At 27.6% G+C, this 60,948-nt stretch overlaps 1 protein-coding gene and 2 long non-coding RNA genes across 10 annotated transcripts; 2 read left to right on the top strand and 1 right to left on the bottom strand.

Moving 5' to 3' along the window:
- Positions 1-546: 546 nt before the first annotated feature.
- LOC105844728 (putative histone-lysine N-methyltransferase 1) lies at positions 547-18,807 on the top strand. 6 transcript variants are annotated; one of them, XM_065788207.1, is made up of 2 exons: positions 547-779; positions 16,470-18,807. In XM_065788207.1, the coding sequence occupies exon 2, from the start codon at positions 16,471-16,473 to the stop codon at positions 18,523-18,525; it is 2,055 nt and encodes a 684-aa protein (XP_065644279.1). In that variant the 5' UTR covers positions 547-779; position 16,470; the 3' UTR covers positions 18,526-18,807. The 6 variants fall into 6 exon arrangements, with proteins under 6 accessions (XP_065644279.1, XP_065644280.1, XP_065644282.1 ...); XM_065788208.1 differs by having other exon boundaries at positions 555-642; XM_065788210.1 differs by lacking the exon at positions 547-779 and adding an exon at positions 1,037-1,181.
- LOC136075347 (uncharacterized) lies at positions 5,736-7,487 on the bottom strand. Of its 2 annotated transcripts, XR_010635855.1 has the most exons (4): positions 7,233-7,486; positions 6,434-6,578; positions 6,141-6,230; positions 5,736-6,055 (listed from the first exon to the last, which is right to left on the bottom strand). It is a non-coding gene; the product is annotated as an uncharacterized LOC136075347 (long non-coding RNA). The 2 variants fall into 2 exon arrangements; XR_010635854.1 differs by having other exon boundaries at positions 6,434-7,487.
- A 17,929-nt stretch (positions 18,808-36,736) lies between the features above and the next one.
- LOC136075346 (uncharacterized) lies at positions 36,737-40,364 on the top strand. 2 transcript variants are annotated; one of them, XR_010635852.1, is made up of 7 exons: positions 36,740-37,133; positions 37,861-37,918; positions 38,004-38,133; positions 38,721-38,815; positions 39,464-39,604; positions 39,896-39,949; positions 40,035-40,364. It is a non-coding gene; the product is annotated as an uncharacterized LOC136075346 (long non-coding RNA). The 2 variants fall into 2 exon arrangements; XR_010635853.1 differs by lacking the exon at positions 38,004-38,133 and having other exon boundaries at positions 36,737-37,133; positions 37,861-37,936.
- Positions 40,365-60,948: the final 20,584 nt, after the last annotated feature.

The following is a 60,948-nucleotide window of genomic DNA, read 5'->3' as shown; positions in this document are numbered from 1 at the left end:
AAACATTATAGATCAAATAAAAGCAAAGAATGTATTTGCTTTAGTTACTTTTAAATATAAACAAAATTATTTTCATTGCCTGATCATTAAGTACATCTTTGAACGTTAAATATTTCTATAAAGAAAATTTATAAAATATAATTTCTAAACAAAAAGTTTTTATAGTTTCAAAAATATCTGAATGTTTTATTTCACATTATAAAACAAACTTGCAAATTAGTGCTAATGAAGAAGTACTACAAATAACAACTAAATTAAATAACTGCATAAATAATAAAGTGTTTATGACAAGGAAATAAGTTCATTTGAGTCATAGGTACACTTAATAGTTTAGGAAAGCCCTTTTTATTAGGTAATAAGTAAAAAGTCGCCCACAAGTAAAAGCCTTCTATCAATACTAATATGCTACGGTTATGTTTATAAGCGTTTGATGAAAATTAATTTGTTTATTAGTAAAAAGGTTATAATAAAAAAATCACACTATTCTCTTGAGATCAATTATTTCATTTGTGGAATTGTTTCTTGAGATCTTTTGTTGTTTTTTTTAAGGATAAAAATTAAAAAATTAAAAATTATTAGAATCACGTATATTAACGAAAAGCTGTTATATCGTTTAAAAAACATAAATCTCCTGATTTAAAAGTATATTTTTTATTTAATACACTCTTTTTTGAATCTTTTTTAATCAAATGTATTCACAACTATGTTTGATATCGTTTAAAAACTTGATAAAAAATAGTTTTGCAAGTTTGATACCTAAAACTACTTAAAGATGAAAGGTACTACTGTTTTATAGCTTTTAAACATTCAAATAGACGTCTAAATTTTTTTACATCTTAATTTTTTTAAAAAGACTAAAAAATTTTTCTTTAATCTTAGTCTTCATGAATGCTTCATTTTCGCATATTTTTTATATTTGAAATTTTTTTTTTACTAAACCGAAAAAAATTTTGTTTTTATTTAAAATTTTCGTTTCAGTTGGCTATAGCCTCCTACGTTTATTTAAATTTACTAGTTTAAACACGTTAAAGTTGTTATTAGACGTTTTTATTAAGTTACGACTGTGTCATTGAATGCGTTTAACGACATATTCAATAAGATAATCTTTAGTTGATATTAAAAGTATATAATATTTGTATTTGGAAGACAACAGAAACTACAACGTCTAAACTAAAACATGAGTATGTTGTTTTGTAAAACGAATAAGTAATACTAAACATTAATAACTGTGAGCTTATAATTCATTTTTAATGAGATTTGTTTTACTTGCAGTTTTTGTTGACTCAAAGTAAATAATAAAGTTTTAATGCACTGTATAGATGTTTTCTGTTTTTTTTTTTAAAAAAAAAGTCAATTTTTATTGATTAGCATTAAATTTGATTAGCATTCTATTGGATAGCATTTATTGATTAGAATTTATTTGGCATTGTCTGTTCCATCTGCATTTTTTTTTTCAATGTTCTTTTCAAAGAAAATAGGTAATCTTACTGTTATTTTCTGTGCATTTGTTTTTTGACTAAAATGTGTGAAAAAAAAATGCCGATTGCTTTTATTATATTTATGTTTGGAAAACCTCAAAACCTCAAAATAACTTGAAAAGAATCACAATTAGTCAGATTTATGTTTGGATCCAAAACCTTAAAAGAATCACAATTATACAGATTTTTGCAATTAATTTAAAAGTTTACATATATTGGATTGTTAATCAGTTTCAAGGTGTTAATTTATCGTTTGTCAAATGTCTGGAGGTTTCTCCAGTATAACAGAAATTACAGCCAGAAAAATAAAAATTGCAGACAGCATGAGATTTACATAGCTTAGGAGCTTAGCTCTGTAAAAAAAAATATATATATATTTTTGTACTTTTTTAATAGCAAACATTAATTTTATTAGAACATCTTTAATTCAAAAAAATTGTTTGCATTATTTGCGAACAATTTTTTAAACTTACATTTTAAAGAGTCGGAAAATCAAATTTAAACGGTTTTTGAAGTTTTTAAAATTTAGGGCTTTTTTTGAAAACTTTTTTATTGGGAAGGGAACAGACATATTTGATCATAATAAATTTAGATCTTGTTTAACATAGTACAGATAAAATTTCTTTAGAACTTCTTTTCCTCTAGATAAACCATTCTAAATGTCAAATATTTAACAAAAACAAACAAGATTCTGTAGATAAAACTTCAAGCAATAATCAAAAATTAATGTTAGGTTTTATAAGGTATTACAGCCCATTTATTTATTTATTTATTTATACAAAACCGAAATGAAAATGTAATTCTCACGAAGTTTAAATTTTTTTTTTGTTTCTTTTTTTGTTTTTTTGTTTTGTTTTTGCGGTTATTAAGGTGCTTTCAGAAATCCTTACGGTCTCATCAGAGAGCACCGTGGAAGAACATTTCACTAGGAAGTTCATACCTCCTTCCATACTAACGTTGCTTATTGGGCAAGAGCCGGCGTTGAACCTCGTGCATCTTGGTTCCAAGCCAGAACTCTTACTACTGCGCCACAACTACACAATAAAACTGCACTTTAGGAGTCGGACAGTTGCTGATGATAAATTTTTCTGATAAAATATTTGTTTAAACTACTTTTTTAATTTATTCAAATTCTTAGACTTGGTAGACGTGAAATTTGTAGGCTTGGAATGATCTTTTTCATTTTGAGGAAGATTTTTTTATATAGAATGTAAATTCTATATGAAAAAATCATATAGAAAACCAATTGATATTTTGAACGTGTTGTATTTTCAGATACTTCTCTAACTATTCGCAACTTTGATCATCTAGTGTGCTCTTTCGTACCCTGTATTGAATAAGCAAGTTAATAAAAACAAATTTATTTTGTCTTGATAATTTTAGTCACGAGTTTAAAATATTGGATCAGATTATATACTAACCTTTTATGCTATAATGTTTCTGTTTCAGAATGCCAATCAAGTTTCATGATTCAAATCCAAGAACTAGTTTTGTTGCATTTTTGTGAACTATTTCAAGTTCTTTTGTGTTCTTTTTGGATTGCAGATTCCATATAGACTCACAGTAGATTTGCAGATTCCATATAGACTCACAGTAGATTGCAGATTCCATATAGACTCACAGTAGGCACACTGTAATTAAATTATCAACAGTATGAACAGTATTCATTTCAGTAAAATGAATCTGATATAATTAATATTTTTGGCATATTTGGATGGAAGAATTATTTTGTTAATAATAACAATAAAGATAAATACGTGCTGCAGTATATAGTAAATAGAATAAATATTGTTTTAATAAAATTCGAAACTTGCTGGTAAAGACTGTTTCAGCGTTTGAAAGCGTCATACTTTTTTCTCTCTTTGCAAGCCTCTAAACACTTCTAAAGGAGGACCTCTAAACACCTCTAAAGGAGGACCTCTAAACACCACGAATTAAATAAAACATTAGTTGAGAAATACTTTAACTTATTGAATAATTTATTAAAATTAGTCGAGTATTTTGTGTGTTTATAAATCTAAAAAATTAATGCACAAATAGATAGCAATTTTGTGCCGTTCATTACAAACAAAGAACGAGGCATCACAACTACAGTTGCAATAGCAATGAGTAAAACTGGTTTATATGTACCCCACGTATTCATTTTTAGGTGCAAACATGTGAAAAAAACCTTGGCAATACACCACCTGGAACCACCATACACCACCATTGGCGAATGCAAATGGTTGAATCGCAATAAAAATGTTTTATTTATTTGTTTAAAGTTTGTTTGTTTGATACTTGGATAAAGTCGAATGCAATAAGTCTATAGAGGGTTTAGTTATATTAGATGGACATAATAAAAATTTACGATAACTAACTTTGTATACGATAATTGTTTGGTTATTTTAACAATCTCTCTTCATACTATATTAGAGGATAATAGATAACTTAAGGGAATAATTTTTTGATGCTAGTATGAAAAGTGTAACAACTTTGATTTTTTGTTAATCCTTACCGTCTTGTCACAGTGCACCCCGGAAAAGCATGCAACGAACAAGTTTACACCATTTTCCTTACCGATGTTAAAATATGGTCAGGGTTGGCAGCTTCCAAATATGGCCAGAGCTGGCAAACTTTGGGAATTCATAATTGTGTTGCTTATGATAATAATTGTGTTTCTGGATGCGATCATATACTATAGGTCCTTGTATTTGATTAAGTTGAAAACCACAAAAAAAAAAAAAAAAAAAAAAAACACCACCACTATAGAGGCCTTCTCAGCCTTGGGGTGGTGAATAACTTAAAAAAAAAATGATATTGTTTTTATAGCGAAGATAAAATTAAGAAAAAGAAGCAGTAAAGAATTTGAAAATATCGTAAGTTGTCAAAGATAAGTATCAATAAATCAATGAGTTGTTCAAAAATGTTATATAAAACTAAATATAAAAAAGTAGTCTCTAGTCTCATCAAAAAAAGGAATTGTTAAAAGTTTTATTTATAATATAATTATTTTACCAAAAACCAGTGAATGCTTTACCGGTGGAGTGCAATTAATGCAGTTTGGAATGACGCGAGAAACAAAAATAATTGGTTTAGATGTAATATCTGTAGATTTTGGCCTCGTCAATATTTTTGCCAATAAGTTTCAGGATATTTTTTGTTCGATTTATGTGATCTAAAATATATCTTGTTTGTTCAGAAAAAAAATGATTTTACTTAATTTTGAGAACATTTTCTTTAGTTGGTTTGTTTAGGAGTATTTTTGTAACCCCCTTAAATTGCCCCCTCAAAACGCTGAGAGATAATACTATGAAACTTAAAATTTATTGGTGAATAGGAAAAACAGTAAAACAGAAAACTGCTGACAAACTTCTTCACTGCTTGTAATTTTTTTTAAAACGCACTGCTGGAAAATTTTATTTTTTCTTCTTCTAAAAGAAAATCTTTATAAACTTGTTTTGGACCATTTTTAACCAAAAGTATTTTTCACTATTTATTGGTAGATTTTCCCGAGAAGCAGGATATGAAAAATTTATTGCTATGCTTTCTACAGTTATTTCAAATAATTTACAAACTCCATCTTTGATTTCAAGGATATCTTTTGCCCTTGGTTATTAAAAACTTCATTACCTGGCTGATCATCTTGTCATTTTTTTTTTTGTTGTTGATGTTTTCGAAGCTTTACAATAATTCTCTTGAGGACGTAAAAAGTGCAAAACTCATTTTGATTAGTTCTATTTCATTGGTTAGTTTTATTTATTTTTCTAATTTTCTTTTTCTAAATTGCGTACCTGAGAGCTTTGTCCCGTGTGCCATTTCTAACCCTTTAAACCTTAAAATATATATTGTGAATTAAGATTGTACAATAGCTGTTTATGACTGAGATAATAATCAAAAATTGTCATAAGCATTAATAGTACAAATATTATTTAATTACGTAAAGTTATGCAATGTACTCTGGGCGACATAATAATAAGACACCCTAAAATACTATACCCAGTAGGCACAGCGACGTGACAAAAACGTGAATTACACGTTATTTTGACATTAGGGGACTTTTTGGTCCCCATGAAATGACCAATTCACGTGATTTATGGACGTGTTTTTCACGTTAATTTTGGCACATGATATTTAGGTGACTTTTTGGTCCCAATGAACTGTCTAAAAGACGTGCTTTTTACGTTAATTTTGGAACGTAATATTTAAGCAATAATTATGCTTTATAAAAACAAAGTGTTTGGATTCGTGTAGAGAAAAAAAACTCATCTTCGAGGAAATATTTAATACGTATTAAATTATATTGTTTTATTAGTCAGTATATTAGTTCTTGACATAAACATTTTGAATTTGTAATAAAAGCTGCACTTTTGTTAAAATATCCTCCTTATATCCAATAAGTAATAAGTAAAAAGTCATAGATCTGCATCTTACGAAGAGCACGCTTCAATCCACAAAAAAAACACTTCAAACTTAATCTAACGAATCAGTCGATACATTCTCCCATAAAAGCACGCTTCAAACATAATCTAACGAATCAGTCGATATTTTCTTCTATAAGAGCACCCATCAAACTTTATCTAATGAATCAGATTTAGCTGAAAAGAAACGAATAAAATCTAAAATAATAATATGATTATTTAATAATTATCATAAATCACAAACTTTTAAAACAAATCTTACTTGGTGAGTTGTTAACTATTTTGGCAACAAAATTTTCTAGTGTTACTTGTTGTTAAGTGTCATTTGCCTTCTAATTTTATACTCTAATTGCTAAAAAATAAATAAGGATTTAATAAAAAAAGATATAACAAAAAGTCGACAGATAATTAAAAAAAAGAAGTACAAAATAAAATTACAAGTTTAAAAAAATATTGTTTATCTATATATATCTAATATCTATCTATAGATATATCTATATCTATATATAAAGTTAATAACTGATGCGCGTTATTAGAAAAAGACCTGTACAAGACCTTATGTGATAACATCTGATTAAATAATTTGATTTCTTTGTTTTTCATCTTCTTATATTTGCATCTGTTTCTGTATTAACTTGTTCATACATTAACTCACTAGATGCAAAGGTGAAAGCCCACGAAGTTGCTTTAAATGAGTAATCTACAAAGTTTTGAACAACATATAATGTCATTTTAGAATGCACACAGAAAAATTAAAACAATTTTTAAAAATGTAATAGTTACCACATAACCACACAATGTTATAGTGGGGATTTTATATCATGATTTTCCTTACCCATGATGAGATTTTCACCTAGAGGTTCCTTTTGCTGTGGAAACATTCACCACGGCTAAGAAGCCTCATCTACCCCTAATTATATATAATATATTAAGTATAAAACTAAAAGTTTGTATAATAAAGTATTGCCAAATTAGGTCACCATTAAATACCGAGTGCTGAAAATTCAACTCAGAATCAAGTTGCATTCTCCAACAAGATATGAACTAAATTAAATTCTTGCTACACAGTGCGATCACAAAAGAAGACAAAGAGAGGGAAAAGTGAATATTCTCAAACTTTAAAAGTTAAAAGATTGTTGGGTATTACTACAGAATGATATTCCTAGGCAATAACATAACAATACCATTTGGTCTTCCTAGTTAATAATATTTTATGCAGAACTTATGATTTGTCATGTAGCTTAATAAATTTAATATTAAATAAGTTATAATAACTTATTTATTATTAAATTAATTACATTGACAAATTTGACAGTCTAAAATAATATATAATAGGGTAGAAAAAAAAGTATACCTTGTACTAGGGTTTGATCTTTTGTGTGTTGCAATATGAGAATTATCTGCCATAACGTTACACAATTTTGAACTAAGCTTAGTAATATATCTATTAAACCTAAATTGATAAAACTTGGATATACGATAATATAATGTTTAGATTATATATGTGACATTTTATTTTTGTCAAAAATGCATTGTGACGCTATAAGATATCTTATACCCTGATTTTATAAGATATCTTATACCCTGACCTTTTTTATTTATTATTATGAAACTACAATGTAAAGTAATTATATTATTATAAAAGTAAAATAAAAAGTAATTACAATAATGAATATATAAACTGCATATTTCATATAATCATTATATTTAAATCTGGAAAATTTTTCCCTTAATTTTGCATTCAGCCAAGTTGTTTCTCAATTTTTTAAAAACTTTTATTAATTTTTGTATAAATGATGACTAAAACAACATAAAAACAAATAGATGACAATAATATATACTTTAACTTGCATGTATGGAAAACTTTTCGGATATTTGGAAAAAGATAAATTTCAAAAAAAAAAATCTGGTATTCCGGGAATATCCAGAGTAAGATAATCTCTGAAAATAAATTATAAAAAAATAGTAAATAAAATAAAGAATATCTTTCCAAGTTTCTAATCATAGGTTTTTATTGTGAATAAAAAAAGTTCCAAAACACACGATATTTTGGCAACGTAACTTTCACGTTTCAATCAAGTAAAATTGTCACCTGGATGAGGTCACCTAAAATATACATGATTGAAACGTAATAGAGGAAACTGGGTAAGAGCACGCATCAAACTTTATCTAATGAATAAGTCAATATTTTCTCCAATAATAGCTAGCGACACCAATTTTAGCTAAAAAGAAACAAATAAAACTTAAATAATAATATGATTCTTAAATAATTATCTTAAATCACAAATTTTTAACACAAATCTTACATGGTGAGTCGCCAACTGTTTTGGCAACAAGATTTTCTGGTGTTGCTATTTCTTTGATCTAAATCATGAAACAATTTTAAAAAAAGTAATGCTATACTTGAGAGAAACTTGCTTTACATATTGGAAGGTCATCAACATTGAAAGATAAGTATAATGCAGTTTCAAATACCATAGCATCATAATCATCTTTTTGTGGGGAAAACATCGAACGAATCCGCGTCAATAACCTGTTTTATATTGTACATTATAACAATAGTAATAAAAGTCATATAATATATATAATAATAATTTAATAAATATAATTCAAATATATATATGTTAATCATATAATATTTAAATAATATAAAAAAATGAAATAAATAAGTATTGACCTTTTTTAACAAGTAAAGCACATGATCAAGATGTCATATATTGCAAAAAGATAAAGTGTTTAATAATAATATATACATATATCAATAATAACATAACACATTTATTTATTGATATTATCTTGGATAAATTCTTTAACCTTGTTGATAAAGACCAAATAATAGAAGAAAATCAATCGTTGGTTTTCATCAAATCGACTCGAGTAACTATGTATGCAGAAGTCCTACATATATTATTATTGCTCAAGAATCAAGAATAAGTTCTGCTAGAACTTATAATTTGTCCACTTAGTTTGATATTAAATTTGTTATAACATAACTTATTTTGTACTAAATTAAGTAAGCAAAATGGACAAATTTGCCAGTCTAAAGTATTATATCATAAAGTAGAAAAAAAGTATACCTTGTATTTGAGTTTAATCTTATTTGTGTGGCAAATAGGGACGCTCGGTACTAATTTATTTAACTTAATTTCATATAATTTGGATATTAGATATTACAACTTATAATATTTTGGATTATTTAGTTCTGTTTTAAATGTATTGCGTTATAAGATATTATATAGACCAGTTTTTTTTTTTTAATTATGATAAAACTACAATAAAAATTAATTATATTATCATAACAGTAAAATAATTATAACTAATATAATGAATACAAAAGCTATATAAAAATATTATTTCACATTTCAAATCACAGGTTTTTAGTAAGAATAAAAAAGTTCCGAAAGACGCGATATTTTGGTACCTAACTTTCACGTAACTTTCACGTAAAGTTTTAACTTGGACGAAGTCACCTAAAATACGCGTGATTGAAACGTGAATAAAACGTTGCGTGCCTACTGGGTACATTAATATTTAAAAACTAATTTTTATAGTAAGTGAGAGCAAAGAGTTTACAAGACTAAACAACATATACAAAAATTTATTTTAAACGTAACTCGCATTTTATTAAAAACAAAATTGCTTTTTTAATGCGACAAAATTATAAGACACTTTAAAAAAAAATTGTCTTTTATAAAAAAAGACGTCTCAGTTTTATAAAAATCAATAATGGGTACTTTTACCATTTTTTTTGAATCACTTCAATCATACTAGAAGATAAAGAATTATACAACTTTTTTATGTACGAAATGTCATTGCATTGCATGCAGATGCGATGGATGATTTCAAATCAACTAGTGAACTATATTGTTTACTACCTTCAAACACTATATGTGACAGCTGTGCCCAAGAATTCTCAATAATGTTCAGGTCTGGAGATCTATCTGACCACTTCAATGTTTCAATTTTACTGCTGTTGAAACAATCCTTTACTATTTTAGCTGTATAAACGCTAGCATTATCTTGCTGAAAAACAAAATTTTCACCACCAATGACCAATGCTTCACGTCGTGAAAGTTCTTCAACAATTAAAAGATAATCCTTAGCCTTCATTTTTCCGTCAATAAAATGAATTTTTGATTTATCATGATACCCAATCGCACACCAAATCATTACACCACTGCCACCAATTTGACAAGGTTGCTGTGTTACAGGCTGCGGATTCACAACTTTTGCGTAACTCTTGCGTAGCTGAGCAAAAGTTACGAAAAACTTACGCAAAATATTTTTTGCGTAACTATTTGGTATTCACAACTTTTTCGCAGCATTTGCGTAAAGTTAAGGTTGCGCATGAGTTACGCAAAACTTACGCAAAAACTTACGCAAAATTTAAGGCAAACATTTTATAACTATTTGTATAAAGGAAGTAGTTAGTATTACTAATTCTTTTTTTATTAAGACACACAGGGCAATGTGACCAAACAGTGAATGTTTCTTTTTTAGAGTCAGAGCATAAATTTACTACTATTATTTTGTTGTTGTTGTTGCTATATTTAAAAATGTAGCAAAACCATATAGGGGCTATTCAAATAATACTTGACATTCTTATATAGGGTGGAGGTGTTTGAAAGTGTCACCAAATATCACATGGAAGAGGGGGTGGTTAGTCACAGTGTGACATGACAAAATTTTTAAAATATAAATTCTAATCACAGCGGAATAGTAAACCTTTAGCATAAAAGAGCAAACTCAAAGAAATATTTGTTTAAAAATAATGTCACGTCACAAATTAGGCGGGGAGATATTGTTTAAAATGTTTCATATACAAAGAAGAGAGTCTAGCAAAAAAGTGTTTCGTATTATTTGAATAGCCCCATAGAGCATATACGTGCAATTACTTTTAAAAGTAATAGCATAAACAATCTTTCAATCTATTTTGTATATCTATTAGCAAAATAATCAAAATAATTAATAATTGGATTAAAAATGAAACAAATAAGAGTCGATTGGTTTTTTAAATGAGATATCGATTATTAACAAAATGCTACACATCTATTATTTTAAATATAAACATTACAAGCACTCATTAAGAAGTAATTCGGGCATATTTATTCAAATCCAAATGGGTAATATAAACTGTATTATCCTGGGCTTATATAAGATAATAATTCGGCTTCCTGAATGAGGCCATCAGTGAATGCCCATTGGTTTTATTTAACACTAACTCTAAACCTGCCGCGAACCTTATTTGTAAACATTACTGGCTAAAATATACAGAAAACTAGCATTTAAAGGAACCATTTTTTCTATTTTTAATATAAAAAGAAAAAGAAAAACAACATGAGATTAATATTTTGAGGCATTATTTTGGCGCCCATACCAGTCCTATAGTACCAAAAAAGGTCTGGGTTCACACCTGATCAGATCATGCTACTTGTCTTGCATTGCTTCAGGATGTTAAAACAAAATACTTTAGTTTAGCAAAAATTTCACGTTTATAAAAAAATAAAGTGCTAAACTAAAGTGTTTTTTTTTTAATTCTTGTCTTCATACTTACTTCTCATACCCTAGGGTATAAGAAAAAATCATGATAATTGTTAAATTTTCTTTTCAGTGGTCTTGTTTTATCATATTATTACTTGAATCGAAAACACTTTTATTTACAATAGGGAATGACGGTTTCATTAAATAAAGAAATTGCTTCAATAAATTCAAGAAATACATTTGATTGCATTCTAGTATATTTGAAACCATTTATAAACAAACTTTCTATTGTCAGAAATATAAGAAACATTTTGATAACATAAGCAAAAGTTCAACAACTTTTCCATAACATATTATGAAAAATACATTGTATTTTTCATAACATGTTATGGAAAATGTTTCAATTGTATTATTTAATAAAAGTTGAGTTTGAATTAAAACCCACTTGTTTTTTGTAAGTTTTTTTTCAGTGATATTTCAGATTGAGAATTTATGGTATCATATTTGCACGAATAAAAACATGATTTTTATATTTGATGGATAGCGTAAAATAATTCTGTGAATCAGGTACGTGCAGTATAAAAAAGTTTGACTCTTTGACTGAGCAAGTATTGATTAAATCACAACAACAAGTATTGTAGTAGGTTTTCAAGACACCAAATACAGTACAATCTAATAGCTACAACCAGTGTGAACAATATGCTGTCGTCTCAAGAGTTGTAATACTATTTTCCACAGCAACAGTTAATAGTTCTACTGAATTGTGAAAAGCGCTATTACTCCATTTGGACTAACTGGTGGATCAAGGAACTTTTTATGTGCTCTTTGCAATAACAAAATACAACAATGAGATTTCATATATAAATACAAAAAAAAATCTACCAAAACAGTTTAAACTATTACAGAATATGTTTATTATTTGCAAATAACAATATTATTTACCAAGAAATTAGGCTTTAAAAAACAATGCTCTTTTTTTTAATAATTTAAACTATTCATAGATATTAATATCTCCTGATAATTGAAATAACTAAAAACAGAGCATTATTATTCAAAATAATCTTAATATTGTTAATACCTTTGAATAACTGAAATTTTTGAAAAACATAGCATCGTTATTCAAAGTAAGTTTAATATTTAGGTTATAATACTTTTTTACTTCAATAGCCTGACTACTCAGAGATAACTTTAGCATTATTATACTTTTAAATAGTCTTGTTTACATTTATAAATTTAAAAAAATAGATATCTGAAAAACTAATGAACTGATTACATATTTTTGTGAATATTGTATCTATGTTAGCACAAATATTTTTTCACCTTAAATATAAGGTTAAAAAAATATACACGCAATCTATATAATTGATGGTTCACTCTCTCATAGCCTAGATATGAGAGAGTGTGAGAGAGAGTCTCTCTCTAACACAGAGAGAGTGAGAGAGACGCTCTCTCTTTATGCTAGTTATGCAAGTTAAAGTATATACTTCAATAATATTATTGTATATATTTTTGTATAATATAGTATAGATAGTATAGCATAGATTTGTACCATAAGTTAATATAGTATGGAATCATCATATAGTTTTGATGTATGACAATAACTAGTTATTATGTTAACTTAACTTATTTAATAAGTTATTGGCATACTACAAAACTTTATGATATATTCGTACTATGGTCGCTCTCCTTGTTTTAGCTAGGTTATGAGAGAGTGAACCATCTATTATATAGGTTGTGTGTATATTTTTTAACCATAAATTTAAGGCGAAAACAAGTTTTATAAAATAAGTTTATGTAGTACATCTAAACTTTTGGTAAATATACTGCTATTGTTGTTGTTGTTAAAAAGAAAAACTATAATTGTATTATTTAAATAAATAACTTAACGCATAGCAGTATAAAATTAAGATAAAATTATATTTTATTGGCAATAACAAACAAAATCTGAAATGTTTCATAATAATAAAAACGCCATTTTTAAATATTATTAGATGATTTATAAAGTTACGCCAAACGTCAGAAACGCCAAAAGTCAGAAAATAGCAGACGTAACTTTTCTTGCGTAAAGTTTGCTGAGCACTTTTTAGGAAAATGTTGTGAATACCGGTTTTTTAGACTTTTTGCGTAAGTAATAACTTACGTAAAAACTTAGGAATTTCGTAAGTTTTTGTTTACGCAAGGTTTGTGAATACCATTTAGCGTAACTTTGAACTTAAGCAAAACTTACGCAAACTTTACGCAAATTTTGGACTTACGAAAGTGTTGTGAATCCGCACCCAGGTTCTTTACGCAAACCGTGAAAATAATAATTCCATCTATCCGGCCCATCAAGACAAAATCGTTATTCGTCAGAAAATACTACTCGTTTCCACTCTTCTTTCTATGTTACATGGTCCTTTGCACAAATTATTCGATGGTGCATGTGTTTTGTTGTCAAAGGTAGCTTTCGCTGAAATTTTTGACGCAAAAGGTCAAAAGCATTATGAATAACTCGCTGTATTATACGTAAATCAGCTATCACACTTGCTTCTGTAGCAATTTGACGTGTAGTTAATAAAGAATTTGAAGCTTGTCTCAACCCAGTGGGCACAATACGTTTTTAAAACGCTCTTTGGACGTTTTTATTAGGTTTAAACCTAATACAATCGTTCAAAGAATGTTTAAAAAACGTACTGTGCCCACAGGGAACAACCTTCGCCTATCACGGTCACTTAATGTTGATGGACGTCCGGGACTTTTTTTTATTTCATACATATGAGGACTATTAATGTAGTTTTTAATCAATGTTTGGCTGTGTCCAATGGCTCTAGCCATGTAACTAACGGAGTGACCCATTTTTGATTAGTTAGAGAGCACTTTTTTCTCACCTGGACTCAACGGTGCAGCACGACCCATTATTAATTATTTTGTTATTTTATACTTAATAAAAAAAAACCTAAATTAAATTTTTGACAGTTTTTAAGAAGTCCTAACGGTCCTATCACAGAGTACCGCGGAAGAGCATGTGAAAGTTCACGCATCCATCCTTACCGATGTTATAAAACTTGCCCAGAGGTGGGATCTCTAGCTTCTGAGGCAAGCGATCTCTAGCTTCTGAGGCAAGCGTAACGGTTGCTCACAGTACACATAGGTTAACAGTTAAATAATCGTCTGTGGTGTTTGCATCAAGTAAATATTCGTAATTGCCAACAACTGCTGTTTGTAAATAAAACGTTTTTTGTAAAATTGTCTTATAATTTTGTCACACTAAAAAAACGTTGTTTTTTTTATAAAATGCGAGTTACGTTTGAAATAAATATGTTAAAGTGTTGCTTAGTGCTGTAAACCGTTTGCTTTCATTTATAATAAAAATTAGTTTTTAAATATAAATGTAAAGTAGAGTTTTTATAAATATTTTTGGGGTGTCTTATTATTATGTCGCACAATGTATTTTACGCGATGATGTTTATTTTTTACATTATTAAAGGTAAAAAATAAACATCATCGCGTAAAATACACTGTGCGACATAATTAAATCAAATTACATCACGCAATTTTTGACCGTTTTAGACCCTCTCCCCCTCATCACAACTCTTTAGTTGCAAGTTCCCTATTACTATCGTCTCAAAACCACAAACTCCTCCCCCCCCCCCCGTCTTTCTTCAAGCATAACGAAATTTTTGGACGACCTCTATTTGAAAACAATAAAGTTATTTTTAAGATTCAAATTAAACTGAACACTTAAAAATTTTTAAGTTATCTTTTTAGCTATTCATTAACTAAGCTTATCTTCTGATTTTTATTATCTTTATTATCTTTCTTAAAAGGAAGTTGTTCCTCTATCTTAAGAGGAAAAGAACACAATGTTAAGTTTAATCTCAATATTATTTAAAGTATATATCATAATGTTGTTTAAAAACATTCTCCAAAGTCATATGATATAACATAATAAATTCACAACATTCTCCGTAGTAATGAAATATTATTAAGCCTTTTTTTAAGATTTAATAAAATTAGATAAATAATATACTTGAGAGGAAAATCCACAATGTTAAATCTGAATGTTTTTTTAATCATAATAATATATAAAATGTAACTTAAAATACAACGTCATTATATTTTAATAAACAATAAGTGAAATGTTTAATTAAAAAACTATTAAACAGTAATCATTTGGTATTTACTTTAACATTTTATCTTTGAAAATGAGACTTCTTTTGCAATAGCAAAAGATTGATTATATCGTTTTACCTAATATAAATATGCTATAATAGAAAATATGCAAACTTACTTTTGATTAACCTTATTAACTAGTATAATCATTTTTTACTTAAATTTAGAATTTTTTTACTGTTTCTTTTCAAAAATATTATGTAATAAAAGTTATGTAGATTAAATTTATAAATTAAAATGCACCATTATATTTTCAAAAAGCTGCAGCAGTTACTGATAAAATTATGAAGAATTGGCGATAGAGTTGTTTTATATACAAAAAAAATCTCAAATAGTATTTATGTTATTTTGTATTAGTTTTTTTTTTTAAATACTACCGTTGAGAACTCTTGTTATTAAAATATGATTATACTGCGCAACTATGTGAAAAATTTTGAATCTGGTTTCTAAATTTTATTTCTGCATAAAAAAAAGTTGTCTCGTTTAAAATATTTAAAGGCTTAATAAAATGACACGTATGTCGGGCGCTTACAAAGGTTGTCATACAAATATTTTACTTGTGTTTAACAAAATGATGTTTTTCAAAAATCTTTTGATACACTTGTAAATTCAAAAAATTTAAAATAAAAAGCATTCGAGACGTTTTATTTCTTGATGTTTCGGAACGTTTAATTTTAAAATTTTAATATTATAATACTAGGTACACAAATATTACAATATTACAATTAACAATAGTACATAATAACAGGATATATATATATAATATATATATATATATATATATATATATATATATATATATATATATATATATATATATGTATATATATATATATATATATATATATATATATATATATATATATATATATATATATATATATATATATATATATATATATATATATATATATATATATTAATGAACCTTTATACTACTTTTTTTCACTGTTTTTAGAATGGTGGAATCATACAAAACTGTTCTTTGTGACGAATTAACTTGTTCTTACTGCAAAATTTCCAATAAAGCTAGTTTTTACATTCACAAAAATTTATACAAAAATGAAAAAACTGAAAAGTTTTTATGGCATTCACACAAGTGTACTCTTATCATGATCGATGAATCAAAGTTAAGCACAAAACTTTCTGCACGGAAAATATCATCAATTCCAAAATCACCATCAACAGCAAAATTATTTTTATCGAAGTTACCATTTTCTTTGCCAAAGCGAACTTTCTCGAGACGATCAAAAAAGTTTAGTGAAGGATGGAACTACGAAGTTTATACGACACTTTCACCTTGTAATTACCACCGTGTAATGCTTGAACAAGTAAAATGGTTACCAAAAAAATCAAATCAAAATGAAACTTTTTTATATGTCTCATTAGATGTTGAAAGTACTCCAATTTTTTATAAAGAGGTTATGAAACAAACGCCAGTTATTTATTATGAACCATGCTATAACCAAGATTTTGATCAGACTGTAAATTCTAGTCTTAACGACAGCATGATACATGATCCTAAACAGGAAGGTGCTATAGCTAAACTGACATACACTACTGAAAAGCTCATGCATTTAGAGTCTTGCATTAACAATTACTCGATAAAACTTGTCAGTATGAAACTATCTTACCAACCAGTTGTTATATGGGATGTATATGAAGACAAGAAAGGGTTTTCAACCTCACACATTCAACTAACCGAATCATGTGAGAGCAAATTACTCAAAATTACAACTCGCACTAGTAAAAATTTTTTTTCAGACTTCTTGTTTTCTTTTTCAAAAAATAGATTTTTAGAAGCGTCATATTCAAAAAACGAAGTTGTTAAGGAGAACACATACGATGGTATTCCAGACGATATGGTGGTGGTTGATATTATCGGCGAAAAAATACAGAATACATCAGACAAGTTAGTGGACAATAGCAAAGAAATTAATATTGATACAAACAAAAGGCGGGCATTTTTTCGAAAAGAACCAAAATCAGACTTAGCTCAACATTCTGAAAATGCAATCAAATTAAGTGTTGAAGAAAAATGTCTTTGCGTTACAAATCAATTTACTGATTTGGTAAAAAGAGGCATTTCAAATAAAGATTTCAGTACTATAAACTCTTTGCCACCAATGTATGAAAGATCAAATAATGACTGCCGTGTGTATTACACAACCGATTCGACTATCCAAACAAAAGGTTTACTTGTAACAGATGAAAAAAATAATCAGAACATAATTACTAACAATGACACAATTGGAAATAATGTTGTCATTAATGACAATATTACCAATGACTTAACTAACGACATTAATTATGACTTAATTTATAATCTTAGTACAAATGATTTTATTCTTAATGATGTTATTAATGATTTACTTAATTATGTTATTATCGATGTAATTAATGGCATAATTAGTGATATCATTATTACTAACAATTTGCTTGCTAATGATATTGTTTCTAATGAAATCTTTAATAATAACATCATTCCAAATGACATTACCAATAGCTGTAACACCTCAAAAAAAATTCCTCCGAATGTAAAAAACAAGTCATCTAAAGCAAAGACAACTGAATTTATCGTTTCTCAAAACAAAAGAGGCCCCTGCAATGGAATGGAAGCAGAAGTAATCGCTTCTTTAGACAATTGCAAAGAACTTTTTAGTGGGAATAGTCAATTTAATTGGCGTGAAAACAAGCAAGTTAATTATAATGAAATTAGATATCATTACAACGATTCTTCAGATATTGTGAAATCAAGAATTTACACACCCAGGGCAATACAAATGCATTTAGAAAACGAAGTTAAATCTATTGAAAGAGAGCGTCAAAAAGTATCTAACTTATCAGACAAACCATCCATTACTTTAGAAAGAAAGAGAGGTGCTAAAAAAACAATTGTTTTAGCAAGCGTTGTACCAGACAACAATAATAAAAAAGTAGATTCGCCATCATCAGGACGAATAGCAATACCTACAGCATTCGAGGAGCGATACCAAACGAAGAATAATAAATAGCATAAAATAGAAAAGTTCATTTTTCATTTTTTTAAGTGTTCTTGTAGAACGTGTGTGTAAGAGAAGAGTTTCGCCGAAAAACAAAAAACAATATCAGTTTTGTTAAGTTTTTGCTTGATCAAAAAATTGCAAAACAGTGTTAGTTAGGTTTTCCGCTATTATCGGTTGTTTGATAATTTTGTAATATCAGATGTTTTTAAAATTTATTTAAAAATGAAATTAAAAGCTATAATAAACAAAAACTATATAAGAATTATATATAAAATCTTTTACATACAAAAAGTATTATGTCTTTAAGTTGTTGACAACTCGTCAGCCGAGAACCAAAAGGCCGAATGTCCATTTTTTGTGATTCCGAAAAAATCAAGACACTACAAATTACAACTATAATTTCATCATTACAATTACAAGATCAAACACAAAATGTGGACATACGGCCTCTTGATTCTCGGCTTACGAACTGTAGTGCTCTTCTTTTTTGACAATACTAAACAAATTGTGTATATGTACTTTTTGTATATACACAAAATTTTTTCAAAATAAGCTTGCACTTATATTTAAAAGTTAAGATTTGTATTGACCTGAAGTTACTCAAATTAAGGTTACATTAACCACGACAATCTTTTGTTTAAATTAAGGTTCAAATTAAGGTTACATTAACCACGGCAATCTTTTGTTTATAGGTTTTTACCACGGCCTACTTAATAACAGGCCTGAAAGACGCGCAAAAAAAAAAAAAAACTGTAGGCGGATATTTTGTAAACAAATATGTCGATTTAAACAATTTTGTAAACAAATAAGTTGAGTTAAAATTTAAAATTCGCTACACTAGCTGCTAAATTGCTTGTTTTCAAATTTTGAGAGCTGTTTATTTTAAAAACCTTTTACAATAAGATAACATTTTTTAATCGATTACTAAAAAAAACAACACTTTTCTTTAATAATATCTTTTCAAATTTCACAAACCCTACAACTTCACAAAACATATTTTACATACATTTACATTTCTGCTCCGCAATGATCATTTTTGTGACAATTTAAGTACTTTTAAAGCTGGTTCTTTTGTCGATCGAGGTGAGTAAAGCTTGCTATAGTTGTTAAATAATATGTTAGATAGTATTTTTCCATGAAACTTATCTATGTTTTCAAATCCATAAAATTCTGCTACCATCATTGTTATATTTATAAAACTTGTCCTACAAACTGATGACATGATGTGATGAAAAAATACATAGCAATAAATCACCCATTGACACATATTGTCTCCAGGTATCTTCAAGCCTCCTCTGTTGATTTCTTTAGTAAATTCTCCAAATTCGTTGTAATAGAACTGCGTATCATATTCATCTACATCATTTCTACTGATGTATCCTGCAATATAAACTAAAGCCATTTTTACAGACTTAGACAAGGCTAACTCCATATTTGAAAGATTATGAAACACATTGAAGGTATTGTCATCATTTAGCAAAAATCCACATTTCAAACAAGCATGTTCACAACATGTTTGAATTCCATCAAAATCTGTGTTTAAATCAAGGAGAAGCTTTGTTTTCTTAATGTTTACTTTTTGTAAAACTTGTTGAACATTAATAAAATATGTTCCACCAGAACCTTGACGTAGCTTACTGAACATTTTTTCAATGGGATCACTAGAAAAATTTCCTAGACATACATATTCGTGTGAAGTGCTGAGGAGATGCTTAGTTAACTCAACCAGTCCTCTACTCGTGTATGCAAGAGCAAGAGCAGTATCTTTGGTAAGTTGTTTTACTCTTTGTCCTTGTTTTTTAGGAACCATTTTTTCAAACATACTTGCTATATCAAGTAAAAAATCTAATCGTTGATCGTTAGGGTTATCAAAGACAGCCCTTTTTAAGTCTTTAGTTTTAACGTCTTCGAACTGACTTTTTACATTTAGGATTTTGAAAAAGTCTACAATTTTTTCTATAAAATCAACAGTTCCACCTGAATCCTGAATTTCTGGATGAATTTTTAATGCAGTTAACGTTTCAACACAAAAAATCTTAAGACATAAAGCAACATTCTGTCGTTCTATAGGTTTTGGACAGATAGAAATTTCATTAAGCTTTGATAGTTTCACAATAGAATTATTTTCTAACTCAACCAGCTTCTTCAAGTCAACCCACTTTGCAGTTTTTTCAAGGCCGCAGTCAGAATACTTTAACTCTTGCATTTTTTCAGTTAACCAATTGTTTCTGATAGATTTGATTAGATGTACATAATCATAGAGCAAAAAAATGTTTTCAGTTGTGCGCCATGGAGAAATCAAATTGAATTTTTTAAAGAATGATTGATTTACTTTATTATTATCACATAAAATTGCAACAGTAATGCCATTACATGAACGAATCAAATTTAACATATTTACAACTTGTTCATATTGAAAATCAGCACTTAAACGATACACTGGCAGTGCTTTGTACAAAAACCTCTTTCCTCCTAATAATGAGCAAATCATAAAACTCAAAACAGTGGTTGCAAAATGTTCTGGATTATTTACTGCTTTTCCAAATAAGTTACCTCCTTGATACGTTAGTTGTGGTTTTACATAAACTTCATCGATTATAATAATTACATTTTTTTGACGAGGATCTTCTAGTTGCATAAAATATTTGTTGAGGAAATCAAAATCCTCTAGCTTACTAACCTTAGATATAAGTTTACCAAGTGTTACAATACTTGGCATTTCATAGTCATCTCTAATACGACTGTAAAGAGATCTTGAAATTGAAAAATACTCAAAAGCCCTACTTAGAATTTCTGGAGAATATTTTTTATTACCAACAAATGTTAATGCATGCATGCTAACAACTTGTTGTAGGATAATGTTTTTTTTATGATCCATTTCAACGGAATGTAAATATCTAATAGCTTCTAAAATTTGTAAGAAAGATGTAATTTTATGTATTCGATTACTGCACAGTGGTATAATAGAGCATCTAGATCCAAAATGAAAACCTTCAAATCGCATATCAATTTTAACTTTTAAAAGAAACTGTGGAATAGCAGAGGTATCAATATAATCCTTACTTTGGATTATTAAACCATCATCCACTGTAAAAGATGTTACTGGAAATGGAATAACTTCTTTGCTTACTTTTAGGCAAAGATCATCAAAACAACTAATTTCATACAAATCCAAGTGAGCTGAAATTTCATCAGGTTTCATGTTACGCGTAGATGGTAGTGATTTTGTTGTTGTTCTTTTTGTTGGTGGAGGTGTAGGAATTTGACTTTGAAATACACAGATGAAAATAGTTGGTGGATTTAAGGGACGAATTTTACCATGAATTTGACAAGTTTCATAATTAACTGGCCAATGATTTTCACAAATGAATGTATTTGGACTATTTGGAATGTTTTCTCTTGGAATAGATCTAATCCATCTTTCTCTTTCTTGAGGATTACGGTTTTTGTTTGGTAATCGAAAAAGTTTAACTTTATGTTCTTTATCATAGTTTCCTCTACAACCAGTCACACAACATTTAAAAGGCATGATATAGTAATTTTTGTTTTGAAAGATTACTAAATACATAAAATACAAATAAAATAATATTGACTATCAAATAATTATAAGCAATTGATTTTAAATATATATTGTGTAGTATATCATATTATGTAAATACATTACTGCATTATATCTATATACATGACTGAATATATATATATATATATATATATATATATATATATATATATATATATATATATATATATATATATATATATATATATATATATATATATATATATATATATATATATATATATATATATATATATATATATATATATATATATATATATATATATATATAAACACTAAAAATATAACTAAAAAAACCACAAAACTTTCTCCATTTTTGTTTTGACAAACATCCGCCTACAGTTTTTTTTTTTTTTTTTGCGCGTCTTTCAGGCCTGTTATTAAGTAGGCCGTGGTTTTTACAAATATCCGTGAGGTTTCAAATTACCGAATAGTAAATCAACCTCATACAATCTATTTTTCATTTTTATATCTTAGAGTTATAAAAACCATTAGGAAAACAAACTAATTTTTTTAAATCTTTATTTTTAAGAAAATATTATGAAAATTACGGATGTTTTGAGTTGTGAAGTTTTGTAAAAATTTATGTACTATATGAGGCACCTCACAGGATTAAGGAGCAAGTCTTAGAAATGGAGTTATTAGCACTACTGTATAATAGAAAGAAAAATGATCAAAAAGAAAAAAAATTCAACTTAATATCTTTATTTTTGAGTTTGTGCGGGACAACTGATTGTGCGGGACAACGACCGGAGTATCGTTTTTGAGAAAATTAAAGTTAAAAGTTCGCATAATTTAAAAATGTTATAAATTCAGTTTGATGAAGAAGTTAGTGTTTATTTTCTGTTTTTAAATACATAATACAGTTTAGATTACAGGTACAAATTTTCACATCAAATAAATTTCAGTAACTCTTTAAAAATAAAAAAAATAGAAACATAACTGAAAAATCAAAAAGGTACTAGCTCTTAATTAAATACATAAATTTTGTATCTGCTTTTCGTTTGGGGAAAACTGGAACTGTTTTTAGCATTTTGTTTATATGTCCAACTTGTTTGCAGTAAGAACATGTGGACGGCTTTCTATTAACCGCAAACCCATCGAAAAATCTAGATTGCCAACCGTTTCTTGAACTGTTTTGCAAACATTTGCTGCTCTGACCTAGAAATAAAAAATAATTTAAGATAATTAGTGATGTTTTCATTGTTCAAAGCCTAAATATTAAGTAAAATATATCCGTATTTTAATTTTTGTAATGATGGTAGGTTAAAAAATAAAAAACATGGGCAAACGTTATCCTTTCAACCTGTGGCTTTAGACAAATTAAATCTTTCCCGCGTTCTGGGACAAAAATTCGGATGCTATCGTAGAAATGCCATTGTCTTTCTGGTGAGAGAAGTTTAGGTTGTAATATTTGTGGCGTGGTAATTTTTGAGATGAGTTGGTGTTGCCATATTTGGAATACTACCTCCGCATTGTCCAAATCAATCTTACAAGTAATCACTCAAGGTTTATCAAATTGAAATGTGAAAGAGTGCTATTGCTTGATATTTGGAATCGTTTTAAAATTAGGAGAAAGCTGTTCTTGCCAATCATATGTTGGAACAAAAATTGAACCATTCTTGTCACCGACGATAACTGATTTATTCAATTTTTTAATTGGAGTACTAGCTTCTATGCATGCAGCAAACTCTTTGACCGAAGCTACTCCACTTCGCCGAAACTTGGATTTCAGAATTCATAATCCTGCATCTGGAGAGAATTTCAGGCAAAACATAATAGTTATTTTTTGGTTTAACCCAACAGCTACTCTCCAAGAGAAATACTGCATTAGAATGTTGTTTTTATTTTGCCCTACGAAGTTATCAGCATGGCAATACAAGGTATTTTTGATAGAACATTTATGTTCAGCAAGGTTATGATGAATCATACACAAAATACAGTTTGCACCCTTTCCGGTTAACATGTTGTCAGGTATCACATAATTGTGCTGAACACAGGCGAATTCATTTGCAATACCAAAAATCCCAACTTTAAAAGGAGTTAAAAAATAGATAGGTCCAGGTTGATCTGGTAAGTTTGGTAGAAAGATTTGCTGGGCATAGTCAAAAGAAACGTGTGAAATTTCATTTTTTTCGCCAGTTTGATACAATCATGATAAACGGAACGCTCTTTCTAAACTAACTTTAGATGTTTTAACTTCTCAGTTATACGCTCTCGTTTGACTTCTACTTCTAGATTAACCATTTCAGACATTTTTATAGTGTTATTCTGACACACACTGCACAAATACGAGAGCGCAAGTTGGGTAACAATAAAAGGCAAGGTCATACTCCAAAGCTATAATTTGCAGCGAATGCATTCCAGACAATTCACATGCGGATTTATATTTTTCATGTATGCTTTTCTTTGTCTCCCATGACGGAAGAAGCATTATCCGATAATCTCTTATTCCTCAAGTTTTTCCGGGTACAACTAGTGCATTGTTTTCAGCATAATTCATTATAAACTGAACAACAGGGGGTGGCATCTACTTTTGTACAAGTATTTTTGGGTTGTCTTCCAGTATTGTCATGTCTACGAGGAGAATTCCAAACTTAATGACTCGCCTGCGTAGTAGACGGAGACGTTTACGACCAATCCAATGCAAAAACAGGAATGTTTTCAAACATATCTTGTATTCGTGAAACCGATAATCCATCAGTGTTTTTGATAAAAGTTCATTTTGATCTTCATAACGATTATAACACATTAGCCTTTCGCTTGTGGGAAGCAGAGCACTTAACTGGGCAACAATATTGTCATTCAGTTTGTTTTCATGTTCAAACATCCCATCAATCTGAAAACATTGTAGTCTGTATTCGCGTATTTCTGAATGTGAGAAGCGCGACATACAGTTTATATTTTTTACTCCTTGATTACATCCACAACCAGATTTTATAAATTTTTGTATTTTTTTCTTATCTTTATTTACTTCACAGTTATTTTCAAATAACTGTGAGTAAAGTGAGCGGAGAGGAATATTTGTCTTAATGGTGTTATGAAGAACAACAATGTCATTTTGGATCGTCAGTTCATCCTGTGAAGTTGAAGCCAAAGGTGCATTACCACTCATTGGTTCATCGAGCAAAGTCGAGGTTAAAGGTTGATTCTTATCTATCGCCGCTTCATCGTCGCTAGATGCTTGGTTATCAGATGAATCAGACATTAAAAAATCATCATTGAAATTATTTTTACGATCTCTATATTCAAAGAAATCGTGCAGGGCATCGTTGGCTTCTAATGGATCTAAACCATCAGTTCCACAACTATTCAAAAGCTTTGCGATACCAGCATTTTTTGAAAAGTACTGGATTCACGATTCAAAATAACTAAAAACCATAAATATTAAACGAGTCATTAAAATTAAACTTAAAGTTTAATTTAATCTGAACTTTTTTCTACACCTAACGTGAGCCGGCTCTTATCGTTGGTTTGAAATACTATCAGAAATTTTGCAACAAATAGTTGTTTATTTGTTAAAATTAATTTGGTGTGCATGAACTGTCATGCACTTCTATTTAAATACAAAAAACCGCAATACATAGTTACATTTATGAATTAGGCGGGCTTATTACGTCAGCATTTGAAATTAATTTGTTTCTAAAGTAGCATCTGTTAAAAGGAAATCAACAAAGAAAAGCATATTTAAAATTATTTCTTTATTTAATCTAATAATTGTTTTATCAATCAATAATTGTTGGTACTAAGATGTTGGCGTTACCTTGGAGGGGGTAGGGGAGAGTCTCCCCCTCCCAGAATCTATAAAAGAGAAAAGTTGGGAATTTCCTTGCCACGAGTTAGGACGGTTGGAAAATCGGTGATAAAATCAAAAAATATTTTCTAGTTAAATAAAATTAAAATGTTTGCGAAAATCCATCAAAGATCTAATTCTTTTTTGACTTATAAACTTAACGTTTATAAGTCAAAAAAGAATTAGATCTTTACGGACAAATAAACTTAAGACAAATTAAATTGCGAAGTCATAACGTAGCGTCCTTTTGATTTCCACGTTGTTGTTTTTTTTCGCGTTACCTTTTTTTGTTTTTCAACAATATAAATGGCAGCTGCAAGTTTATGCAATAAAAATAGCAGCTGCAAGTTTATGTTTGACTAAAAGCAGTTATTCATTTTTTTTTCATAGTTTCTACTTTAAAACGTGAATATTTATTTCCATGAATTGATTTCTGTCTTTGTATAAAAGATATGATAGCATTTAAAATGATATGATTTATTTTTTAATATAATAATTTTATATAAAGCTTTTTATCAGAAAGTATAAGAAAATAAATGCTAAACTCTGATATGAACGTTTTGCGCCTGTCATTACTTCCAATTATCAGTATACTAAAGTAGGATCAGAATTAGGTTTGTAGGAGTAATAGGCCTAATAAGAATATATAATAGGATTATTAGTCTTATTCTATTATTATAAGACTCTTATATCTTATCACATTTATTAAGAGTGATAACTTTTATAAACATTAAATCATTTAAAATTATGGTAAATTATAGTATCTGCGTTTGTTTTCCAGCACTAACTATGAAAAGCAAAAGATATAAATTACAATGTTGCGTATGCAAAGCAGTATTTAATAATGACTATAAAACCAGTCATGAAAGATCCGTTCATGGTGGTTGAAAGGTTCGTATACAAACAGTAGGAGCCCCAGAGAAGCTTTTTGTAGCCTCCTTAGCTTCAAAAAAACAAAAAATGGAACCTCAGAATGCTGGTAACGATGTCGAAGTGGATGATGAAATACAAAGTAGTGAAGATACAAAGTTAGACTCGGTAATAGTTGAAACATCGACTTCAACATGTGGTATATCCATAGAAGAAGAAACAACAACTGATAAAAAATTTGAAGAGGACGCAAGTTCAAAAATTCAAGATAATGATGCAAAAGGGGAAAACCCGGGTTATGTTATAGTCGAGGAACAAACAGAGAAATTTACAGAATTAAATTCTAAATCAGATCATTTAACACAGTTTCCTGACCGAGATGAAAAGGATGACATGAATATTATTAACTTGGATACTACTGAAGTAAGCAGTAAAACAACAAATTGGACTTCGCTCATGGGGAATTTGGGTGTTTTAATAGATAATCTTAAAGATTGTAACAACATTTATAAAAAATATTGTAAAGAAGAACTAGTAAATGAAAATTCGCTGCAATTGAAATTGTGAATGCTATAGTTCTGTGGTGGAAATGTCAAAAAAATGTTTAGAAAATGGGAAACGCTTTTATAAAAAAACTCGATATCAAAGCTCAAAATATTATAATTGACAAATCAGATTCATTAGCATTGATAAGCCATGACCCAGGTTTACGTCTACATGCAATTATGGATAATCAAAAATTGTATTTAATCCAAATAGGGCCACACCAACCAAAACTTGCTAGTTTCCCAAGTGACGGTAAAAATAGATTTAATCCCCAGTGGTACAAAGAGTTTGAACATTTAGAATACAGCACCCAGAAAGATGCCACATTTCCCCAAGGGTGTTGGAAAGAAGGGAAAAAATGAAGATGCTTGGATAAATGTTGGGGTGAGATCTTGGTCCAAGATGAAAAGCTATGGGAAAGGTAAACTTGGAAAGCTTCGGGTGCACTTTACCTCTCAAGCACATAAAGTTGCATTAAGTGAATATTGTCACTTTTTTATGAAAAAAATAGAGATGCAGAATAGAAAAACTGTTGAAATTCTTATCGATACATGCAAGACTTTGGGAAGCCAAGGGCTAGCGTTTAGGGAATCGGGCAGTGCTAATCAAGGTAACTTTGTTGCAGTTGTGAATTCTTATCTCTCGCCACAATCCCACACTGAAAGCCTGGATTGAAGATAGAGTCCTTCGTCCATATAGAGTTACATAAACGAGCTCATCGTCTCAAAATGAATTGATTAGTTTAGTTGCAACTGAATTAAAGAGTAAGATCATTAATGAAATTAACAGCTTCAATTTTTTTTCCGTGATGGCCACTACTCTCGATATGTCACATAAGGGCATAATGAGTATAGTTGTGAAAACAGCCAGTGAAAACGGTGAGATTCAGGAAAGGCTTTTGAAATCCGTTGAATGCACTGATAAGACTGGAAAAGGGATGGCTGAGCTAATTTTATCTTCTTTACATAAAGAAGGCATTGACACATCAAAATGACTTTTCAGTCGTATGACTACGCGAGTTCAATGTCTGGACAATTTAAAGGAGTACAAAAGTATATATAAAAGTATAACAGAAGAAGTTTGCCAAAATTTACCCAACATACCTTGTCAAGACCACAGAACAAACACTGCTCTTGAACATGCCTGCAATGTTGATACTTTAATACGAGAATTGTTTAATACCATCGAACAGTTGCATGTTTTCTTCACATCAAGCACAAAAAGATTTAATCATTTAAAAGAAAAACTTGAAGACATTGACAGTGCAATACAGTTTGTAAACCTGTCTAGAACAAGATAGACCGCACGAGCAAAATCTGTTAAGGCTTTAAATCAGTGTTTAGAGAGGGTTATTGATCTTCTTCAGAGCATCTCAAATAATAAGATTTTTGATAATAACACAAAAACTAAGGCAATGGGACTTCTAAAAAAGTAACAACTTTTGATTTCATTATTACTCTTTTCTTCATGAAGAATATCATAGAGAAGATAAAAATATTAACAGAAATCTTAGAAAGTCCAAACTTCAATGTCATTGACAGTATTAATGTAATTGAAAGTACTATCAAAAACATACAAATTATCAGTAACGATACAGATGCTATGAATAATTTGATTGGAAGTGCAGTAATATTTTCTAGGAAACTACACATTGATGCAGAAAACGATTACGAACGACACCATAGATTAATAGCAATGGAGATGAAAGCTTTTTACCGGAAAGAATTCAAAGAGGTCATAGACTCTCTTTAGTTAATAAATACTGATAATTGGCAATTCATGAGAGTGAGTGCAGTGTAGTATAATAATTAGTAGATTTTGTAAGTAGGACAGAAATTGATTTCTTGAATTATAAAAAACAGTTGTGAAAACTATGTTAAGCAGTTAGGAAAAACAAGGTCTCTTCCCCTCCCCCCCCCTCCCCTGGAATTTTCTCACGCAGCACCCCTGACTACGATTAAAAACATAACAAAAAATGTAATAAAATATTTGGTCACCATATTCGCTTTAAAGGGTTAATAAATAGCATACAAATAAGTTATATTTTCAATAACTTCTTAGGATTATATACGATTATTGATCAAAAATAAAAAGTATTATATACTGGCACGCTAAAACGTTAATAATACAGCATACAAAAGTAATTAACAAGGAGTTCTTTACTTCTAGAGGAGAGAACATTATCAAAACAGTTCTGATGAAGAGTTGGTACCTTTTCCATATTTAAAAAAAATTCTCTTTTGCAACTACCAAAAAAAATTTTTCACAAAAAAACACCTAATACGTATTGTAATATGATAAAACTATAAAAAAAAACAATAATTTCATTTTTGAATTTTTTGACCTGACTAACTATTATGCTAAAAATCTCTGTAACTAGAAACTAAGACTTGGTACCTTTTCCTGTGAGGCGCCTCATAATGTACAAAATTGGATAGAAAAATTATACTTTTTTTGTATTTATTATTTGGTAATTACTTAATTTCACTTTTAATAATCAGTATGTTTTTTGACATTTGGATACCTATACAACGAATATGTTGAAGAACGCGAAGAAGAACAAACTGATGAAAATCTAGCTCAAGCAAATCAGAATGATAGAGCGTTAAATAGACGATTACAGCTACTTAACAACTTTACTTAAAAATATTGTTTAAAAAAAATGCTTTTGTCATATACAATTTGTTCTAGAGCAAAGGATCTATCAAAATAGTTTAGACAAGGATCATAGATTCGTGTCTAAATTAGTTTAATTAAAATTGGAAAAAAAATCACACAATGATTTTTTAATAAAAGCAAGAAATTTTATAAAATATTAGACCATAAAAATATGTTTATAATTGTTTTTAAGTATGTGTATTTTTTTTTTTTTTTTATAGAACACGCTTAAAAAAATAATAGGGGATTTATTAGCATTTGTTGTTAGTAGCAATTCTTTATTTATTTATTAGAGTATTTTAAAAAAGATAAAATTGCTTAATAGCATAAAATTAAGATAAACTATCGAATTAATATAAAACTATAATAGATATTAAATTTAAAATATGAAAGATATATTTTACCAAATATCCGGTATATACATAAAGTATTCGTAAGTAGAGTGCTGACCCCAAAAAAAAGCGGTTGAAAAAGGGGATTTAGAGGTTAAGGTAAAGGTCTATTACTAGCCAATGCAATACCATAAATTGAACACGCTATTTAAATGCGGTAGTGGTATTGTTGTAATGCTTGTATCAATTTCACATAGCGACAGTATTGGTTTTAATGTTAGTGTGAAGTTTTACAGAATTTATTACTGTATGGTGATAAATAATAAATGAAATAACAATAACACTTTCAGGTTGGAGTTATTTTTTTATTTTCATTAAAAAAATGCAATTGGTTTGACAGTGCAAATGGCTTTACAGTTAAACACCTTCCAGGTGAATGTTTAAATATAGTTGTACAATACTTTTCGAAATTTAACATAAAATTATGATATAGCTCTTCCCTTAATGCTCGAGAATTTCCTCCTAAAACAACAAAAAATTTGTTAATTATAAAATTTGTTAATTATAAAGTTTGATACTAAATATTACAACAAATTAATTTTAAAATACCGTTTCTGTATTTATAAAATGTTGCTGCTTTAAAGGTTGCAACTTGTCATTCATTAGCTTTGTTGCTGTTGTGTAATAAATTGTTAGAACCTTTTCTTTTCGAATTCGCTGTTGTCTGAGAGCAACATCCAATTTCAAAAGTTTAATTCTTAATTCTTGTTCTTTTTCTAATCTTTTTTTTTTCTAACCCTAAATCACTTAATTTCAATTTTTTTAAACTTCCATCTACCAAGAGACTTTTTCTAGCTTGTTTTCTTTTTAAATTTTTTAATGCCCCTATTGATGGTTTATTTTGAGTTGAATCTAAAAATTTAATTATAGGTGTCAAAACAAGATCCGTTGATAAAAATAATAAGAAAGGTGGTTCAGATTCCTTTAAAAATAAGAAGTTTTTGATGTGATGTGAAAAAATTAGGCACAAACTGAAAATTAGGCACAAATTGTCTGTTATATAATTATAAGTCTAAAACCTATATTTAATTAAATTAAACAACTGAGATTTAAAAAAAAAATTATAAATTGTATTACCTTGAAGTATCGGACGACTATCACCAACAAGAGTGGTATTGTCTAAATGAGGAGAGGACATAGAATCAAATCTTGCATCTAATATAAACAATTAACTTGTATAGTATTAATATAATAATAAAAAAGAATTCTCTAAACTATACAAATATATATATATATATATATATATATATATATATATATATATATATATATATATATATATATATATATATATATATATATATATATATATATATATATACATATATATATTAGACCATTTCAAAATTGTATATAAAAAAAATAATTTTTGAACTTTATTTGGGCTACCCTTTGATTTGATGTGGTTTGTGGTCAGGAAAATTAGTTCAAAATTTCAAACTTAAATAATGTGTTTTAGGGACAGCTCAATTAACTTTACTTTTTAACAGGTCCCTATTATTTTGAAAAAAGAAGTTTTTTCAAAAGTATGTCATGTTGGGTCTTAAAAGTTGTGAAATTATATAAAAATTTCAAAAAAAAAAAAAGATAATTTCATACTACAATTATTATTTTATATTTAATTGCACAAAAACTATGGTTTTTTATCTCGAAATAAAAAAATACATTTTTACAAGTTTTTAATAAAAATAAAAAATTTTTAATTTATTTTTTATAAAATAATTATTATTTTTGAAATTTATATATTATTTTGCTTCTTTTAAGTACCAGGTTGACCTACTTTTAAGGAACTATTTTTTTTTTAATTTTAGGACCCCATTGAAAAGTAAACTTACTTGAGCTGTTACTAAATATTGGAATAATTGCTTTGAAACTTTAATGATTTACTTTTTTTCATCAATTAACAACATTTAAACATCTAGCCACTTAATTATTAAAAAAAATTTTTGAACTGGTCTAATATATATATATATATATACATATATATATATATATATATATATATATATATATATATATATATATATATATATATATATATATACATATATATATATATATATATATATATATATATATATATATATATATATATATATATATATATATATATATATATATAATTAATTAGTAAAAAATACTTATCTAACTTTTATCTTCGACTTGGAGTTTCACCATTGCTGGATCATCAGGAAGAGTACTCCTGGAAGAGTACTCCTGGAATATATATATATATATATATATATATATATATATATATATATATATATATATATATATATATATATATATATATATATATATATATATATATATATATATATATGTAAATTATGTTAGTGTATTTTACAAATAGAGTGCTCAATGTTCTTAAAGAACAGAGCAATAATAAATTAGTAAAAAACACTTATCTAACTTTTATCTTCGACTTGAAGTTTCACCATTGCTGGATCATTAGGAAGAGTTACTAAATCTCAAAAAAAAATTCAATTTATAGAAAAAAATATTTTACAGGAAGTTATAAATTATTATAAAATATTTTTAATTACTATATTTTTTTGTTAACGGGAAGTTACAGAAAGTATTTATGAAATAATTTTCTTTGGAATGGGGATAGTTTAATTTGGTCATTTGTTTTTATAATTTTTTAAGAGGTATTTATTTTCGTGCCTAAATTTAGAAATTAATTCAGATTTTTTATTTAATAATTTATTAATAATTTATTGTAATAGTATCAATAGATACAAAGCTAAAATATCTAGATAGCGACATTTCGCAATAAAATCGTAATGTTGTAAAATAAAAGTCGTAATGTTACAAGTTCAGTTAAACTATTTTCTTTGTCTCTTGGAGGTTTTAATTATTGGGTGTGTACTGTAATATGTAAATTAACTATTATATATAAAAGTATAACACTTGTGTCTATCTATACAAATTGCAGTATCATAAATCATAAAGTAATAAAGCGAGCATTCTCGAATTTTATGTTTACAGTTCCAATATCTTTGATACTCATTTAAAAACTTAATACTAGTTTCGAAACCTTATTACTTGTAGTTAAATTAAATGTATTTTAAAATTTGATTTTTCTTTAATTTATAAAAAAAGTTTTTTTTTGTTGTTTAAGTTTTTTGATCACAAACTTTTGAGCTTTTTTTAAATTATTGACAAACAACAGTTTTCTCTATTTGATTGATAGCTTTTTTGATAGTAACTGAAAGACTAGTAACTAGCTTGTCCAGTGTTATGTAGATATACTTCAGAATTCTTTACATAGAATGACTTAAAGAGTTCATCTCCATTTGATGTTGTGTTATGAATAAAACGTAATGCTTTGAAAATTTTTAACTTAAAATTTTACGTAATTGGATCTGTATAAATTATATTCGTAATTGGATCTGTATAAATTATATAGTTGATTAGTTACATTTTAGTACAATTTTAACAATTCTGTGAGTTGACCAGTCACATTTCATTATAATTCTTTGTTTTGGTAATATAAGCCTTGTTTTGTTGTTTTTCTAAGAATTTCAAGTTACTATTATTATTCACAGAAATATAAATAGAGGCTAATTATTTATTTAGGGGAGCAATAATTAGGTATACCGAAGTCCGCAATTTACAGAACTTATTTTTGCGCTAAAATTCTGTTTCAATTTTATAAAACTTTTCGTTTCGCTAATTTGGTTGAATGATATTTTATTGAATTTTAGTTAATATTTAATTATAAAAATTAATACAATAAAATATACAATAAACTATAGTTTTGACAAGCATTAAAATTGAATTTATTGGCATATAAAACTATATTGTGTTTCCTAAATTTAGTAAATGTTGAGGATATTATGTTGTTTTTTTAACTTTATACGTTTTTCTATCTTATTCTTTTTTTAACTTTATACATTTTCTATGGGCATGCCAAGTTTCAAGAAGTTGTTGGGACCCGCACATACCTTATTTTAATCTATTAATATTTATTATTATAACTTTAATTTCGCTGATTAAACAATATTACAGTTTCCATAAAATCATGTAAAAAATAAACAACATCGTAAACATAAAAACCTTGATAAAAACTTTTTTAATTTTTTTATAATATATATTTATTTACTGCTATTATCAGTCAGGAACTCAAAAAAGGTAATGATGATGCGTTTATCTTCACAACCTTTTCATAAAGCCCCTTTTGTCACTCATTTAAAAAGACACTTTAATTTTTAAATTAAAATAAATATTCAATAAACAAAGTTGTTATTTTTTTTAAGTGTAAAAAATTGAAAACAAAAAATAATAAAATAAATAAGAAGAAAATAAGAAGAAGAAAAAAATTTAAAAATCTGAAAACAAATACTGTAAACTATAATATATTTATCAGGAATTAAGAAGATCTATTTTAGTTTGCCGTTTAAACGATGAAATGCTTTTTTGGTCTTTAATATTTTTATTTTGGAAATGATTCCATATTGATGGATCACGGTTTGTAATTAGAAAACTTTACTGCTGTGGTTTAATCTGCATGTATAACATTTTGTTACATTTATAAAAGCATTTTATATATGTAATAATATAATCAGATTTAAAAACAAACAAATAACAACAATTATAAATTATAACATAATGGCATCCAATGAAGGAAATACTGAAAATGGCAATGGGAGGCTGTCACCGAAAAATGTTATTGACATTGTCAGCCATTGGTGGGTTAGTTTTGCTCTTCAATAAAATTTAGTTTTAATTTTTTTATTATAAATTGATCATTTAATAAAAATATCAAAAGTGTTTATTTTAGTCAGCAAATATATAAAATTTATGTCTGTTATTTATGTTTGTAAATTTATTACTTTATTTTTGTGAGTGTATATATATATATATATATATATATATATATATATATATATATATATATATATATATATATATATATATATATATATATATATATATATATATATATATATATATTATATAACGTTTATAAAAACATTTTATAAAATTTAGTTTTTTGATAACATTTGTTTGTATTTTCCTTTTTTTAATAATTTTTTCAACTTTAAATAACTTAAACATAATTAATTTAATGTTATGTTAATTAATAAAATTATTAAATAATACTAAATAAAATTATAAAACGTGTTTATTTTAACTTTGAAACATTAACTTTAGGTCAAGTATCACTGACTAAGTATTCTTGCTCTAGATCAGCACAAAGTCAAGTATAACTAAAAACAAAAATACTTTTAGCATTTTACTGAACTTTGCTTTTGTTATGCAACCATTATTATTTTTATGTGAAAGTTTTAATATAATCATTTATAAGCATTTCTTTATGCTGTCTATGCACAATGTTGTTAGTTTCGTTAATTTGTTATTGGCTACCAGTAAAGTTAAAATTTATAATACCTATTAAATTGATAAAAGAGAAGCGCTTTTTTAATTTTGAAATAAAATTTCAAAGTTTTACTTTTTACTGTTTTGTATATGACCTTTTTTTATTACCATGAAATTAATTTTTTTTATTACCCTGAAATTAATTTTTATTATTACCCTGAAATTAATTTTTTTTATTACCCTGAAATTAATTTTATTCCCTATTTTGAAATAATTTTATAAAAAACAGTAAACTAAACTTTACAGTGTACTGAGTTTACATTTTGGATTGTTGCTAATTTAATTAGTTAAATTACTCTTGAGTTTTATGCGCAAGTGTTCTAAACGGGCTAAATAATAGGCAAAAAAACGTCTGTAAATTTTTCAAAATTTTAAAATATCATCTAGAGGTCGTCATTTTGAAAAAATGGCTTTTTTTTACAACTTTTTCAACTTTAAATTTAAATAACTTAAATAATAACTATTTTTATGTTATGTTATTTAAAAGCTTGTAAAAATGACATAGCATAAAATTAATTTTATGTTATGTTATTTAATAGCTTGTAAAATTGAAGTTGGTTTTCATTTTGCACATAATCGCGGAAATCGCCAATTAACTTGATTCCTCTTTCGGCTCAATCATTTCTTAATTCTAATTGTTTAAAAATAGTTTCTGTCGTTCAATAATCTTGGGTGAACGTCCACTCTTTTGGATTCATCTAGAGTCATTCTTGATCATTTATTAGTCTTAATAAATCAAAAGAAGCAAAAAGCCATGGCCCAATTAAAAAAAAAAAGGTTGAAAATTTTAATGTCAGAAATTCTGGTTTCCCAATTAAAAAAGCCTTGGGGTAGAAAAAGTTTCTTGCTATTATTTTTCTAGTAAAGTCTAAAAAGTTTTCATTATACAAAGGTAAAATAACAAGCTTTTCGGTTGAATACTAACCCAGTAGGCACGCAACGTTTTATTCACGTTTCAATCACGTGTATTTTAGGTGACTTCGTCCAGGTTACTATTTTACGTGAAAGTTACGTGAAAGTTACGTGCCAAAATATCGCGTCTAGCGGGACTTTTTTTTTCTTAATAAAAACCTGTGATAAGAAATATAAAATTATATTTTTTATTATATTGTTTATTTTTTTATAGTATAGTTTTTGTATTCATTATATTAGTTATAATTATTTTACTTTTATGATGATATAATTAATTTTTATTGTAGTTTAATCATAATTAAAAAAAAAAAGTCGTCTATATAATATCTTATAACGCAATGCATTTAAAACAAAACTAAATAGTCCAATATATTTTAAGTTGTAATATCTAATATCCAAATTACATCAAATTAAGTTAAATAAATTAGTATCAAGCGTCCCTATTTGCCACACGAATAAGATTAAACTCAAATACAAGGTATGCTTTTTTTCTACTTTATGATATAATATTTTAGGCTGGCGAATTTGTCCATTTTGCTTACTTAATTTAGTACAAAATAAGTTACGTTATAACAAATTTAATATCAAATTAAGTAAGCTACATGGACAAATTATAAGTTCTAGCAGAACTTATTCTTGATTCTTGAGCAATAATAATGTCTGTAGAACTTCTGTATACATTATTGCTCAAGAGTCGATTAGATAAAAACCAAAAAAAGATTTTCTTCTATTATTTGGTTTTTATCAACAAGGTTAAAGAATTTATCCAAGATAATATCAATAAACAAACGTGTTATGTTATTTATTATTGATATATGTATATATTATTATTATATACTTTATCTTTTTGTAATATATGACATCTTGATCTTGTGCTTTACTTGTTAAAAAAGGTTAATACTTATTTATTTCATTTTTTTATATTATTTAAATATTATATGATTAATATACGTATTTGAATTGTATTTATGAAACTATTATTGTATATATTATATGACTTCTATTGGTATTGTTATTATGTACAATATAAAACAGGTTATTAATGCGGATTTGTTCAATGTTTTCCCCACAAAAAGATGATTATGATGCTATGGTGTTTGAAACTGCATTATACTTATTTTTCAATGTTGACAACCTTCCGATATGTAAAGCAAGTTTCTCTCAAATATAGCATTGGTTTTTTTTAAAATTGTTTTATGATTTAGATCAAAGAAATAGTAACACCAGAAAATCTTGTTGCCAAAACAGTTGGCGACTCACCATGTAAGACTTGTGTTAAAAGTATGTGATTTAAGATTATTATTTAATAATCATATTATTATTTAAGTTTTTATTTGTTTCTTTTTAGCTAAATTTGGTGTCGCTAGCTATTATTGGAGAAAATATTGACTTATTCATTAGATTAAGTTTGATGTATGCTCTTACCCGGTTTCCTTCTTCACGTTTCAATCATGTATATTTTAGGTGTCCTCGTCCAGGTTACAATTTTACTTGATTGAAGCATGAAAGTTACGTTTCCAAAATATTGTGTATTTTGGATCTTTTTTTATTCGCAATAAAAATCTATGATTAGAAACTTGGAAAGATATTCTTTATTTACTATTTTTTTATAATTGAGTTTCAGGGATTATTTTTTTGGGATATTCCTGGAATACCAAATATTTTTCTGAAATTTATCTTTTTCCAAATATCCGAAAAGTTTTCCATAAATGCAAGTTAAAGTATATATTATTGTCATCAACTTGGCTGAATGCAAAATAAAAGGAAAAATTATGGGGAAAATATTCTGAATTTTTTCAGGATATTTTCCGCAAACAATTTTCAAAATTTTTTAAATATAATGATTATATAAAATATGTAGTTTATATATTCATTATTGTAATTACTTTTTATTATACTTTTATAATAATATAATTTTTTTGCATTGTAGTTTTATAATAATAAAATCAGGGTATAAGATATCTTATAACATCGCAATGCATTTTTGACAAAAATAAAATGTCACTTATATAATATTTTATCTAAACATATTATATTATTTTATATCTAAGTTTTATCAATTTAGGTTTAATATATTACTAAGCTTAATTCAAAATTGTGTAACGTTATGGCAGATAATTCTCATATTTCAACATGCAAAAGATCAAACCCTAACACAAGGTATACTTTTTTTTTCTACCCTATTATATAATATTTTAGACTGTCAAATTTGTCAATGTAATTAATTTAATAATAAATAAGTTCTTATAACTTATTTAATATTAAATTTATTAAGCTACATGACAAATGTTAAGTTCTGTATAAAATATTATTGACCAGGAAGATGCAATGGTATTGTTATGTTATTGCCTAGGAATATCATTCTGTAGTTAGACACAATAACCTTTTAACTTTTAAAGTTTGAGAAAATTCACTTTTCCCTCTCTTCCTCTTTTTTTGTGATTGCACCCTGTAGCAAGAATTTAATTTAGTTCATATCTTGTTGGAGAATGCAACTTGATTCTGAGTTGAATTTTCAGCTCTCAGTATTTGTTGGTGACCTAATTTGACAATACTTTATTATACATGCTTTTAGTTATATACTTAATATATTATATATAATTAGGGGTAGATGAGGCTCCTTAGCCATGGTGAATGTTTCCACAGCTAAAGGAGGCTCAAGATAAAAATCTCACCATGGGTAGGAAAATCATGATATAAAATCCCCACTATAATGTTGTGTGGTTATGGGGTAACTATTACATTTTAAAAAATTGTTATTTTTCTGTGTGCATTCTAAAATTACATTTAATGTTCAAAACTTTGTAGATTGCTCATTTAAAGCAACTTCGTGGGCTGTCACCTTTGCATCTAGTGAGTTAATGTATGAACAAGTTAAGAAACAAGTGCAAATATAAGAAGATGGAAAACAAAGAAAACAAGTTATTTAATCAGATGTTATGAGTACAGGTTTTTTCTAATCACGCGCATCAGTTATTAACTTTATATATAGATATATATTTATCTATAGACAGATATTAGATATAGATGTATATAGATAAACAATATTTTTTTAGACTTGTATTTATTATTTTGTACATCTTTTTTTTATTTATCTGTCGAATTTTTTGTTATGTCTTTTTTTATTAAATCCTTATTTATTTTTTAGCAAAAAGAGTATAAAAGTAGAAGGCAAATGATTTTTTTTATTTTTCTACATTGTATGTAGTATTGTTTTCTTAAAATTATTTAATGATTTAGATAAAAGAAAACAACTAGAAAATCTTGTTGCCAAAATGGTTGGCAACTTACCAAGTAAGATTTGTTTTAAAAGTTTGTGATTTAAGATAATTATTAAATAGTCATATTATTTTTTAAGATTTTATTCGTTTCTTTTCAGCTAAATCTGATTCATTAGATAAAGTTTGATGCGTACTCTTATAGGAGAAAAAATCGACTGATTCGTTAGATTATGTTTGAAGCGTGCTTTTATGGGAGAATATATCGACTGGTTCGTTAGATTAAGTTTGAAGTGCGCTCTTTGTGGATCGAAGCGTGCTCTTCGTAAGTTGCAGATCTATGACTTTGTACTTATTACTTATTAAATATAAGGAGGATATTTTAACAAAAGTGCAGCTTTTATTACAAATACAAAATGTTTATGTCAAGAACTGATATACTGACTAATAAAACCATGTAATTTAATACGTATTAAATATTTCCTCGACGATGAGTTTTTTTTCTTTACACGAATCCAAACACTTCGTTTTTATAAAGCATTGCTTAAATATTACGTGCCAAAATTAACGTAAAAAGCACGTCTTTTAAACATTTCATGGGGACCAAAAAGTCACCTAAATATCACGTGGCAAAAGTAACGTGAAAAACACGTCTATAAATCACGTGAATTGGTCATTTCATAGGGACCAAAAAGTCACCTAAATGTCACGTGCCAAAATAACGTGAAATTCACGTTTTTGTCACGTCGCTGTGCCTACTGGGAAAGGTGTCGGAAAATCAACAAAATTACAGCAGTTGTAATATCTGAACCTTCTCCTTGATACTAATTCATTGAAACAAAAAGTTTGAAGTTATTGACTGTAGCAAATATGGAAATCCTTGAGCAGAGAAACTGCATCGAATAAAAAAGAATAATAAACTTAGACAGGCGATGGATCTTAATTCGCTCATTATCATATAATAAATTTATCAGATATGAGTTCCATTTTTAAAATATATATAAATATAACTTGTCTCTAATTTCGAATTGTCTCTAATTTTGCATTGCACCTGGTTTGGGAACTTTGAATATTCTATCCACTGATAGCCCAAGATAGATCTGAGTTAATTCAATAAGCTCAAGATTAAGTCTTCATGAGGAAATGTTTTCTCGTCAAGGCATTGGTAAGCTCATTTCAAAACTAAGTTTGCTTGGTTAAAATATTATTGATTAGATGTCATTTAGGCCATTAAAAAAGTTTAAAGTGGATTGAAATAGAAGCTGTTGGCGAACTGATAAACAACATCAATCTGAAGCAGATGCCGTAACTTCTGAAAAGTTCTTTTCTGATATTTTGAGTAAATTTGTTAAAAGTAAAGCAGCTATTCATTACTGTCGAAATGTAGCGAAAATGTAAATGTAATGAAATGTTCAAGTTTTCTAGCATTAATATTTTAACTTTACTACTCAACTTTCTTTATTTTCACATTAAAGTCTGAACTTTTTCAATTATTTAGATTATTTGATTGTATGGCAATTGTTATAGATAATTTGTGCAATAGACACGTTTCTCTATTACTACTACAGAGACACTAAAAGACCTCAAAACCACAACAATATAGATAGTTAGTGGTATATTTAACGATGGAAACAAAGAAAGTCATCAAATGCAACACTTTGTCGTAAAATCTAAATTAAATTTAAACAGAATTAATTGAATTATTACTTAAATTATTATTTGCAAGTTAATGTGATTTCATTTTTTAATATTTCATTATTTTGAAATATCATATTTGAAATATCATAATATTTTTGATTGATTAGCCATAAATTTTCAAATCTCAGGTTAATTACAATTTTGACTTCAAAAAAAAGTTTTTATGGAGTTTTAAATTTTTTTGTTTTTAGTTATAGTAAAAAGAATATCCTTTCTCATAAGACAATAGATGAAATCCCATAAGATGAAATGCTTCTGCATCTTGCAGTATACAAATTAATGTTAAGATGCTAATTTCTCTCATTTAGATTACAAAACAAGTGTTCACATTACTGAAAATTTTTTTATAAATTGGGGGTAAAAAAGGTATACTTTTGTAGACATTAAAGATAATGGTACAATCACCCCCCCTACCCCATCTAGTCTCTGGTACCTCTGGTTATGTCAGGGGGCCAGAAAGATAAGAGCTCATTTAAACTTTGTTTTGGTAACTTATATATTAATAACTTTTTTTTAGAAATTTTTGCTTGGTATTTTTTGTTTTTTTTTTAATATAAATTTTCTGTTTATATAATAAGAAATAAAATTGCAAAGAAATATTTACATACAAAAAAAGTGGATTTATTAGAAATAGACAGGGGCTCAAAAAAGATACGGATGAATAAAGTCACCACAATCATAAGTCACAACAGGGCATAGAGCCTTGATGTGGGCTTTAGAGTTAAAATAAAATAGTTAAAAAAAACTTTGTACATCTCCATTATAATAAAAAGGCTAAAGCTTGCATAAATATTTACATTAAATCAAGAAAGTAAATACTATCATGTAGTTTTAGCAATAGTCATTTAAATATACTGGTAACTCTGTTAAGTATGTTTTAAACGCCCCACTCCGCAAGTCAGTGTATGCACGTCAAATATGAAATATGTTCCAATGTAGTAAAATTTAGTTTTTAGTTTTCATAATAGTTTCACATATTTGAATAAAAATTGCATTCATGAATATAAAATATTTTTGATTTTCGACAGTGTGTTAAACCTTCACATTAACTCTAAAATAGATCTCTGGTATTTGCTGGTGGTCTTAAATAAAATAATAGCAACTTTTTGTATATAAAAATTACAAATTTAAAAAAGAAAATTCATTTTTAGATGGTAAACATGGTGGTTAGTTGCTCTTCTAGCCCTCTTGTTACTCTCTTCGGCTCAGGACAATTTAAATTTGTAGCCCACTCTTACATCAATAATTTAATACCAAGTTATAGGTGTTTAGATAAAGAATCAATAAAGTTGTAACAATTTAAGTGAAAAAAAAAAAAAAAATTTTCCCTATATCAGAATTTTTTTTACTTAAAACAAGATTTTATAGGTTTGTTCAATTTTGATAATACCGTTAATACTGAATTAAAGACCTTTTAAATGATATATAACATTCTAGCTTTTAATTATTTTAAAAAAAACACGCAACATACCTAAAATAGTAGCTTGAAATAACTACTTGGTCCATTTAATTAATTATTTTGTTCAATGGACTTTTTACTTGAAAATTAATTGCAGTTGATCTTACGATGGAAAAATTTTAATACCAATTTTGTCAATTATCTTTTCTTAATTTGTTGTTTATTTTTCTATATCCAAAATAGGTTTAAAATACTGAAGAGAAAAATTATAAAATGAAACCGTTTGATAAAGTCTACGATATAGAGATATTGCCGAGATATCGGACTTCGACGTTTTTAGTGAAGCCATTTTAATATGACGTAATACGCTAGAAATCATTATTATATTAGGCAAAAAGATTTTTAAGATCAATAGCCGAATGAAAGGAAGTTTTATTTCTTGAACAAAATTTACAGTTTACAACCAATATAAATATATGTTGATAAAAAAAGATTTTTAGATATATAATCTTTTTCGTCAATGAAAAATTTTTTACAAAATTGTAAACGCAACAAATTGACTGGAGCAAGCAGAAGACGATGGTCTTATCATCTCGCCACGTTAATTTCAATTAAATTTTACAATCAATATCAACTAAATATAAGATAAACACAAATTATAAGATATTTAAATATATATAAATATAAGAATTCGTATAGTTAAAATAGCCAAGTAAGTGTATCTTTATAAATATAAATACAATTAAATGCATTTTTATAAATATAACCATAAACATTTCCAGCAATTGTGTAAATGAAAAAAAAAAAAAAATTTCAAGACGTTTAAAAGTTTTTTTAAAATGAGAGATTGTTTCAGTAATGTTGAGGTCAAGTAACTGTTGTTTAACAACGCGTTTAAAATGTTGAAAAGAGTTTATCGTTTTAATCTCATTTGTGAGAAATGAGTTCCACAATTGTGGTCCTCTTCTAGATATTGAGAATTTGAATTGTCTCAAAGATATTTTTGGAATATATTAGTTCTGCTTAGAATGTTTTGCTTCGTATTTATGATCAATAAGTTTGAAGTAATTATGGAATATTTTTGGGACCAAATTATCTTTTAATTTAAACATAAACTGAAGGATGTTATAGATGTTTTGTCTCTCAGTTCTATCATTATTTGTTTAGCACTAACATATCTATTTGTGAATATGCGGCAAGCTTACTTTTGTTTTTTATAGAATAAAGCTAGTCTTGATTGCTAAGTACTTGCCCAGGCAATATTGCAGTAGCTAATGTAGCTATGAACAAATACAAAGTATAAACTTTTTAGACATACTTTATTTAAAATATACTTAGTTTTATTCATAATCTCAATGCTTTTAGATATTTTCTTTTCTAACAACTTAATATGCTCTTTCCAGCTAATATTTTCATCTAGAATGACTCCTAAAAACTTCATAGAAAAAGCTCTTTTTAATTTTGTTTCGTCAGCTAAAATATCTAGAAGTTTTAATGGTAATGTGTCTGGCTGATGGTTTTGTTAAAAGAATGTATTTGCTTTTTTCAATAATCAAGGAAAGTTTGTTGGGCTTCAACCAATCACTTAGCTCTTCAAGCTCCTAATTTACTGTCTTAAAAATAGTTTTAATATTTGAGTGGGTGTAGAAAGCTTGGGTGTCATCTGCAAAAAGAATAAAATTCAGTATACGAGAAGATAAAAGTATATTATTAATATAGACAAGAAAAAGCAAAGGACCTAAAATAGATCCCTGGGGAACGCCACAAGTAATAGTTTCAAGGGAAGTGTAAATTTTATTGTAATATAAAGCTTGTTTCCGATTGTTTAGATAGCAACTAAACTATTTTAAATAGTTTAGTTGCTATCTAAACAATCTAAAAATATTACTTGTTATGGACCTAGAATAGACCCCCAGGGATCTATTCTAGGTCCATAACAAGTAATATTTTACGACGATGACAATGAGCTTCTTTTAGAATTTTAATTTTATCTTTATATCTTAGTAGTTTCATTATTATAGTTCTCGGTCGTTCTTCTTTTTTGTAACCTGTGCGGTGAGCTCTATCAATTTCAACTTCATTGACTCTTAAAGTATTAGATAGTAGTTTTAAAACTTTATCTTCGGTCTCATCCTAGGTTTCGACTATACTTTTGGTAATACTTGCTATTCTAAGATTATTTCGTCTTGATTGATCTTCTAATGTCTGGGACCGCCTAAAAAGCCGAATTCTAAAACGCCGTAAAGCCGAAATGCCGAAAAAAACGGCGTAATAATAGACATGCAGTAACCGTATAATAAGACAATGAAAAGTTAAGTATCCCCGGATTTTTTATCGCGCATTTGTAAATGCGAAAGTTTAAAAGGACAGAAGAAAAAGCCAAATTTGGCTTTTGCTTCTGTCCTTTTAAACTTTTGCGAATGATAACAGAAAAAGAGGAGAAATAAAAACTAATGTTTATGAAATTATTTTTAAATTTGTTTGCTAATTTCATATTCAGTAGTAATATCGAGAGGGTTTGCGTAAAAGTTATTAACTAATTAAACTTAGAAAATTTTAATTGGAGTTGTTGATAATGACCAGGGTAAACCATAAAGCAAGCGAATTCTCAGATAAATAATTACAAGAATAATGTGTTAAGAAAAAAACCTTTGTTGCTGTGTAAGAGAACCAACCGGTACACTACAACAACTTGAGGCAAACCTTGTCTTCAAGCAGAGAGCATTTCTTGTGATATCAATACTTGTTACACAATGATGGAAAATATTCCGTGGGCCTAAATTCATGTAAAAATGAATCCTTTTACATTGAGCAACATTGACGATATCTTTGGAGGTCGACACCAGTAACTAGCGCCTTTTATGAATCTTTTCAAGCTATTGCGAGCGATATTAAACAGACCAGAACATTTTGATATATTCCAAATGACAGAACAAAATGTAGCTTTTAGCTTTTTTGGTCTCATTTAAAAGTGTAAGGCCTTTTAGAAAGAGTTTTTTTATATATCCTAGTTTTAAATAACATCAATTATTTCATTGAACAGAAAAAAGCCACATTTAATTTCTAAAGTACGCAGACAATTAATTAATAAATCATCTCGCAGTACTTATTCAAAAAGATTCCATCAATGGATTAGTCACCTTGAGTATACCCAAAGGCTTCAAAAATGCAAACTTGACAACAAACATTTGTAGAAAATTAAGATGGTTTTATAGTTAGAATTTTTTTTCCATTTAGTAAGGTATCAAATAAAAAATGTTGAGTGTTGTAAAAATGCATGGCTTTGAAATGCTGTTATTGTGCTCATATGAGCAGTGGCGGTTTAAGTCATCAGAGAGACGTAAACAGTGGAACTGTATTTATCCAGAACATCCTCTTCTCTACCAATGACAGTAATTAGACTAGAGTCGGCATCGAACCTCTTGGTTCTGAGCCACAATTCTAATAACAGCGCCACAGTTTCTATTTATTAAAAGCTACCTATATATATATATATATATATATATATACATATATATATATATATATATATATATATATATATATATATATATATATATATATATATATATAATAATAATAATAAGAAGAAGAAGAAGAAGAAGAAGAAGAAGAAATACAAATTTATTTTCATTTTATCTAAAAATGTTAACAAATGTTATAAAAAATATTATAATCCTAATATATCGACCATTTTTCTGACGCAATATTTAGATATCAATTTCATGATTTTTTGTAAATGAAAAACATTCATTTTTACCATATTTAGGTGATTTTCTCGGGTCAATACCTTGTTCAACCAGCCCAAAATAAGTAAGAGTTATACTGCTACATCAGGGATTACTGAAACAACAAATTTATTTATTGGTTTAGTATTATTATTGTATTTATATAATGGTGAGGACGGACGGAGAAAAATTAACACAATTAAATTATAAAAAAGTAATATGATAATTAGTAAATATATTTTAAAGCTCTATTATTTATAAAAATTCAAAAATTTTAAAAAATAAAAGTAAATATAAAATTTTAATCAAAAAAATATTGGCTGTATCCTCATATTATATTAGAGAGATAATTTTTTAAAGCCTATAGTGTTACTTAATTAATTGATGATGTCGAGTGCACTATTAAAAAAAGAGTTTTTCAAAAGTTACACATAAAAACGTTTTTCATATTTTGGAACACTGTTAAATAAAAATGAACTGCAAAAAAGTAAGAAAAACCAATTTACTATGTGAAATATAATTCTTAATTTTGGAACTGAGAAACTGATATTGTTACATAAACTATGCACAACATTTAATACACAACCAGCCATATAATAAAGGCCAGCATTCGCCTGATCATTTAAAAACTTTTACCACCCATATAAGTAATATCATCTTTCATCAGGTCGATTGCGCAATGATCTGAATGTACACCGGAGCAAAGACAAAAAGTTCCTTCGATGAATTCAAGCAAACTTTACTGGTTCTCCTTATATATTATAACTATCACCATTTAGTAACAACAAATAAGTAAATATTTCATAATCTTATTAATAAGGCTAAATAAATTGGATTGAATCTAAAGTGATTGAGTTTAAAATAATTGTTAAAACAGCAATATATATATATATATATATATATAAATATATATATATATATATATATATATATATATATATATATAAATATATATATATATATATATATATATATATATATATATATATATATATATATATATATACATATATATACTTTTTCCAAAATGGAGTTGTAAATGAATGGAATAACTTACCATCTGAAATAGTAGAAGCTGCTTTAATAAATAACTTCAAAAATAAATTAGACAAATCTGAATTTTGCCGAAATTATTTGTTAACACATAAATAAAAAACAAACTGAGCTGTTACATTGCAATATCTACAATTATCGAACTTCGTAACTGTTAACACCAGTTGTTACAGTTATACCTTATTATTATTATTAATATCTAACTATCTATCTATCTATCTATCTATCTATCTATCTATCTATATATATATATATATATATATATATATATATATATATATATATATATATATATATATATATATATATATATATATATATATATATATATTAGGGTGGTCCAGATTTGTGTGGTAAAAATTCAAAATATGCCTACATTATCTCCACAAGCCTAATTTTGTTCGACTATGCTTAGAGAATAACCATACAAAAAATTGGACCAATCTGAACAGCTTTAGAGGTCGCAATGGTTTCATCATTTTTTTGACAATACTCATTTTTTAAGAATTTATACAAATTTTTGCATAATTGAACATCTATCTCAACACGGGTAAATAAATTAATGCTTGCTGAAAAGCAGATGCTATATGAATTCACTTATATATCTAATATTTTTTAGTTGTCTATTATTTGGTGCCTAATTTGTAATAGGCACATGTCTGCAGTATTTCAATAAACAATTTAAGGGTTAATAAAGGGTTATTTTTTTTATTTCCGGTAACAAATATTTTAATTTTTTATACTTAATATTCTTATATCAACAGATTTTTCACGTGTTTCACAAATTTGCTGTTCTGTTTATGATGAACTCATGTCTAGATATAACATTAGTTCATTCTTTGCTGTATTTCTTATTAGGAATATTCTTATTACTCTACGTTATTATGAGAATGTTGGTTTATTTCAAGATTTTTAATTCAATTGAAATGGTTTTATTTTCAATCGAATAGAAAATCTTGAATGTATAACAAATATTTTTGTTTTTAATCTGTAACATATTATTTTTTGACTTATAATGGGGAACTTCATTACTTCTTTTAGACGCTCAAAGATTCCTGATGCATATAAAAGTTTTCCTTTCAGTTTTAATAAATTAACTTCATATACAAAGTTCATTTTGTTTTCTAAACAGTAACAAGTTCTCCTCTTACTAGACAGTTTTATTATTATAATTCGATTAGAACATACCTTCTTTTATAGACAGCACTTTCCAAAGCTTCTCCCAATGCTCCCAATAGCGTGACAATTTTCTAAACATAAACAAACAAAAAAGTATATTTTTAAAGACTTCATTAAAGTTTCTTCAACAAACTTTATTGAAGTTTGTTGCTAAACTAATTACTCTATATTTACTGTCAATAAAATAAATATGCTTAGCAATCGTTTCAGCTTATTTAAGGAAAACATGGCTGTTTTCCTTAAATAAGTAAGATAAAGTATTTGAGATTTGGTCAAAGAGATGGATCAACCATACTATTAAAACAGCCATATTTCAAAGATCACTTAATATTAAAGTTAATAAAACTTTAAAATTAAAAAAAAACTAAAAGAAGAACTTTAAATTCTTTAATCTCAAATTTTTCATTATAGTATTATCCCTTAATATTTGTTAACTAAAACAAATTTGAAAAAACTCAGATCAATTAATCTTTAATCTGTGTAACACAGAATAAAGAAACAAATAGAAAAAATTAACAACAAAAATTTGACTACTTAGTCTTGCTGGGATAACAAATTTTTATCTTTTTATATTTAACATTAGTGACAGATTTTCCTCTTTTTGTACAGGTTCCACTAAACTTACCTGTTGGAAGTCACTCTTATTTTGGTATACGACACACAGGTGCCATACCAATACAAAATTTATTGCTACACTATTTTTTTTAACTTTACATGTTTTCAATTTTCAAAACATTAAAACATTTTCGAAATTCAAAACATTATTATAAAAAATGCGGGGGTTGATTACCGGTTTATCATTGCTTTCATTCCGCTGTCGCGTTAAATAAGTAGATCGTTAAATAAGTAGACAGTCAGTTCTGCGCAAGCGTTACACATGCGCAGTAACGGCGTAAAGTTTCCGTTAGGTAGGTTAAATCTATCGTTAAATAAGTAGCTTTGTTTCCGTAAGGTATAAACTCAAAAAACAAAAATGATCATATTTTTAAATTTTTTTAAACTATGTAATTAAAATGCCAGTCTATAATTACTCTGTTGAAGATGTTTAGCAGTATTTCTCTGATGGAATAATAAACTATTATAATAAAAAATGTCAACTTTGTGGTATGTGTATATATAATCAACTATTTAAGTTAAACTTTTATATAATTTATGATTAAAAGTTTATTATTATTGTACATTTTATATTATTGTATGTTTCCGAAGTTAATTTTGTACTATGTCTCAGCATCTCAAAACCCACCAATTTTTAAACCCTTCTACTTGATAGAATTTTATTAGTATAAGTCAATATACTTATACTAATACAAAGTAATTAGTAAAGAGATATGATCGTATCAGTTTCGCCATTTTTAGACAAGTCTGGGGCCTTGAATTTGGGCATTGAAAAAATCTGGCCACAGGTACACAAACTTCCCCTAGACCTTATTGGATCTCTTACCTCTACAAAACTTATAAAAAAATATGTTATTACATTTACTGATCATTGAAGTAAATATATTGAAAAATTAATTTATGTAACTACTTTATTTTATAGATTGTTGTATCACATCAAAAAGAACTTTTTTAAGTTGAGCGTAAAACGCCTCATGTATCTTAATACAGTTCAACATTTATATACAAACTAATTCTCTTGATAATTACAATTATTTCCTTATATTATATACAAATATATAAAAAGTCTATATACATATGCAATTATTTACATGTAACGCAAATCATTCGTAAGCTTTAAAAAATCATTAAATATAATTACACTTAAGACTTCCCCTTGGTCATAACAACCATCTCATCTCGAGGACTAAAACGCTCAGGAGCCCTTCTTTTCCGCGTGCTTTTTTGTAACACTGGTGTCTTGTTTGTTTTTTCTCCAGGCAACGTATACTTATTCATCATCTTCAGGATCCTTATTTAAATCAGTCACCTCTTACTTGTCCGAGTTCTTCATTCGAATCGTTGTCAACTCTTACTTGTTCTAGGTCTCTTATATGTCGACACATTTTGTCCACTTTTACCGTTTGCTCCAAGATTATCCCTGTAACTATTCCGATTTTATATATATATATATATATATATATTTTTTTTTTTTTATTCAAATTTTTTTTGTTCTTTAATCCTTACAAATTCGTAAAATATAATAGAATCTTTACAGAGTAAATAGAATTAAAAAAAAAAAAAATTTACAAAGTTACGTTATACAAAAAAATATATAAAGTAAAACTGTAAAGTATTAGAAATTACTTCAAAGAACGCGGAAAACTTGCAGAAGACCGACGGTCTTGTCATCAAGAAACCGCTATGCGTTACTAATATTTTTGAATGCTTTTTTTTAAAATAAGTTTTTTTATAATAATAATGTTATCGGTTTTCGGCAGAATGAGAATAAAAATCCAAAATGCAAAAAAACAAAGAATGCAGACAAAAAGAAGTTTTTAATTTTTTGATTTTATTTCAATACACATTAATATAAGTAGGTACACGATTTGCTAAATAGGTAAATTGCTAAATAGGTAATATATAGTCGTTCGAGTGTTGATAAATAAGCCTATTATTTGCTTTTGTGTTTTTGTTATTGCTGTTGTTTTTGAGTTCTTTAGAGTTTTTTGGGTTATTTAGAGTTTTTTGAGTTATTAGAGTTTACATTAGTTTCGGAACAAAGTTAGATTTATACATAGTTTTAAATGTTTTTAGGTTAATAAAAGTTCATAAAGTTGTTAGTGTTTAAAATGAGATCTTTTAATAACGTTTTCAGAGTATTTAAGTTATTCGATTTTTCCAGTTGAGTATTTTTTGATATTAATTTATTATATAGATAAGGACCACGGTACGAAATGGAAAAGTGCGAGAGATTTGTTTTTTTAAAAGGTACGTTGAAGTTTCCCGTTCCTCTGGTATGGTATCTATTTTTGCTATTTTGGAAAAAATTCTTCGAAAAGTAAGAAGGAACAAATCCAAGTTTATATTTGAGCATAAATAACAAATTTTGGAATATATTGATTTGATATACATTTAATGCTTTCAAATTTTTTAAAAGTGGCTCAGCATGCGAGAGTCTATCCTTATTAAAAACTATTCTTGCAGCATGTTTTTGCTTTCGATATAGTGTGGTTAGTTTGGATCTATGAGTGCTCGCCCATGCAACATTAGCGTATATATAGTAGCTTTGTATAAACAAGAAGTATAGGAACTTTAAATTATCAGGAGACAGAATAGAACTACCTTTGTAGAGGATACCAATGTTTTTTGATATTTTGGTATTTAATATATCTATATGTGATTTCCATGAGATGTTCTCATCAATAAGTATCCCAAGAAATTTAGTTGCTTGGGTTCTCTCTATTTCTTTAGTATCTATATTTAGCGAAGGTAAATCGGGTGGTATTTTTTTAAGGTTAGAATGAAAAAGAATGTATTTGGTTTTTTCTGTGTTTAACGATAATTTGTTAGATTTTAACCAACTGTTTATTTTTTCAAGTTCAGTATTTGTAGTTTCATAAAGTTCTGTAATTGATGAGAATGCATAAAATAAATTGGTGTCGTCCGCGAACATTATGAAATCTAATTTACTTGAGGCTTTAGGAAGATCGTTTATGTATATTAAAAACAAAAGAGGTGCAAGAATGGAACCTTGGGGGACACCGCATTTTATTTTGAGAAATTTTGAAAAATTTTTATCATGTGCAATAACGCATTGTTTTCTGTCTAGTAAAAAATTTTTGAACCAGTTTGGTGCAGCACCTTTTATCCCATACTTTTCCATTTTCCTAATTAAGATAGCGTGATCTACTGTGTTAAACGCCTTAGATAAATCAACAAAGACTCCAAGGACGTATTTTTTGTTTTCAAAGGAAACATTTATATTATTTATAAGATCAAGAATTGCGTGTTCGGTTGAATGTTGCTTTTGGAAGCCAAACTGTTTTTCATTTAGGATTTTGTTATTTGTTAGATATTTATACAGTTTATTGTATATTACTCTCTCTAAAGTTTTGAAAATACAGGTAGCACTGAGATAGGTCTGTAGTTATTTAGTGTAAATGCATCACCGGTTTTTAATACTGGTATTACCTTAGCTATTTTTAATTTATTCGGTACGGATCCTGTAATAATTGAAGATTTAAAAATTTCCTAGATTGGTTGTTTTATCTCTGGAAACACATTTACAACTATATAGCTACAAATGTCGTCTATACCAGGGGCCTTATTCGTCTTAAGAGAGTTTTTTGCAATTTCTAGTTCTTCATGGTTTAGTTCAGAGAAAATATTTAAACAGAAATGTTGGTTTGTGATATAGGTTTTGAAGGAGATATCAGGGCATTAAATTTTTGAAGCCATATTAGGGCCTATGTTTGCAAAAAAGCTATTGAAGTTTTCAACGATAGAAGTTTTGTCGATATATTCAGTTTCGTTAACGATAATTTTATCGGGTAAATTATTTGATTTAGTATAGTTTTTACCTATTATTTCTTTCAATATGTTCCAGGTTTTTTTAATATCACTTTTGCTTTTTTGTAGTTGTTTTGAATAATATACTTTTTTTGAATTTTTTCTAATTTTTTCAAATAGATTTTTGTATTCCTTGTATGTAGTTAAGTTAGTTTCGTTTCTGTTTTTTAAATACTTGATATAGAGTTTTTGCTTTGTTTTTGATGATTTTCTAATCCCCTTAGTTATCCATGGGCAGTTTAGATACTTTAGCTTTATTTCTTTCTCTTCAACAGGAAAATGTCTATTGTAGTGATCTAGAAAAATGTTTACAAATAAATTGTATGCGGAATTTGTGTGTCCAAGGTTACATTCTTGATACACTTCATCCCAATTTACTACCGATAGCGAGTCTTTAAAATTTTTAATAGAGAACTGGTTGATTTTTCTTTTATATACTTTAGTTTTAGGATTGTTATAGGTTCTTAAATCTTGAGATAATGAAAAATAAATAGGAAAATGGTCTGATAAATCGGTTTTGATAATTCCTGTTTTTAAGGAAGTTTCGAGAAATGTATTTGTTAATATATTGTCTATTGCAGAGACGGAGGTTGGGGTTATCCGAGTAGGTTTGTTAATGATTGGAAGGATACATAATTGAAATAGATTATCAAAAAAGAGTTTAGTAACCGCGTTTTCTTTGTAGTTTAGACTGTTAATATTTAAATCTTCTATAAAGAAAATATTTATTCCCTTGTCATTTATTTTAAGAAAAATTTCATTTAAAAAATTTGAAAATTTAGTTATATCACCTTCTGGAGGTCTATAGCAAGTGGAAATTATAATATTTTTTGAATTATTACCCGTTATCTCAATAGTAAAGACTTCGCTATCAGTGTCTGAGATGGAGAGGTCTGGTCTTACTTTAAACACTTGATTATCTCGGATATACGTTGCGATCCCTCCTCCCCTTTTGATTGTTTTTCTTTCAAAAGATAATAGTTTATAATTTGGAATTTGAAAATTTGTGTTCGTTTGAAATAATTACATCAGAACACCACGTTTCAGTTATGCAAATCATACTGAATGAGTAGTTGCAATCTATTAAAAAGTGTTTTAGTTTATCAAAATTTTTATTTATACTTCTTATATTTATGTGTATTGAGAGTTGCATTGGTTAACCGGGGGTTTAACCCATACTTTATCGCCAAGTTTGAATTTATTGGTTATCTTCTTATAGGAATCATGTGCGTTCTTGTTGTTATCAATTCCTCTTACTTTAATTTGTATTGATATAACTTATTTGCAGGTGCAGTAGAAGACTTACAACCATCTTTTGGACTAACGTTATACCAATAAACTGCCTTCAGTATGCTGCACGGAACTCTCTTCGCCGTTCTTTTGACAGTTTGGTGACATCGTTCTGCAATTCCATTTTCAGAAGGTGCATAAGCGCATCTGAATCGAAGTTTAACGTTCCATTTATGTACAAACTGCGAAAACAATGTGCTTCGAAATGCAGTATCATTGTCCGTCAGTATTTCATCCGGACCTCCTCGTTCGAGAAATATCGCGTTTAATTCTTGAATAACACATGTGCTGGTTTGATCTATAAGATAATGCCATATAGCATACCGTGTTGGTCCACAGTCGATTAAAGTAAGACTGTGTTTCTGCTGCCCCTCATAATGAGTTATGTCCATGCTATGTCGTTGCCACGTTTTCTTTACTTCTATTTTCCGTTTCGGCCATTTTATTGGACTTGGATCAATTGATTGACAGGCTATGCATTTCTCAACCACTTTTTTTACTTTTTCCTTGCTCACTGACGGTACTCTTCCTTGCTCACTGACAGTACTCTTCAAAAAACTCTAAAATTTTAGATTGTTTGATAAAGTCTGCTTATTTTCCTCAAACCAATCAACGAGAAAAAGGTTCAGAGTTTAAACTGGTAATGGTAAAGCTTTGAAAAAAGCTATTTGTCAATAATAGCATCATTGTAAAAAGGGGCTGTCGAAGTTCAAATTTCTCTAAAATTTTCTTTAAAGTTTGTCAATACAGTCTAAAGACTAGGTCTTAGATATTTTAAGAGACTCATCTGGCTGGCTTGATGACACCTTGATTGATATAGCAAAAAGTTTGTTTTTATATCAGTTTTCTAAAATATTTGGGTTTCCAAGTTTAAGATATCTGGGTTTTTTGCATTTTTAGTTGTTTTAATTCAGGTGGTTTTTCAGAAAGTTACAGTGTAGGCAAATGATCAATGTTAGAAAATCATATTGGGTGTTTTTAAGTAATGTGTCCTGATGTTGGTCCACATTGGAAGTGTGTTCAGTTTTATGATTCACTCTTTAATAGTTTAAGTTAAGATGATGCGCCATTGTTAGTGCATAGAGTTGCACATGAAAATGATTGTAATCTTTTCTTAAAAGGAAATGTATCGGCTTCGTGTAGCAGTATCAACTCAAGTTTAATTATAGAAAAAGATAATGACATGAGGTAGCATTATCTGAAATATATTAAGAATGGTAAATTAGAGATGTTTCCTTTTGTTACTGCGTTATACTGTCATAAAAGGTGTGTCTTTAGTACTATCATTGTTGTGAATGTATCATATTATTTCTGCTGTTTTTTGTTTTTTGCTTTTATGACTTATTTGAATATTTAAATTCAATCAATATACATAAATACGTTTTTTTGTTTTTTATTGTTGATTTGTTTAGGCTCCTTATGTTTTAGTTAATATTTAAAAAGTTCATTACTTATTTTATTTTTGTAAGTGCCTTATAGATGTCTAAAGTTATACAATTGGCTAATTTAGGTCAACTATTGCTTGTTCTTTATTTTATTATTGGCATGTTGATTTGTTTTGCTCACTTTGTAGTTGTTTTTTTCTTACTGCCATCAGTTATTCAACTAGGGTTATCAATATAAGATATAGTTAATAGGTACAATTATCAAATTTCTTTATTTACATACATTTGTTGCAATTGCAGTTAACTATAGCTATTATTACAACTACACCAAAAGTAGTATTTAAAAATATGGCTATGTAATTTTTAATTATATCATTATGATATTTGATCAATTTTTTAAAGAATATTGTGAAAGTATAAACTATAGTGGCATGTTGATACCATGGCTGTTTTAACATTTTTAACATTTATATGGTTTAAAAATTCAAATCCTTCTGGCACACAATTAGAGTTCATTTTGTAAATCAATTTATTGACATATATATTGATCAATGCATTTATTAAGTACTCTTCTGGCACAAAAGCAGGTATTTTTATCATTTATTTATTTTCATTCTTTGCGATTTTATGATTATGATTATATTTTGCGATATTATACTATATTTCTATTCTATATAGGCTTGTAATTCCATGTGAAAAAATCGAATTTCTTCCAAAAATCCCCAAGTTTCAACCAAGTTAAATTTTTTCAAAAGGACTTATTTTATTTTGATATTTAAATTGTGTAAGCATATTTTGATCTTATTTTCAAAATAAAGTTTTAGTGTAGCATGAAGTTTCTTTAATATCGTTTTTATTTAAAACATTCACATAGTAAGAAATAGTAAACTAAGTTTAGGTCACATTTTATATTATTATTGCGCTATACATACATTAAAACCACTAAAATCGTCAAATAATACCCGTTCAGGTTGTTCTTCAACGGTGGTAATGTAGTGGTGTAGTGGTTGAGCGCTCGCCTCATAATCGAGAAGTTTCGAGTTCAATCACCATCACGTCCCTCGCAGTACCGCGCTCAACTTACTTCTCCGCTTAGCGGTCTTGTTTGTCATGATTTGTGTTTCAAAGTTATAGAGTTGAGAGAGGGTTGTAACAACAACTAAAACAGTTTCCTCAACTGTAGTGGCTTTTTTGGCCTTGAGGAGGTAAATTAACACACACAAAAAGGCTAGACACGAATTAATAAATTCTCTTTTCTTTTTTCTGCAATAACATCAGAATATTTTCCTTACTATTTATCTGCGTAGAATCAAGTAACAATTGCAAATTTTACAATTTTTAGGTGTAAGGGTTAAAGATAAATAATTTAATGTGAAACATTTTGCTAAAGTCCAGTTAGATTATTTAGGAATACGATAAACTTTCTTGTGAGATGACTGTTTTATTTGATATCATTAATACGGTTGAATGACCTAAAAAAACCTTTTCCTTAAAATTATGTTTCTTATCATACTATGCTATAAAGATCTAAATTACGACTAGAATATACTTCGTGAGTTAAATATTAATAAAAGTAGTAAATTATCACTATTAACATGCTGTAAAATAATAACAATTCGCACGACAAACAAAATGCTTTAAGTACGGTTAACATAAGTTTTTTTTTAATTTGTTCGTCTGGGTCAACAAAAATGCCATGATTGTTCTACTTATTTAACATGACACCGTTTTTTATTCAGTTTCTCTTAGAAGGTTTTTCAGCATTTGGGCGTTTCGGCTTTTTAGAATTCGGCGTTTTGGAAACTCCCCTAATATACTATTTTTCTCGCTAATATTTTTATAGGACTTTCTTTCTCTAAGCTATTACATGTCGTTTTAATTTTTTGGTCGATTGTAGTATGTTCGTGAAAGTTAAGACTATCTTTTAATTCATCAAGTTCTTTTTCTAATTTGTTTATTTTGTTTATACTTTCCGCCGATTTATTTTCAATTTGGCTTAATCGATCATTTATTATTTTTAAATTAGAGCCTAAAATCTCAACAAAGTTTTTTACTTGTTGCTTTAGCATAATTTCAATTTCTTTTTTGTATTTGCTGAACATTTCTGTCAACATTTTCTTTATGTCTGATTTTGTTACTGCCATAATAATCTCTTTGATTTGCTATCAATAAGGTGGGATTTTAATAATACAATATAAATATATTAGACACTTTCTGTTTAAGTACAATTTGATACTTTGCAATTATTACTACGATAACAATGGATTCAAAAACTAAATAATTTCTCAGCAAGGTTAATTATGTCACCATTTTTAAGCTGCCATCTTAACGCGTGTTGAAAATTCCTTTGATGATTTTACTAGCTGACAAAACAAAAGCAGATCTATAAGAGGAGGGATCCAGAGGGCAGATCCAGCATATTTTGGTCTTCAAGATATCTAACTTCCAGACATAGAACTCCAAACATTTATATGTTTATACTTATATCAAATAAAGATGCTTTGCAAAAAATTGCGGTTATTGGAGCCTGGAAACAAAAAAAAACCCAAAATGTTTGCCCCTTTCAAACGTGAGAGTAACAAGTTGAAATATTTTTTGTACTATTTTCAACTAGACTTATATTCATTGGAAATATTAAGTTTCATTGTATAATTTCTTAGCGTGCAAAAAAAATGACCATATAAAATTTGCAATCCCCAAATTGAGGGGGGTTTAAACTTTATATGGTCGTAATTTTTGAACGCTAAAATATTTTACTATGAAATTTAAAATTTATCGATGAATATAAGTCTAGTTGAAAATAGTACAAAAAAAATTTCATCAACTGGTTGCTCTCATGTTTGGGGCAGAGGGGAGATTTTGGGGCTTTTTTGTTCTCAGGCTCCAATCATCGAAATTTTTTGCAAAGCATCCTTATTTGACATAAGCATAAACATATAAATGTTTTGAGTTTGCTCCATATCAAGAATTTAGCTCAAAGACCAAAAAATGCTGATCCACCCCTGGGAGAGAGGAGGAACGATGCTATTTTGAAAAGAAATTTTTATAACTAATGCCTCTGTAACTTTAACTTTTCTTGTAAATCATACCTTTTTTTACCTGTTCTTGATCGTCATAGCATCAATAATAAGAGCACAATATTTGAAGCACAATATCTGTTTTCTTTTTCTTATTTTTTTTTACTTTACTGTTGTATCTGCGACCTTTTGGCTGTTAATTTTTGCATCAAAATTAGTTTGTAATGATTTCATAAGAAAAATGTTTTCAAGGGTATGTTGGTAGTAGATTCACTCGTGTTCGTATTGTTAAAACAATATAATGTTAAAGTATGCCGTGCAAATCTGATACTAATAATTTTATTAGTTTATATAACTTTGGTCTTCGTATTTTATAAATCAGTAATATTAGCTCTTAATGCCCAAAAAAATTGCGAAAAAACAATAACAATAGGATTTATTAATATTCTTTCATTGGAAATACGAGCTTCAATCATAATGAACTTCAATCAAAAGAAGGAACTTATTCTGCAAATAAACTAAGAAAACACCATGTCGAATGATAACAGCATAAGACGAAGGCGATTTTTTGTTATGATAAGACGAAGGCGATTTTTGTTAAGTATTGCAGATGCTCTTTAGTTTTGCAAAAATAAACTAATATTAAAAGAATTTTGAGGTTATGAATTTTGAGGTTATAATGTTTTATAGCTTATAGACAAAGTTTTGATTTACACAATAGTTGGAGTTTTATTGGTAAAAACCATAAAGCTCCAATCTCTTATGTATCTGTTCAATACAATAAATACAATTGGTAGTAGATTCTTCAGCTGACATCAGCTGACTGAAGACCAAATTCAAATGCAAAAAAGCAGTCTAATCAGTTTTTAAATTGTTCAAAGACAGCGAATAGATAAAAAGCTAACAAATCGAAAGACTGCGCAAAGTTTGACAATTTTTGTTGATTGATTTGCAATCAACTGCACTTTTGAGGTCAATTGCAGGCAGGGTATTTAAATATACAAAGTCAAAAATATTTTTACAGCTGATGACTAACATTGTTCAATGGATAAGGCTGTTAATGACGTGTACGGAATCCGAGATCAATTTTACCTGTAAATTAAATTATTTTGTGAAATTCAATGTTTTATTTTAAACAGTATTAACTTTTATTATTATTACCCATTATTAGTATTAATTTTAACTGATTTTTATTTGTATTACTAGATTTACATTACATTTACTAAATTTATTTTTAATGGGTACCTCAAAGTGTACATACATCAACTGATATAGCCGTAGCCGAAACAGAGTATGCATAAGTCGACTGATTTAGGAATAGACGCAGCAAAGTATAAATACATAGACTGACTAAATTAAGGATGAGTAAAGTGTACACATACAGACTGACTTAGATAGGGTTAGATGTGTATACAGTGTACATTCATCAACTGTGGGTATTGGTTTTGACAGGCAGTATTCTTTTTAAAAGGTTTTAGTTTTTTCAAACTAGCATATATATATATATATATATATATATATATATATATATATATATATATATATATATATATATATATATATATATGTATGTATGTATGTATATATACTGCCGTCAATTACCGAACTTTTTAGGGTTAGTACCTCCAATCTGACTTATACGGGTGAAAGTAGGCAAGTTGAGACCCTCAGTAGATAAGTCCTTGCAGATATTTTCCTGGTGCTAATGTTAACATTCCCGACTAAGGTAACTGTTGCAGTTGCTGAATGTTGTAACAAGACAATATTATTTTTTTCAGGAGTCTCACAGGATTCGTAATCATTAGTGTCTGAGTTGTTTTTTGAATTGCTAGACAAAAAAGGTTTTGCTAATAACATACTGGACTGACTAAACTTCTTTA

The sequence above is a fragment of the Hydra vulgaris genome, chromosome 01 (assembly GCF_038396675.1).
Source record: "Hydra vulgaris chromosome 01, alternate assembly HydraT2T_AEP".
Lineage (NCBI taxonomy): Eukaryota > Metazoa > Cnidaria > Hydrozoa > Anthoathecata > Hydridae > Hydra > Hydra vulgaris.
This window is presented reverse-complemented; position numbering and strand designations above follow the sequence as displayed.

What these genes read in the sequence shown, in the direction of transcription:
- LOC105844728 (XM_065788207.1), top strand. Translation starts at nt 16,471, where the DNA reads ATGGTGGAATCATACAAAACTGTTCTTTGTGACGAATTAACTTGTTCT.